The sequence below is a fragment of the Nuphar pumila genome, chromosome 11 (assembly GCF_984573655.1).
Source record: "Nuphar pumila chromosome 11, dmNupPumi1.hap1.1, whole genome shotgun sequence".
Taxonomy (NCBI): domain Eukaryota; kingdom Viridiplantae; phylum Streptophyta; class Magnoliopsida; order Nymphaeales; family Nymphaeaceae; genus Nuphar; species Nuphar pumila.
In genome coordinates this window covers 90,921,527-90,982,474 of record NC_143259.1, presented here as the reverse complement: position 1 = coordinate 90,982,474, position 60,948 = coordinate 90,921,527, and the positions used below count along the sequence as shown (strand labels likewise).

Sequence of the window (60,948 nt, the reverse complement as noted above, 5' to 3'; positions counted from 1 at the left end):
AAAATGCCTAAGGTATAAAATGACATTTTTTGTGTTTTTACAAAATTACTAATCTTTGACATTTGTTAAATAAACCAACAACCCTGTTGTTAGTCACTTTGTTTGAGTAAATAAAGGTCAATTGAATGATTTTAATACCAAGCCTCTCTTTGAAACGTGAATTATAAAAGTAGAGGGCTATATATCATAACCAAAATGATGGGTGGGCTTTTTCTAAATAGTTAACAAGTAGCTTTACATAAATTATTCATTTTAAGGGCATGTCTCATCCTCCAAGTACAATTCTATTGGTGTTGTTTATATAAAGATTTATGAAGATTATAAGTCATTGATGTTAAAACTTTGAAATCATAATCAGATGATTCAATAGCTGATCCTTATAAAACCACATGTAGATCACATCCACACGGCTAGATTCAAGAGAAACAAATAAAAAATCTATTAAAATTATGATTTACATGATAGTTATCAGGTTCTTAGAAAGTAAGTTACTGGTTTAATGATAGATTAACCCATATATATATATATATATTTTGGTAGCTACTCACAAGTGTTAAATGATAGGTGTTAAATAGTTTTTTATGCCTTTCTAGTGTTTTTTTGGCAGTTCTGATCCCACAAATGTATTGGGCATTATCGATTTACGAGGGATCCACACTTGGATCATGTGTTTTTGATGAAAAGAATGATATTTGGAGACTAAAAAATTAACAAATATTTTGGACTTGTAAATTTTGGACCGTTGATTTTTTTAACCTTATAAAAACCCACCCACGTGTCTTAATAGAATGCTTCAAGAGCTGATCCCTGTAAAATCGAGTACATAGATCACATCTGTACGGTCCAAATTTATAAATGAAATGAAAAAAAAAACTAAAAAACTCATTTAGCACTATATATATATATATATATATATATAAAGTAATTTGTAGGTGTAAAATGATGCATGCTACATGATTTTTTCAAAGTTTATTTTATTGTATTTTTAAATTCTGGCTGTACAGATGTGATCTATGTAGTTGCTCTTGAAGTGTTCATGGGTGGGTTTTTATAAGATTTAAAAAATCAATGGTCCAAAATCTTTGTAAAATTTGGATGCTCCAAATATCATTTTTTTCATAGAAAACACATGATTCAGGTGTGGATTCCTTATAAATTGACCATGCCCAACACATTAACCTTACCTTTGAATTTTTGAACCTTATAAAAACCCACCCATGTGTCTGAATCGAACACTTCAAGATCCCTATAAAATCAACTACATAGATCACATCTATACGGTTAGCATTTAAAAATAAAACAAAAAAAACCTTGAAAACTCAGCACGTATCACTTGTACTAACATACTTTGTCAAAAAGGTGTAAAAGCATTTTGATACACTAAGGAGATACTTGAAGAGCAAAATAGGTGGTGGAATTATCCGCCATCTTTTTAAAATTTTCTCAATTTTATTGCAAGATTTTCAAAAACAAATATAATTACAATAAAAATAAGATATTTTCAAATCATTTTATTTTGAAAATATTATGTTTTTATTGTGATGTTAACACTTTATTAATGCAATATTTGTATTTTTATATTTTAAAGGTTTTTATATATTTTAAATGTTTCTAAAATTCAAATATACTAATAATTTTAACAAAACATCTTTGAATTTATTTATAGATTTTCTTGGATTTTTTCTTTGGTCAGGAAAATCCAAATAATTTTTAAAGATTAAAATATTAAATTTTTATTGACTACAAAAATAGAAAATTTTGCATCCTCGTGTCCTATTTTCAAAATGTTTTTGAACTTATGAGTCGAACCAGAGTCGAACTAGCGTCAAGCGCCTTCGTGTCCAAGTGTCTTTGTGACATTGATAGAACTTATCCCGTTCCCCTTCATGTATCAGTTTGTGGTTGTGTAAGAGAGAGAGAGAGAGAGAGAGAGAGAGAGAGAGAGAGAGAGAGAGAGATGGTAGTGGCCGAACCAGAGGCAAGATGGGCGGGAAGCATGTGTGAAGGAAGCCTAAACAAGGCAAAGGGAGATGGTGGCGTTCTCCGTGTCTCTTTCTAGACTTTTGGGGAGCTCTCCATCTACTGCTGTGCTTCCTTCCCACAGAGAGCCCCTTCATTCACCGCTCCTCGTCGACACCAACTCACCGCCTCGTGTCCCTTTCTCCTCGATGATGACGAAGACGACGGCCACCCATCTTGCTGCGGCCTGTTTGCGCCTCCCAAGCGTCTGTTCATCCAGCCTTTCTGAACGTGAATATCCCGCTCCGGTTCGTAACGTGGTCACTCATTTGAAGCTCAATCGCAGATTCAACGATGCCTCTGTGGTAACTAATACGTTCAACTCTTTTGTTTTCTTCGTCCCCTTCTTCCCTTTATCAGTGTTTTGCTTTTGATGACGTGATTGCGGAATTTTTGAAGGATGGTGGAGTCTCATTAGTCTGTTTGTTCATCTTTATAACCCGAATGAGCGGAATTGGATGTTAAGTTTTGTTGGTCGTTTGGAAAACAAGATATGTGGGAGATTTTTTGTTGTTCTTTTAATTTTTTCCTGTCTACTGCAAAACGACAGTTCTTTTTTCCCCCTTTCTTTACCTGTGAGCAATGTGGTGTAGTTGCTAGTTTTCCTATAGTGTAATGATACGTCATTGGAAGAAACAGTGATTATGTCATCTATATAACTGAACATTGTGGTGTAGCTTCACCCTGGCAATTGTGGTTGGTTTGTGTGATTTCATAAGTAGCCTGATATCTAAATCTCTGGTTTCATTTATTGTGGCGAAACCACAACCAATCCCATTATTAAGGTCAATTCAAGAAATAACGAATCGGTTCAAGAAACACGTGCAATCTCTTGAGATGTAATGCACGCAAGTAGTAATAAGGAAATAGCAAAAAATAAAACAAAAGCACAAGCTCGTGCGCGCGCACACACACACACACACCAGAACATAAACGATTTATGTGGTTGACCCACAAGGGGTTATGCCCATGGGCAGCACCAGCAAGCGGTAACGTGATATTACAAGATCATGGACAATAATCTTACCTCGCCAATTTGATTGTAGTGCTTTGTCTTCAATGGCATCAACAAGGATATGTTTATAACTTTGCAACATAACCATTAATTTATGAAAAGAATTAGGGTTTAGGGTTTATAACTTTGCACCATAACCATTAATTTTATGAAGGGACTCCTAGTCTTGAAAGAGTATTGCTAAACACAATTATTCTTCTTACAGGATTATGAGCTACACACTCATACCTGTAAAGTATCATCAGAGATGCTATCTTAGACAAAGCAAGATTATCATCTCAAATTTTGACTAGAGGTGACAAGAATTGGTGAACTTGTTACATCCACTATAAACACCCTGGACATCCTCTTCTATCAGGGATGGTGGTTTGTCCTGCCTGGTTTCTAAGCTGAGACTCCTCTATTAAGACTCTGATAAGACAGTGATTCCAAAAATCAAGGGTGTCACATTTGACCCATAAGCCGTGGATGTTGAGGACTCATTATATGCATGACACATTTTCATGCACATGTTAAATATGCTTAGCACAACATATCTGTCCTTGGGTACTTTAAGATTGAATGGATGGACAGTTAAGGGATACTGTTTGTCTAAGGTTTTGTTAGTACAGTTTGGATAATTGGTTTTTGTACATTTTAAATTTGGTTCTTACAGTCTGTTGGGTTTGATCAAATATACCATAATAATGAACAGGTCATGCTTAACTTACCACAAAGGTGAGTTTTTGATTTTCATAAGAGAAATACCATTATTGATTCTTATAAGAGAAATTCACAATTTTTGTTATTTTATTCATCATTAGAAGAATATTTCATGAATTCTCCTCTAATTTGTTTCACAAATCCAATCCCACAAAATGATACTTTCCACAAACAAGAAGTGAAGGTATTTCCATCATTTTGGCACTCATGTCATAAAAGCCTATAGTTCAGCTTGTATTGTTTCTCCTTTTAATGGCCTCCAATTTCCTCTTCCTCTTACTGCCATTAAATACTTCATTTCATTCTGACCTGCATAAATTCGAAATAGCTCAGCATATTAATTAACTTAATTCAATGCTTGCTGTTTTGAGCATATATCAAACTTGTGAACAATGTGACAACTCTGGTAGCACCTTTTTCTGTCTTGGACATTCTTATTATTCAACATTTTCTCCCAAAATTATGGTCAATGGTTTTAAGCTGATTGGTCATGGACATTGATTTTGTGTATGTTCCATGTTTGTTACTTTTTTCTAGTTAATATTTCAGAATGCTTAGTATGCTTTTTTTTTCCATCTACAAGCAGATAACCCAATCTTGGAATATTCAATCAAAAGACACATATCTAGAGGACAATTACATTTCTTTAATCCGTGTATTGGGGCAAAAGGGAATGCCTGATGTAGCTGAGCTACTTTTCTTTGAGATGAAAGCTAATGGCTTTGAACCCAGTTGTGCTACCTTGTCAGCTTTAATGTTGAGTTTTGCTGATAATGGCTTTTTATCCCAAGCACAAACCATCTGGGATGAAATCATAAATAGTTCGTACAAACCCAATCTAGATGTGGTCTCTGGACTAATGGATGCATATGGAAAGATGGGACATTTCAATGAAGTTGATAGACTACTGCATGAAGTGACTTCTAGGGACCCTGAGCTCTTTTCTGAGCTCTACACCTCTGCTATACATTCTTTTGGCAGGGAAGGGCAGCTTGAAATGATGGAGAAAACATTAAAAGAAATGGTATCCGGAGGTTTTAAAGTCAGTTCGGAAACTGGTAATGCTTATGTCATATATTATAGTGTGTTTGGTTCTCTCGTGGAAATGGAAAATGCATATGGTCGCTTGAAAGGATCTCGACTCCTCATTGAGAAAGAAGCAATTAGAGCAATGTCACTTGCTTATATTCAGAAAAGGCAATTCTACAAATTAGGAGAGTTTTTGAGGGATGTTGGTCTCAGGAGACGGAACTCACAGAACCTACTCTGGAACCTGCTTTTATTGTCATATGCTGCTAACTTCAAAATGAAAAGTTTACAAAGGGAGTTTCTGAACATGATTGGGACTGGGTTTTCTCCTGATATTACCACTTTCAATATCCGTGCTTTGGCTTTTTCAAGGATGTGCATGTTCTGGGATCTCCATCTTACTATTGAGCACATGAAACATAAAAATGTTGATCCTGATCTGGTCACATATGGGTGCATTGTTGACACGTACATGAATAGAAGACTTGGAAGAAACTTGCCATTTGCTCTGAGAAACATGAATGTAGATAGTTCTCCTCATGTTCTGACAGATCCAATTGTATACGAAGTATTTGGGAAAGGTGACTTTCATTCGTTTTCTGAGATATTGTTGGAGTCTAGGCAGAAAAAGGAATGGACATATTCAAAATTGATTTCTATTTATCGTAGAAAAATATACAGAAGCAACCAAATCTTTTGGAATTATTGAGAAACACATCCTAAACCTTATGTTTTGGCTTCTAGGAGGTAGATTGCATAGTTGGTTTTGCATGGGTGGAGTTATATGGGTTCGATTGAGTTAGTTGATCAATGAGTGCTTCTTGCACATTAGCTATGGTAAAAGCACTAAACAGGAGAAATGATGGCATTGCTGAAAAATTTATTGCTTGAATTATACCAACCTTTGTCTATAGTGGTTGGTACATGAGATGAATTTGTATGGCAATGCCATTGATTGAAGGCACAAGGAATCAAAAGATGTATGGTATGCTTATTTTTCTTTCCTTTTTTTTTTAATCTTTTTCGGTTGATAATAGTTCTTTTCTATTGCTTTACAGATTATTTTGACTCTTTATGTTGTATATGGTGTAGGTTGTCTCAATGAGGGAAGAGTTGGCAGCCCAAATAATTTGACAGATTATTCTCATGATGAATTGTGTTACTCATTGTTTTGTGTGGCTTTGGTGCTGCTGTCCATGAGAGTAAACAGGTATGGTAAGCTTCTTAAAAATTGTTCACTATATATTGGTGTGCATGTATGTACCTACAGAGAGAGGGATGTTACATTGATTCGATGAAACAAGTGTGATAGTCATGGTCCATTTGATACAAGACATGCTTTAGATCACGATATTCATTTTATTACAAAGCCTTTATGAGAACCGACAGTTGATTGATGTGACTGTATGTTGTATAGATTCATAGTTAACATCCAAATTACTTGATGTGAAGTTATGTCTGGTGTTATACAGACCATGATTAGTCACTTCTGTAAGATCTGGTGCAGGTAATAATATAAAAATCTGATTTTGTTTTCTCAAAAACATGTGTGTGTGTTTGCATGTGTTGGTCTGAATACATGCGTTTGCAATGGCACATAGCTACGGGTATTGGTATGAGGTATCCCACAAGAATTTCTGAAAAGATTGGATGCGGGTGAGTATATAAAACACACACACACACGCACAACAATGTTATAAGCATTAATGAAAAGGGAAAAAAATAACTCAGTTAATGTTGATCAAGTCTAAAAAATGGCTTTGAATGCTCAAATGCTTGTTTACCACACCTGACTTGTGGCCTGGTGTGTCCTTTACCAATGTGAGTGTTGCACTGTGCCAACATGGGTATGGCAGCCTTCTAGAAGTATGTGTGTTACACGGTGTGTTTGTATTTGCCATTGCCATGACACCTTGTCATGATACACCCTTTTGGTATGCATAAAACCACTGATAGGAAGCTTGATCTAACCCTTAGGATATGTTTGGATATTTTATTTATGGACAGCATGCTTGACTGTAGCCATTGCAAATCTGCTCTGCCTTTTTTCTGTTGCAGAAATAGATGTTTAGAGTTGATCTAAATGATCAAAGAATTATTAAAGAGTCTTGGGTCACCCAAAAAAAACTACAGATATTATCTTTTATCATATAATAGATTCATTATAAGAGAGTGAAATGACAATGTTACAGCATGAGTCAGAGCCAAGCACCCAAACTGTCATATGACTCAACTTTAGTGTGCAAAAATAGTCATTGTCTGAATGTGTCCAAGATGCTTTTAGATATTCTGCACATCTATGGGCCAATAATGCTGGCTCAATTTGCAAGCATACGAAACATAAATGCATAAAATCAATTCTTGATCTTCTAGCTCTGGCTGGTGCGTTTGCATGTGAGAAAGCATTGTTTCTTGATTGAACCATGATGTCTTATAGTTGTGCACTTTTAGTTTGCCTAGATTTGATCTTGAAAAGCATATCTACCCACTTTGATAATGTTTGGTTTGGCATGGGCTATTTACTATTGAGGAAGATGGATGATAGTTAACAATTTTTTCCTTTTATTGATACCCAAGATGGGGGCATACCCTTTGGTTAAGATAGTGTTCTACTAGTCCAGCTACCACATTTGACACATGGTAGCTAAGCTAACTGGTTGTAATCATAGTCACCGATATGGGCAATATTTTGAAAATATTGCAATATTATCGTTATTTCAAGAACAAATGATATTTTCCCGAGATTTTCAAAATATCACCAAAATAAAAAATATGGCAATATTTTCTTGAGATTTTCAGAAAACATCTTTTTTTATATGTTTTAAGTATTTTTATTTCTTTTATATTGTAATTTTTTCTAATTGTTTCTTTATATTTTTGCAAGAAAAATACTATAAAACCTATTATTTCTATCTCTTTTATCATTCATTATATATTTTCAAAATTTAAAACTTCTGATATCTTTCCAAGATTTTTTCAAGAAAAACAACTTTTTGAAAAAAAACTCTTGAGAAAAATCTTGCCGAGAACGATACTGGTGACTATGGTTGTAATGTAATATTCTGTTTTGAATTGTCACGAAATGGTGCAGAACCCAAGACATTCCAAATTGTAATCCAAATGCCAAATCAAAATGCATTTGAATACTAACAAGATACAAGCTAATATAAGTTTTATGAATAAATGATTTTATTCATAATGAATAATAAAATACAAAAAAATAAAAAATAAATACATAAAAACCTCATTACAAAGTAAACTCAAGAATACTCAAAATACCTAGAACTATCTATCACTCTCTCAACCTCATTTAAGCACACACACCCATATAAGAGTTAGTCCCAAATGAAGTTGTTGGAACGGTCTAACGGCTATAAATAGAGAAACAACTATAAATAGAGTTGTTGGACTGTTCCAAAAGCTATATTTGAGTAGTCAACTCTATGTTGACTAGTCCAAAAAGAACCTAGCTAAAAGGAAAAAGAAGAAAGAAAAAAGAAAAAAGAAAAAAGAAAAAAGAAAAATAATAGTTACAACTAGTTACAATATTTACATATGTAATATGTATGTATACATACTTAAGTATGTATATATATAGATACATGTATATATATTATACATATACATATTTTATGTATATACATTTTAACATTTATCTTAACACTCTCCCTCAAACTTACGGTGCCTCACTGTAAGCTTGCAATTACAAAAGAACCATTTACATAAAATGTCTTCATTGACTCCAATTTTTTCTATAGGATGTTTCCTTGAACGGTGCTTTTGATCTTCAATCATATGCTCTATTATACAAAGAGACTTAGGATCTTCAATATCATCAACACTTGAGAACTTGTAAATAGAGTTAACAAAACAACCCAACTATACACAAGGATATATATCATAAAATATAAAAGAAAATTTCAAAAATAACTATAGATTTATTAGTTATATATTATGGAGAGAGGATAGTCAAACACACCAAAAAAATACAATATATAGAGAATAAGGCGAGTCAATTTTTTTTCTTCAAAAGCATTAAACATAAAAAATGTTTAAAAAATAATTTTAGACAAACAAAATCATAGATAAAAGGAACATACCTCAAAGATAGTCACAAAAACATATATACATTTCAAGAAAACATAAATCCTAATTAGAGATTTTGTCCACAAAAATTCAAACAAGCACATGTATTTAGATAATCATGCATGCATAACATTCCAAGGTTTTAAGAAAATAAATCATCTATCATACTAAGCAAATTCAACAATCATTCATACAAAATGTTTTAAACTTTAAACACAACCCACAAGAGAAGACTAAATTTACACATATCCAACATATAGTTATATTTAACACATGAATATAAATCTTTAACTATCAAGAACAAGATCTAAAGAGAACAATTAAACAAGACAACTCACCATGGAGTTAAATCCACAGGAGGAATGCAATATTCATGGAAAAGGTTTTTCAAAGAATAATAATTTTTCTTATAAATGTACAATGAAAACAATGAGGAAATTCAAAATCTCATATACAATAAAATCAAGAGAAATGATACTATGCAACAATAGTTTGTTTAGATAGACATTTCATACAAAAATGTTCACAACAATTTGAATTTCAATAATAGTAACATCAACGACCCCAACTCATACCCAAGAAAAAGTGTGGATTTTTTTTTTTAAAAACCATTGCGAAAATCTTTCCAGAAACCCGGGGTCTTTACAGTTCCAAACACAACAAGAAAACTTGAAGAAGCACAAGAGATCTTAGACCCATCTTCCAAACCATGACAAACCAACTTTATTAATTAAGAAATAATAGTCACGAGACAATTGCAAAATATTAGAGTGCATAAAAATCAAATGAAAAGAAAAGAGCTACGATGTCCAAAGAGTCTGTCAAGTAGTCATGCAGTCCTCTCGTAGCTCCTCTTATGAACAAGTTGTCTTACTGGGCATCTGAGGTTGTGAAAAAAATACAAAAGTAGGGGGTATAAAAAATCCAAAGAATTTTTTGTACGAATCTCTCTAATGAAACAAATATGCATAAAGAATACAGATAAGATTCATGCAACAATTTAGAGAGACATTACTAGAAAAATTTTCATAATTTCATTTAAGCAGTAAAAATATTCAATATCATAATATCAATTGTGCATCATAAGTAAGAAAACAAGTAAATATGCATGATCTAATGCATAATAGGAAAATGCATGATGTCAATGCATATGCATGAATAAATTATTATCTTTATCAAGTCCTCTTATTATATGCATATTCCTATTAGGATGCACACATTTAAGTTTCTTTTTTTATTACCGTTGCCCACGGATACACCAAACGGGTAAGAATTCTTGAGGTTAAGTAGGGTTCTCAGGGTAACTTAGCACACAAATTGTATTTTATAACTGGATTTCAAACTTAGCCCTCAACCGAATCAACCTTTGGAGCATTAAACCTCCACATCTAATGTCGGGACACTAAGGACCTCCACATCTAATGTCGGGACACTAAGGACCTCCACATTTACAAGTGCCACTTTCTTGGTATACCAAAACAGCAGCTGTGTCTACACACCACCCCCAGGTAAAGTGACAGATTCTCCTTAAAACCGTGGTCAGAAGAAATAATCTCAATATCGGGTTCAAGGTTAACAACAATGCACACAAAGTTTTTGTATCCTCACGATTCTTTAAAACCGCAACTCTAAGAGTCTCATTCTAACGACGAGATATCTCAGAACGTATATTACACTGTTATCTTTCTTTATCTTTTTATTAATAGCCATTACATTAATTTGCAATTCAGTATGCCAAATTAGTAACACAAATTCATATATCCAAATGCGAGGCTCAGAGACCATAGCCCGCAAAAAACATAGAACAATACAATACAGTGAAACAATATCAATGTGACTTTTGTGGTGCATTAAAACACGTAAATAAGGAGCAACCCAAGCTTAAGGCTCACACATCCCACAATAATCAATTATTTGACCATTGATGTATCATGTGCAAAAATCATAACAACACGCCATATATGCAATAATGTCAACATACTTCCAATGCACATTCATATATGTCAATTTAACATGTGCGTGATCTACAACATTCATATGCATGGGCTTACCCCACTATGCCATTTACATGCTTTCATTTATCAAGCAAGTATAAGAACACTCTCACGTAAACACATACTATAAACATTCCGCATTTGAATTTTGTGTATGCATGTGATAGCCAATTTGCATTTAAAACTAAAGCAAGCAGGGTATGTCAAGTAGGCATGTGATAAGTACCATTATTAGCATGCATAAAAATCAAACCACCACACTTAGAGAAATTTGGAAATTTACATGCTTATTTGGATTTGGTTCCAAATTCCCATAATTATGAGCATAACTGAAAGTTTAAGTATTTTAAGTTAGCCCTTATGCATAAACTGAGCACACAACCCTATACATGAAATCTGAATATTTTGTTGCACACATAACTTCAATATTCAGGTCCAGAGAGGTTGTAAATTCAACCCACGAAAATATACACATTTTTTTTTGAAACTGTCATAACCCAAAACAGGCCCTGCCGACTGACAGTCGGCTGGGGCTACAACTAAGTCTATACCCAGCCGACTTCTAGTTGGTTGGGGCTCTAAATAAATAGAAACCTTTTTTTTTTGTAACAACCCACTTGCCCAGTCGGGCCCACTCGGCTAGGCCCAGCAGGCTCGGCATGCCTGGCAATCTGGGCCTGTCAGCCTGACCAACCGAGCCAAGTTCGGCTGGTCTACTGTCCAGACCGCTGACCCTAAAAGGATCACTAAAAAAATATTACAATTTTTTTTAAAGGTGGCTCGGCTGGGCCCTGCGGGTCGGCGGGCCTGGCAAGCCAAGCCAAGCCAAGCCGGCTGTACTAAGTCCAGCCAGACCTGATAGGCCAGTCAAGGCATTGCCAGGTCTGGCCAGCAGAGCCGAGCTCAGCTGGTTTTCCGGCCAGACCTCTAAAAACCCCAAATCTGTCTTTATTTATATGTTTTTTTGAAAACAAAGTATGCATATCATAAGTAGATGAATAGGAAGTATCATAACATATTTGGACCTGTACATACCTGCATTCACAAGCATCATGGCTCACATGCACATACTTACACAGTTATATTTACGTATGCTCCCAAAAACAAATAAAAAACACATGCTTGTTTAGAAACATAACATGAACATTTAGTTTACATGCATATGCCTATTCAAGAACACATGCATATTCAGATTTGTGTAAGTTCATACGCTAATAACCCACCATTATGCAGACTTTTAATGAATAATGCATGCGTACAAAATATTTCATCACATGCTTAAATGCATCTAACGATCCATAACATGGATCATCCATGGAAATCAATATTCATCGAAAAGCAAGCTTTAAATAACGCTTTTATTACAAATAAAAATTCTGTTTTAGCATATACAATTTTTTTTTCCTTTAAAAAGGTGAGATTATAGACCGTATCGAGAAGTTGTTGTCAGCCGATCTGAAGTTTGAGAGGTTGTGCGTGAGTGCCCAGAAGCCTGATGCGCAGTTTCGCCATGAGGAGGACAAAACCATCATGTTCGGAGACAGATGGTGGGTTCTGAAGGCACTGCGGGAGGAGCTGATGAGTGAGGCCCACAGGTCGAGGTATTCCGTTCACCCTGGTTCTACTAAGATGTTCAAGGACCTCTAGTGGACGTATTGGTGGAACAGGATGAAGCGAGACATATCTGAGTTCGTGTCTCGGTGTCTGAAGATCGAGCATCAGATGTCCGGTGGACTTCTTCAGCCACTAAACATTCCAGAGTGGAAGTGAGATGATATCTCGATGAACTTCATCGTTGGGTTGCCGAGGATCCGTCGTCAGCACGATGCCATCTGGGTGATAGTGGACAGGTTGACGAAGATTGCTTATTTTCTGCCGATCAGGATCAGTCAGAGTTTGGAGAGTCTAGCAGACCTCTATGTGGATGAGATAGTTTGACTTCACGAGGTACCACGTTCGATCGTGTCAAATCAAGACCTTCGTTTTATATCTCGATTCTAGTGTCAATTGCAGAAGGTCCTTGGTACCATGTTGAAGTTTAACATGGCTTTCTACCCACAGATAGATGGGCAAACAGAGCGCAAGATACAGACACTCGAGGATATGCTTAGAGCATGCACATTGGAATGGGCTGGAGAGTGAGATAGGCATGTGAAGTTTGCAAGGCCTCGTACAACAACAATTACTATGCCAATATTGGCATGACCCCGTACGAAGCTCTATATGGTAGACCATGCAGATCTCTGGTGTGCTGGATGAAGTTGGAATGAGAGTTGTAGAGTCTTCAGAGGCCATCCAATACTACTCAGACTAGGTGCAGTTGATCCAGCAGAGGTTGGTCGCAGCACAAAGCAGGCAGAAGAGCTATGCCGATCAATGGCGTAGGGAGCTCAACTTTGCTGTGGGTGATCACGTGTTTGTACGGATCTTGCCTACAAAGAGTGTATTCCGATTTGGGAAGAAGGGGAAGCTGAGTCCTCAGTACGTTGGACCCTTCGAGATCCTTGAGTGTGTTGGGGAGACCGCGTACCGTGTGGTACTTCTTCTTCAGTTTTCTCTTATTCACATCTTTCACGTCTTGATGTTGAGGAAGTATGTACCTGACCCTTCACATGTGATCTACTGCGAGGCGGTTGAGGTGCAACTTGACTTTACCACAGAGGAGAGGCCAGTGAAGATTGTGGATCACCAGGAAAGGACACTACGCAGTAGGACAATCTCGTTCGTGAAAGTGCGTTGGCAGCATCACGGACTGGACGAGTGCACTTGGGAGCCTGAGGTCGACATGCGTGAGCACTACCCACACCTCTTCGGTACGTTCTAATTTCGTGGACGAAATTCTTTTAAGAGGGTAGGAATGTAATATCGTGTGTTTTTACACTTCGTTAAATTTTGGATTTCAGAAAATTTGGTTGTTGTAGAGACATCGGTAAAATACTCGTTGTTAGGTGATGATATTTGAGTCTGGGCTTGGCCCAGGTCTCATAGACAAGACCTAAACGAGTTACAAGCCAACTGAAATGTGATAAAAACTTTTATTTTCAACCTTTAAAATCAAACAAAATTTGGGTTAAATTTAGGCAAAATTTAAGTTATATATCAATAGATGCGCCTTGAAATTCTGAGTTCAACGATATTTTATTTTTTTTTGAATTTGGGCTACAGTTCACTCAAAAATTGCATTTTCTCAAAAAAGGCCCGTCTCGACGAGATCGGGTCTGGGTTGGGCCGGACTAGATCTGATCCGTATGGTCCGACTTAATATGGATTTGGACTCAGTTCAAGATCTATATGGATTTGGATCTTGGGATCTAAATCCATATCCAAAATTCAGGACCAGCAAAATTAAAGTTGTAAATTTAAAATACAGGTTTAAATTAAGGAAATTTAAAGTTAAAGAGACTCTCATTGGAATTTTTTGGATAATTACTAATTAATAAATAATTATTTTTGTTAAAAAGGAAATATACTTTTAGTTTTGGTAGTAGTATGTAATTAGTGAAAAGTAGAGGGACTCTTTTTGTAACCCATTATTTACTAATTCCTTTTTAAGGAGGGATTAGGATCTAATTAGTGGATGACGAGTTTCCCTCTTCTCTCTCCTCTCTCTTTTCCCTCTTTTCTTTTCTCGGGTTTCCTGCTGCTGTGTGTGTGTGGGTGTCATCTGGTCCCTAGATCTTGATCTAGCGACTAGGATCATCAGGCCTGTTTCAACATGGTATCAAAGTTACATTCCCTCCTGGGATACTATTTCTGATCGTGGGTCGTGGTATGCTGCTGTGGCTGATTGTGGAAAGCTGCAACAAGTGTCGTGAAACATAGAAGCAATCAGATCAGGTGGGAAGCTGATCTGATCAGTGTAAATCGATTGGATGCTGCGGGCTTCAAAACAGATGATCGTGACATGTGGATGGTGGAGAAGTTCGGATCGAGTGGAGATCTGATGCAGAGAAGTCGTGACATCAGATCAAGTGGAGATCGGGTCTGTTGAAGGCAGTGAAGAATCAGATCAAGCAGAGATCTGATCCATTGAAGGCCGTAAGGGATCTGTTGTGTGTGTGTCAGACGCTGATCTGGAATCAGATCTGACGTGTTTTTTTTCCTGCTACTGTAGTGTCGCATATCTGATCAGTCAGGTTTGGTAACTGTTTGTGATTCAACCAAGATGACACATCAACTGTCTAAAGATGGTGATCAAGAAAGGGAGCTGATTGGAGAGTATAAAGCATTTGCGAACCCTTTTTCATATGGGTCCTCTGTCAAGCTAGATGACTCGAACTATGCGAGGTGGTCCTGGACTTTTATGATGTCCGTTTCTGGTCATCGAAAAAAACATGTTCTGTTAGAACCAGAACCACCCGATAAAACTGGAAAATACAACACATGGGATGAAGATAACGACATCGTTATATCGTGGATGATAAACAACGTATTGCCTCGTATCGTTGATGGTCTTATTTACTACAACACTGCGAAAGAAATGCGAGACAACCTTCGAGATACGTATTCTCACGAGACCAATGTGAGTCACATCTTACAAGTCGAGCAAGAAATTTATCAATTGCAATAAGGAAATTAGTCGTTGGCCCAATATTATGCATCTGTAAAATCTGCGTTTGAAAGGTTGAATGCACATAGGCCCCTTTGTTGTACTACACAGAAGTCCCATCAGGAGCAAACCATGGTTGCAAGATTCCTGACTGGACTATCATCTGATTTCGCAGTTGCGAAGGTTCAGATGTCCCAACTCTTCCGAAGCCTACAATTGCCTAAGCAGACTAGCTATCACCCTTCCGCAGACTCATTCTGACTCTCAAACATCTGCTCTTGTAGTCAACCCAGGCCGGGGAAGAGGAAATTTCCTGAATACACGTGGTAGAGGCAGAGGTACTAGAGGAAGAGGTAGATTTCAGTGTACCTACTGTGGCAAATTGGGGCATCTTGAGGACAGGTGTTGGGATAAAAATGGTAGACCCCCTGCTTCCTCTCAGACATCAAATGTGTCCAAGGCCCAAATTGCAAAGCTTAACATAGAGATTCCCACTAGCTCCTCCAATGACTCAGTCACTCTTAGACGTGCAAAGTATGAAGAATTGATGTCTCACTGCCCTTCTAGTTCGAACACAGTTACTCCTATTGCTGATGTTGCTTGCTTCGCAGGTGAAGGATTAAATCACCAAGGTAGTAGATGGATTATTGATTCAGGGGCCTCTAGTCACCTATGTGGGTCTTCAAAACAAATTTCCAAGCTAGACCCCATGGGTGAACATCACAAAGTTGTCCTTGTCGATGGGAGTTCATCTCCTATTGTGGGACAAGGAAATGTTTCCATCTCTCTGTCTCTTCAGTTGACAGATGTGCTTCATGCTCCTTTCTTTCCTCAAAATTTATTGTCGGTTAGTCGTATTGCAAAAGAGCATAATTGTAGAGTGATTTTTGATCCTTTGTGTTGTATGTTTCAGAATTTGCTGACGGGGAAGAGGATTGGTGAAGGCTATGACGGAGTCTACTATCTTCATCAACCATTGGGAGCCGTGCATGCCGTGTCTGAGACATCCTCAAGTTCTTATCAATGACACATTTGTCTTGGTCATGTGCCATTGCCAAAACTTTGTCGAATTCTTCCTCAAATTTCTCCTTCTGCCTCATTTCAGTGTGAAGCCTGTCAGTTGGGTAAACACCACAGGTGTAACGCCCCAAAAACTTACCCCAGAAACACCAGATTTTTTTTTTATACAGCGGAATCATTTTATAAATCATGGTTAAATGAATAGAGAGATACAGGTAAAAAGATCTTCAAACAATCAACACATTCTTTATTTCACTTCAGTTCATGAACTTTTACAAAAGTCTGTTTACAAAGAACAAATCACTGATGACATATCCGTTACAAGTTGGTCAGGGATCCAGTAGATCAAACAGATGTCGCAACCTCTCCTGTAACCGCTTGTGGTGACTACTCTTGACCTGAAAATGTTAAAATAGAATAGGAATTAGACTACCACGTCTAAGCAGAAATTCTATACTGATAGTGCAAGTATATCGTGAATCGAGTGTGTGGTATGAGTGTCATGGTTGATCTTTAGTGTATATCAAGACAGGTAAGCACTATGTAACAAAGATCTAAATTCATGTACATGAGCAGGTGAGCGGTTATATAACAATAACAATGATGCTACATTAATGTGCAGGTGAGCAGTGATTCAACAATAACAAATATGCAACATTGATAAGCAGGTGAGGTATGCCAGAGTCAATGTATTCACATGTACCCTTTCGGATAACAATTTAATTACCTCGTATCCACCAAGTTAAGAATTTTACTAATTTACAAGTTGATAATATGAAGCATCTGAAATACAACTTACATATATCTCTCTAGTGTCTCCACTAGTTGTGAACCTAACTCTTCTAAATGATGTTTAATTATCTTATCCCGTGGGTACACACGGGCACAAGTGACCATCTCAGAAGAGAACGTTCGGGGGTATATTATTCCAGGTAATTTATTAACCCAAACATTCTAACGGAGACTGAATCCCCAAGGGAGCGACCAATAGCCGAGAGAATCTCCCAAGGGCTCAACTCAAATCATGATGCATCTCTAACTTCTGCAGAAGATGTGAAACTACCACCTAGGACACATAGGTAGTCATGGTCCCTAACTCCGAGGACGGGGACCCACGAGTCGCTTCACGCTCGACACCAAACGCAAGTCTTCGAAGTCTTGTACCACCCACCCTCTCAAAGGTAGGTCTCAACTGAGTAATTGGTTTTCATTAATTTAGTATTCCCTAAGTTTAGAGTCTCTCCTCAAACTTCTAATCACTGCCATATCAGTAAACCCCGTTCTTAGTAATACACACACCCTCAAACATTGAGTCTCAACTTTCCTTTGTCACAAGTTATGTTCCTTGTTTACCATAAACTAAACATGAAAACCCATCATAGGTATCTATCTGTTAAATATAACCCAACTGCTCTGCTACTAAAGGTATCACATACTCCCACTTGTTGTTCTAACTAAATTGTCCCAACTAGATGGTCTTTTCACCAACAATATTGTTGAGAATAGGTGGTTTTAAGTAAAGTTATTTTACATTATCTCTCTCTTCCTCTCTCTCTCTCTCTCTCTCTTCTCTCTCTAGGACTCGGGTGAGATTTCTGCATGGTATCAAAGCCATCGTCGATCGTGGGAGCGTGATCGAGTGTGATCAAAGCTCGGCGTGGGAGCGTGATCGACTGTTACGTGGGAGTGTGATCGAGTCTGATCAAGGCTCCCACGATCGTGGAGGCCATCGTGATCGTGATCAAACTCCGATCCAATGAGTAAAAGAAATCAATAGAGCGATCAGGTCAGCGATGTAATTTTTTTTTGATCTGATGACAGATCTGGTCGTGTTGTGGGTTCGTGGATGCTTGCTGTGGGTTCGTCGCCTCGTGTTTTATTGTTTCGTGACTACCTACTGCCTCGGTGGTAGTTCCTGCCGTCAGTCTCGTGACTATCTGTTGAGAATGTGATTGCTGTTGGTAAGTCTACATATGGTTGGGGCCCTGTTTTGGTTATTTTGATATAGTTGCTGTGGGGAGAATGACTGCTGTTGGTACAATTTCCACTGAAAAAGGTCGTGGCTTCCTGCTTATTTTGGGTAGCAATCCAACACGTGGTGGTGTTGCTCGAAAAAAAAAATGAATGACTTAGTGCCGAACTGTATATGTCTGGGGAGCTGCCCCTGTTATGAAAAAAAGTTACTGCTGCATATGCAGAAGTCATGTTAGTAGTGAGTCACTGAAGTGCTGAATCATTTTTCTGTTTGTGGGCTGCTGCTCACTACTGTCGTGGGGTTTTTTTTGTTGTTCGTGAGTGAACAACTGCTGATTGGAATTTCAGTTGGCGTGTGAGTGTAACACACGGTTGTTTTCCCTGTTTAGTTTGGAGATTGTCCTGTTTTTCTTGGAATTTCAGTTGGCGTGTGAGTGTAACACGATTGTTTCCCCTGTTTAGTTTGGACATTGTCCAGTTTTTCTTTAACCAGAAGTATGGCTGAAACTTCGAAATGTGATTCAAAATTGGAACATATTGGAGAATATAAGGCATTTGCCAATCCATTTTCGTACGGTTCGTCTGTAAGGCTAAATGAAACTAACTATGCCAGGTGATCCAGAACATTTATGATGTCGGTATCTGGACATCGTAGAAAACATATCTTGTTGGAAGATGAACCCACTGAAAAGGTGGGAAAATATGTTACCTGGGATGAAGATAATGACATAGTTATGTCATGGATTATGAATAGTGTCGAACCCCATATTGCAGATGGTTTAATTTATTATAATACAACCAAACAGATGTGGGACAATCTTCGAGATACATACTCACAAGAGACTAATGTGAGTCGTATCCTACAAGTCGAACAAGAAATATACAATTTACAGCAGGGAGATCAAACCTTGGCCCAGTACTATGCCTCCGTAAAAGCTGCGTTTGAAAGACTTAATGCTCACAGACCTCTTTGTTGTTCGAAACAAAAAGATCATCAAGAACAAACTATGGTTGCTAGGTTTCTTACAGGTTTATCTTCAGAATTTTCTGTTGCAAAAGTCCAAATGTTGACTGGTTCGGATGTACCTACTCTTGCTGAGGCATATAACCGTCTAAGCAGACTTGCGATATCTCTTCCACATTCTCAGCCTGTGACTCAGTCATCTGCCTTAGTTGTCTCATCTGGTTATGGACATGAAAATCTTCAGAACATCAGAGGACGAGGTCGCGGACGAGGTGTGAGAGGCAGAGGAAAGCTTCAATGTACATTCTGTGGAAAATCTGGACATTTAGAAGATCGTTGCTGGGATAAGCATGGCCGACCAACCTCCTCTTCATCAAAGTCATATGCTCCTAGAGCTAATACTACTTCTCTCGAGGCAACAAAGGCACAAGAAAATATCTCTGCAAGTGACAGTAGTATAACCCTCAGTCGTGCTGAATATGATGAGCTGATAGCTCTTCGTCCTTTGAGTTCTACCTCTCCTGTTGCTGGTGTTGCCTATTCAACCGGAAATCTTCTTCATCCGACTGACAGTAAGTGGATTATTGATTCCGGTGCATCTAGACATTTGTGTGGAAATTCACTTGCTTTTTCAGATCTAAAGGATATTAAGGCTCAGCTTGGAGTCTCATTAGCCGATGGGAGTACCTCCCCGGTTGTTGGTCAGGGAAATATTTCTATATCCTCCTCATTACAGTTGAAAAATGCTCTTTATGCTCCAAAATTTCCTCAAAGTTTACTTTCTGTTAGTTGTCTTGTAAAGAACAAAACTGTAGAGTAATATTTGATCCAATGGGTTGTCATTTTCAGGATTTGCTGACGGGGAAGAAGATTGGTGGAGGCTATGAAGAAAAAGGAATCTACTACTTACATCATCCAATGGGTACTGTTCATGCTACAGTGGAACATTCATTTAGTCCTGTTCAGTGGCATCGTCGTCTTGGTCATCCTTCATTGTCAAAGCTTCGTTCGGTCTTTCCTCAGATTCCCTCCACCACATCATTTCAGTGTGAAGCATGTCAGCTGGGCAAGCATCATCGAAGTTCGTTTCCTTCGAGTCAGAGTCAGTCTAGTAATAAAGTCTTTGAACTTCTTCATGCAGATGTATGGGGTCCTAGTAAGATTCCTACTAGGACTCAGTGTCGATACTATTTAGTTATTGTTGATGATTTCTCTAAGTTATCATGGGTGTTTTTAATAAAGGAACGATCGGATGTTCCAAATATTATCAAATCTTTAATTCTTGAAATAAAAACTCAGTTTGAATCTAGTGTCAAGATTGTTCGCACTGATAATGCTCTCGAGTTTAAATCAAAAAGTCTGTTACAATTTTACCAAGATAATGGCATCCAACCACAAACTTCCTGTGCCTATTCATCTCAACAAAATGGGGTGGCTGAGCGAAAACATCGTCACCTACTTGATGTTGCCAGGACCATTATGATCCAATCAAATGTTCCTGCGTTATACTGAGGAGATGCAATTACAACTGCTTGCTATCTGATCAACCGCATGCCTTCCTCTTCTGTGGGTGATCAAATTCCAATTCATATCCTAAAACCAAATACCCCTCTCTTCTCCCTCTCGCCCAAAGTGTTTGGATGTGTTTGTTTTGTACACAAACTTGGCCCTGACCATGATAAATTAGCTGCTCAAGCTACAAAATGCATATTTATTGGTTACCCCAAAAATCAAAAGGGATATCGATGTTATGATCCTACTTCTCGCCGAGAGTATGTCAGTGCAGATGTATCTTTCTTGGAATCCACTCCATATTACTCTAATACCGATTCCCCGCTGCAGGTTGATCCAGCTGAGTCATGTCCATTACCTATACCTCCTTTTCCCTTGGAATCCGTGCCCTCATTCCCGAACCACACTTCATCCTCTTCCAGATTTCATAATCCTCCATTGGTATATGTGCGTAGAGATCCACCTCCGCAAGTGCCTCCATCTTCCTCTTCCCCTGAGGTAAGTTCTACTGACAATATTGATCTTCATGATGATGATAACAGGCTGATTGCTCTACGAAAGGGGACACGACAATGTACTTTATATCCTATGTCTCATTTTGTCTCAGAAGCCAGAATTGGAAATCAGTTGAAATCTTTTATTTCAGCTTTATGTGCTGAAGTTATTCCTCTGAACTATCAGCAGGCAAAGCTTGATACTCGCTGGAAGATGGCTATGCAAGAAGAAATGGATGCCTTAATATCTCAGCATACTTGGGATCTAGTTGATTCCCCAGCAGATGCTGACATTGTTGGATGTAAATGGGTATATACGATAAAGTACAAATCTGATGGTTCAATTGAACGGTACAAGGCCAGATTAGTAGCCAAAGGGTATACTCAGACATATGGTATTGATTTCTTTGAAACTTTTTCTCCTGTTGCACGGATGGGTACCATTCGTCTTGTTCTCTCAGTAGCTGTGCAACATGGTTGGAACCTGTACCAATTAGATGTGAAAAATGCATTTCTATATGGGGACCTATCTGAGACTGTTTACATGCAACAACCTCCAGGATTCGAGGTTGAGGGGGAGTGTCAGAAGGTGTGTAGATTGAAAAAGGCAATTTATGGCTTGAAACAAAGTCCTCGTGCATGGTTTCAGAAGTTGTTTGAAGTGATGTCAGGTTTTGGCTTTAATAGGTCAGCAGCAGATCATACACTATTCATAAAGAAAACTAGCTCTGGCATAGTCGTTATGGTGGTATGTGTATGACATCATTCTTACAGGTGATGATGTGAAAGCTATTGAAGCCACAAAGGCTCATCTTCAAAAACACTTTGTTACAAAAGACCTTGGTTCACTCAGGTATTTTCTGGGTATAGAAGTTGCCAGGAGCAGTGAAGGGATGGTTTTGTCTCAACAGAAGTATGTTCTTGACTTATTAAAGGAAACAGGAATGTTGGGAGCTAAACCAGCAAATATTCCCATGGACCATAAAGTTCAGTTGTTTGGAGAAGGGTCAAAACTGGTTGATAGCAAAAGCTATCGCTCCCTAGTTGGGAAACTACTATATGTAACTGTGACCAGGCCTGATATTGCTTTAGCAGTAAGTAAAGCCAGTCAGTTTATGGACAAACCAACTGAGGTACACTGGAATGCAACTATTATGATTCTCAGATATCTAAAATCTTCTCCTGGAAAGGGGTTATTGTTCAAGAAAGGTGAAACTCTGGATATAGTGGCCTATTCTGATGCTGACTATGCAGGATCTGTAGTAGATAGAAAATCTACCACAGGATTTTGTGTGTTCCTGGGAGACAACTTGATCTCTTGGAGAAGTAAGAAGCAAAATGTAGTTTCTAGGTCGAGTGCAGAATCAGAATATCGGGCTATGGCCCAAACAGCTGCTGAATTGATGTGGGTTCGTACTGTTCTTCTTGATCTCCAGGTGAAGGTTTCCTCTCCCATGACCATGATGTGCGATAACAAAGCTGCAACATATATAGCGAACAATCCTGTATTTCATGAGAGAACAAAGCACATTGAGGTTGATTGCCACTATGTAAGGGATATGGTTCAAGCGGGTCATATCACTACCCAATATCTAAAGTCGGAAGACCAAGTTGCAGATATGTTCACAAAACCTCTTGCCAGACCAAATTTTTCAAAATGTTGTGACAAGCTGAGCATGATTGATATCTATGCTCCAGCTTGAGGGGGAGTGTTGAGAATAGGTGGTTTTAAGTAAAGTTATTTTACATTAAGATGCTATTTGTAATTTAGTTTTAGAATGGGGCTTTATTGTAATTATGTCTTTAAGCCTCTCTCTATTTAACATAGAGAGAGACCCTAATATCGAATAAGTTTTTTGAGGTTTTCTGTGCAGCCGTCTCTCTCTCTTCCTCTCTCTCTCTCTCTCTTCTCTCTCTAGGACTCGGGTGAGATTTCTGCAAATATAACAAATCAGTTATCCTGAAGTTTGTGTTAAACAATTTTTTTAACAGACAATCGTCCAATATAGATTGCAATTAGGTGGGAGGAGAAAAAATACATTGATGTGGTGTAAAAGAAACAAGACAGTTCATGCACAGAAAGACAATATACCATTGACAATATGAGTGGAAGTCAAGCATGATCAGAAACCACTAGTCCTAAAGATAACCTTGCATGTAGTGTGAAATAATATACAATTTTAATGTGTTGTATGGATCACTCAGTATGGAATACGTAATCCTGTTAAAGCAAGATATAGTCCCTTAATGAAAATGGGTCTACTACTGTATCCCTTTCATTTTTTTTTTCAAAAAATGAGTGTAGCTGAGATGCGTATGCTGAGATGGATGTGTGGGAATACAATAAAAGATAACATTCGGAACGAGGAGATACGTAAGAAGGTAGGTGTTGCACCCATTGAAAATAAGATGAGAGAGAATTGTTTACAGTGGTTTGGACATATTCGGCGAAGGCCTAATGATGCTCCAGTTAGAAGGATGGAGAAATGGAAAAATATATTAGTTAAAAGAGGTCGGGGTAGGCCTAGGAAGACATGGATGGAGGTGATAGGAAAGGATATGAATGCTTTGAACCTCACCGAGGACATGACATTGGATAGAAATGATTGGAGAAGAAGGATTCATGTGGAAGACCCAAAATGATTTTCTTTTTTGGTTCATATCGCCGACCCTAATTGTTTTGGGATGAAGGCATAGTTGTTGTAAAAGAAAAATCCAAAATCTACAGCAATCCATAAAATGTTGGCTTATAAAACAAAAATGGAATCTGATACAACATACACAAATTTAAGTTAATCTAGAATCCGACGCCATCAACAAGAACCCAGGTTTATTCAAGAAGTTACAAAAATTAAATGAATCTATGTTAGGTGGTTCATATTGAATGAAAATCATCAACCGATAGAATCAAGACACCCTGTTTCACATATTAATTAGAATCCAACGCAATAGGTTAAAAGAAATCAATCTAACCAACATCATATATGATCAAGAACCATTACGCTTAAGAGAAAAACAAAACAATTCCGAAACCCATCTGATTAAAACATATACTATCAAGGAAATCAATGTTTTGCAGAGAATGAATCAAATCAGGAAAGAAATGACCCCCAAACCGTTCCGATTTCAAGATTTAGGGTTTATCAAGAAAACCCCCAAATCGTTTTGATTTGGGGATTTACGGTCTATCAAGTAAACCCCCAAATCGATTTGATTTGGGGATTTATGGTTTAGAAATAAAACCCCCAAATCAATTTGATTTGGGGATTTATGGTTTAGGGTTAGACACGAAAGCATCTTCCCTTCTCAATGCTATCGTTACCCTTACCGGTAACCCCAAGACACATCGTTAGATTTTTCGGCAACCAATAACAGCTTGGAAAACTCATACGTGCACCCATGATCGAGGTTTCCCTGGACTGACCCAACCCCAACTCGATTCAGTCCATACTCAACAAAATAATAATAATTCACATAATAATAATTATTTGCCTTCACAGGCAAGATGCTCGATTGGGTCGAAAGACCAGAGCATGTAGAATGGGACGGCGGTTAAGAAATCCCCGTCGTGCCCATTTGGGATGATTCATCAAGAGAGAGGATGAATGGTATAAAACTCTGATGGTCAAGCCATTAATGGCTATTACGAGCAAAGGTCTGGCTTTCCCAGTCATCAGAGGTAGAGAAAAATGGGGGCTACCATAAGTATCCTAGGTGGTAGCTGTAACGCCCCAAAAGTTTGACTTGAGAGAAAAAGGTTTGCATAGAAATACATTAAAAAATCAGAGTTTGCAGCAAGGATTTTCAAAGATACCAAAGGGTTTTAAAAACACGAGTCAAATTTTCTGGGTACATTAGCAAAAAGATTCATCGCAAATACAAGTTCACTTTCTAAGCCAAAATAGTAAGCAGAGAATAAAAAGTACATTCATAAAAGAAAGAGTTTAATTTATACAAGGCAGTAGTGTGTCCACCCCCAAAACAACAAAAAGGTACAAAAAACCAAAAAGCCAGCGTGTCGACGAGAGAGGCAAAGCTTTGACCACGTAGCATCTGCACCACCGTCTATAAGAAGAGCTACCTGTCACCTACATCCATAAAGAATGGGGTCAGTCTTGAAAACTGGTAGGTACGCAAAAGGAATAAAATGAACTAATCTAAAGCATGCTTGAACAAAAGCAAGCAGAAACAAATACCATCTACACAAGTAACCAGTAAGACTAATCGATATATCATAAATTCAGGCAAACTAGTGGTAGAGTGATATTAATGTAACTGTAAGCAATCATAACCAGGCTTATCATGCATACCTTCCAACTATCGTAAACAACAGACGGATAGTAAGGTAAAAGCAAACAGTACGAGAATAAATAATTGTGAGCATGCCACACTGTGATCTGATTATTATCTGGACATTGTGGGTACGCATAATGTATAAACGTAGAAATGCCGAGATCCTTCCCGGGGTTCATTATGCCATGTATTTTATTATACCCTGAAGGACTGACTGAGTCCGCTCCTAAGGGGACGACCTGTGGTCGAGAGAGCAAGTCCCCAAAGGCTAGAAAGGGCCCACGGATGCATCCAACTTCTGCAGAAGTGTCGGGCGACTACCACCTAGGATACTTATGGTGACGCCATCTCCCCTACCTCCGATGACTGGGGAAGCCGAGCCTTTGCCCGAAATGGCCATGAATGACCTGTCCACCGGAGGGTTTGTACCATCCATCCTCTCTCTTGATGAACCAGCCCGAACAAGCACGATGAAGGGTTATTCATCATCATCGCCTTGCTCTATATGCCCTGGTCTATTCGACCCACTCGAGCATCTTGCCTGTGAAGGCGCATGTTTATCGTTTAGTGAGATATTCAGAAAGCAGAAGATGAGGCCCATTCACTTTGTGCTACGCATCATAGCATCGTATAGCACTGCCAAGAGATATAGCTAAGTTTATAGCCACAAGTCACCAAGAATACTCAAAGGAGCTCAAGTGCTAACAGCAATTTCTAAAGGCACCTGCAAGGCAGAACAATAGCATAATCGAAGTCTATATGACACAAGCAAGAAATGAGTCAGCATAAGTAAGCAAGGCAATAAGTAAGGTGCGAAAACATAATAGCCAAGGCGCATAAAGCGCGGGGCAATAAAAAATAAAGTGCTGTAAAAGTAAACAGGATAAGGATCGCGAAACCGCGTCCTTGAGTTTAAAAGACAGAAAAGAAAGCCTAGGCACATATAGCGCGGCGGCAGCAGAAAGTAAAATACTGAAAAATAAACAGGACAAGGATCGCGAAACCGCGTCCTTGAGTTAAAAAGACAGAAATGAAAGCCTGGGCACATATAGCGCGGCGGCAGCAGAAAGTAAAATGCTGGAAAGTATTCATGACAAGGATCGCGAAACCGCGTCCTTGAGTTAAAAAGACATACATATACATATATAAGCAGATTGTTTAATTATCTTTCCTTTAGTTCAGTTTAGTTCATTTGAAGTCCTTTCAAGCAACTTTCCCCTACCTTGGGGAGTCGCGGGTTCCTGCACGCCTGCGGGCGTAAGTTCGAAGGGTCTCAGGCCACGAGACACGCGGGCGCTCCGTCGTGCAACCTGCACACGCTAAAGAGGTTAGCACAAGTCAAAAGCGAAACAACCTGAACGGCAAGCGACAACAAGGGGCTGAGCCTTGCCGAAAAACATAAGAGACGACAGGGGGCCTCTGCCCCCTATCGGCAAAGAAAAACGATGACAGGGGGCCCCGCCCCCTGTCAGAAAACAGAAAAGATCACAGGGGGACTTGCCCCCTGTCGGCAACCAGAGCAATGACAGGGGGCGAAGCCCCCTGCCGACATGCCAAACAACGACAAGGGGCTCCCCCCCCCCCTCTGTCGGCAAACAAAACAGTGACAGGGGGCGAAGCCCCCTGCCGACAAACAAAAACAATGACAGTGGAACTACGCCCCCTGTCGGCAAACCAAAGCGACAGGGACACGGCCCCCCTGTCGGAAAACAGAACGTCGACAGGGGCCAGCCCCCCGTAGACAAACCCAAACAATGACAAGGGGACTATGCCCCCTGTTGGCAAACCAGAGCTACAGGGACACGACCCCCCTGTCGGAAAACAGAACGTCGACAGGGGCCAGCCCCCCGTCGACAAACCGATGGTGACAGGGGGCCTGGCCCCCTGTCAACCGACCGAACAACGACAGGGGGGCAAAGCCCCCTGCCGACAAACAGAGGCGACAGGGGGCTCCGCCCCCTGCCAGCACACGGAGGTGACAGGGGGCTCCGCCCCCTGACAGCACACAAACAAAGGCAGGGGGCCAGACCCCCTATCGACAAAAACGCTGGCGACAGGGGGCTAAACCCTCTGCCGACCCAACGTCGGTGTCAGGGGGCCAAGCCTCCTCCTGACACACCGACGGTGGCACGGGGGAAAGCCCCCTGCCGACAAACGGACCGCTGCAGGGGGGCGAAGCCCCCTGCCGACGAGCGGCCGACGACAGGGGGCTAAACCCCCTGCCGACCCACGAACAACAGCAGGGGGGGACGAAGCCCCCTGCCGACGCACCGTCGGCGACAGGGGACTAGACCCCCTGTCGACCGACGAACGCACAACAGCAGTGGGGCGAAGCCCCCTGTCGACGCACCGTCGGCGACAGGAGACTAGACCCCCTGCCGACCGACGAACCCGAGCTACGGGAAGGGGGAGGAGGGCGCTTACCTGCAGCAGTCCAGCGGCAAGTCGCCAGAGAAGAGGGAGAAGGCAGCGGCCAACACAAGCACGGAGGAGGGGACACCACCCAGGTGGCTGCCGGAAGGCCGATCGAACCCTCGTCGGTCGGTGCATCGCCGGAGAAGAGCCGAGGACGGGAGAGAGAGAGAGAGGGAGAGGAAGGAGAATCGAGCGAGGGCAAATGCCCTCGTCCGAGGCACCCTAACCCTTTTAAAAAGGGGGCTGTACCGGCTTCTCGAAGATTCGAGAAGCTGGGTCCGGGTCCAGCTCGGATCCAGGATCGCCAGCTGACCAAGACACGTGTCTGACACGTGCCTGGCGCGTGCCCGACACGTGCCAGACTCGTTTTTTTTTCCAGACATTACATCCTTCCCTCCTTAAAAGAATTTCGTCCGCGAAATTTTATTGCGAAAAGACTCAAGCATACAATTCAGGGTATTTATCCCTTACATCAGCCTCTGGCTCCCAAGTACACTCATCGAAGCCATGGTGTCGCTATCGAACCTTAACCAAAGGTATCGTCCTGGATCTCGTTACTCGCTCGCAACGATCAACAATCTCCACTGGTTTTTCCTCGAAGGTTAGGTCATCTCGAACATCCACGTCGCCAAAGCAAATAACATGGGATGGATCGTGGACGTACTTCCGCAACATAGACACATGAAAAACGTTGTGAATTTGAGTATATTGCGGAGGTAACGCCACCTGATAGGCCGTCCCACCTATCCGCTCCAAAACCTCGAAAGGTCCAATATATCTGGGACTCAATTTCCCTTTCTTTCCGAAACGGAAGACACCTTTTGTCGGAGATATCTTAACAAACACCATATCTCCAACTGCGAAGGAAAGCTCTCGACGACGGCGATCGGCATAACTCTTTTGCCGACTCTGAGCAGTACGAAGACGCTCCCGAATACGTTGCACTTGTTGGGTATAGTGCTGGAGTACGATGGGTGACTCAAGCCTTCGCTCACCTACCTCTTCCCAATAAACCGGTGCTCGACACGGTATATAAAGCTTCGTACGGGGCCATGCCGATACTTGCGTGGTAGCTATTGTTGTAGGCAAATTTGGCCAAGCAAACGTGAGAGTCCCACTCTCCATGCCAATCGATCATACAAGCACGTAGCATATCTTCCAGGGTCTGAATAGTGCGTTCCGACTGCCCATCAGTCTGGGGGTGGAAAGTTGTGCTAAACTTTAGTTTAGTTCCCAAGGCTTGCTGGAGCTGCCCCCAGAATCTTGAAGTGAACCTCGGATCATGGTCGGATATAATAGAAATTGGCACTCCGTGCAGACGAACGTGCAGACGAACGATCTCCCGAATATACATATCCGCAAGGCTATCGAGCGACTCCGTGACGGAAAGGCAAGAAGTGCGCGGATTTAGTGAGTCGATCAACTATTACCCAAATTGCGTCGTGCTTTTTCTTCGTTCGAGGTAACCCGACAACGAAGTCCATAGCGATATCCTCCCATTTCCATAGCGGGATCTCCATTAGCTGCGTGACTCCACCCGGTCGCTGGTGTTCGATCTTAACCTGCTGGCAAGTCAAACATCTAGACACGAACTCTGCTACTTCACGCTTCATGCCGCTCCACCAAAAACTCCTCTGTAGATCTTTAAACATCTTTGTGCCCCCGGGATGGATGGTATACTTCGATCCATGCGCTTCGGTCAAAATTTCCTTTTTCAGGACAGGGTCACTAGGGATCCAAAGGCGATCTTTAAACAAACACTACCGTCTTCCTTCAGACGGAACGAAGAACCGTCCTGAGCCGCACTCGACTTAAACCCTTCATAGCGTGGATCAACCCTCTGCACAGCAATAATTCGGGCAGACAACTCCGGAAAGACTATGAGGTTTGATAAACGCAACGAGCCTGTTGAAGAAAAGAAAGGTTTCCACGAGACAAAATCCTCGATCATCCTCCACTCAGCAGCCAATGTGCTAACCAAAACTCTAGAGGATTTGCGGCTAAGGGCGTCTGCTACAACATTCGCCTTTCCTGGATGGTAGGAAAGCGAAAAATTGTAATCCTTAAGAAACTCGAGCCATCGCCGCTGACGCATATTTAAATCCTTTTGAGAAAAGAGGTATTTGAGACTCTGGTGGTCAGTGAAAGCTTCGAACTGCACACCATATAAGTAATGTCGCCATACCTTTAATGCAAAGACTACCGCGGCTAACTCAAGATCATGCGTAGGATAATTCTTTTCGTGCAGTTTGAGCTGACGAGAGGCATATGCTATCACTCGGTTATTCTGCATAAGAACCCCGCCCAGGCCCGTGCCTGAGGCATCGGTATAAATCACGAACCCTTCCTGGCCAGAAGGCAAGGCCAGGATAGGAGCAGAGGTAAGTCGCTCCTTCAGAGACTGAAAGCTTGCCTCGCAACTATCGTCCCATACAAACTTAGTCTCTTTCTTCAGCAGCTTGGTCATAGGTTGAGCAATCTTGGAGAAATCCTGGATAAACCGGCGGTAGTATCCAGCTAATCCCAGAAAGCTTCGAATGTCACACACATTTCTTGGTTGTTGCCAGTTCAACACGGCCTCAACCTTCGCAGGATCCACGGACACCCCATCCTTCGAGATGACGTGCCCTAGAAACATCACTTCCTCGAGCCAAAATTCGCATTTGGAGAACTTAGCAAACAAGTGCTCCATTCGCAAGGTCTCCAAGACAATGCTCAAATGCTCTCGGTGCTGCTCCCAACTCTCTGAGTAGACCGGGATATCGTCGATAAATACGATCACGAAGGTGTCTAAGAAAGGCCTGAACACTCGGTTCATAAGGTCCATAAAAGCTGTTGGGGCATTAGTGAGTCCAAAAGGCATAACAGTGAACTCAAAATGCCCGTACCGAGTACGAAAAGTTGTTTTCGAAACATCGCCTTCCTTAATCCGAAGCTGATGATATCCGGATCTAAGATCAATCTTGGAGAAGACCCTAGCTTTTTGCAGTTGATCGAACAGATCCTCAATACGCGGTAACAGATATTTATTCTTGATCATGACCTGGTTGAGCATTCGATAATCAATGCACAACCTCAAAGATCCGTCCTTTTTCACGAACAAAACAGGAGCTCCCCAGGGTGACACACTAGGGCGAATAAACCCCTGAATCATAAGCTCCTGAAGCTGCTTTTTGAGCTCTTCAAGCTCTGCAGGCGCCATACGGTACGGAGCCTTCGAGACGGGTGCGGTGCCGGGCAACAAATCAATACAAAACTCCACCTCTCGGGGAGGAGGAAGACTAGACAACTCTTGGGGAAAAACGTCGGGGTAATCACGTACTATATCCAACTCGCCAAGGGGGATAAGTGACTCAACTGACTGAATAAGATTCACGAGAAAAGCGGAACATCCTTTCCGTAAGACGCTCTACGCTTTAAATGCTGAAATCATCTTGGTCTCCTGCACCGACCGTGGAATCCGAAATTCCACCTTCGAAGAGCCTGGAGGAGACAGAACAATTCTACCCTCACGGCATAAAACCTTGGCATGGTATTTGTGCAACCAATCCATGCCCAGGACAACATCAAATTCAGACATCTCGAGCAAAATGGCACAGGCTGGCATATGTCGCTCAGCCACGACCACATCTAAATCTGGCAAGTAGGTGACGCAAACTGTATTCTTCCCGATCGGATTATAAACATCAAAAGCAGAGTCTAATCGAGATACCGACAATTTCAATTGTGCAGCAAAACTTGCAGAAATAAACGTGTGAGTGGCACCACAATCGAAAAGAACAAAAGCCGCACGATCTGCATCTAAAATCGTACCTTGCACGAGATCTCCTCTAGTTAATTGCTCGGCCGTAGCTGTATAGACTCGCGCAGGAGCTTTCTTCACGCCGCTGGTCTGTGGCTGCTCTGGCTGGGTCGACGGTGGTGCTTGCAGCTGCAGGGGAGGCTGGGACGCACCAGTGGTCTGCCTGAATTCGTCTGCCGCCTTCTTGCGGCAATCGCGGATGAAATGACCCATCTTGCCACAATATAAACAACCGCTTGTCTCGCGGGGACAAGGCTGGCCCGCATGAAATCTCCCACATTTACCGCAAGCTCCACTAGGAGGTCGTCGTGGCGGGCGGTACTGGTTTCACTGCCTTTTTGCCGGGGGACTTGACAGTTTCTCTCCTTCCATCTTCACAGGCAGAATTGGCTGCTTACCTTCTTCAATTTTGACGGGCAACAATGGTTGCTTGGCCTGACCGCGTGGCTGCATCCGTCTTCGATCGCCACCTGTCGAAGGTGGCTTCCGGGTCTGAATGCTCTTGCAACGCTCCCAGTCATCATTGAGGAAAGTAGTTGTCTCGACAACCGCTGCTAAGGTTGCAGACATGCTAGTAAGAACTCGGTGCTTGAGTCCTTTCTTCAGGCCTCTGATAAACTTCCTTGCCCGTTCACACTCATCTTCGAAGAGGTTGGGACAATGCCTCTCCAACTGTTGAAACTTGGCCGCATATTCATTCAAAGTCAAGCTGCCCTGAGACAGCTCCAAAAACTCGATCTTCTTTTTCTCCCTTGCATGAGGGGGAAAATAATTGTCGAGAAATGCCTTTCTAAAAGTCTCCCAAGGCACAGTGTCGATGCTTGAGAATCAAATCCTTCGTGTGGTATCCCACCAAATACGAGCCTCATCCTTTAAACGAAAGGACCCAAATAAAGTCTTTTTCTCCTCAAGAACTGTGAGGACGTCAAAGACTCGTTCGATTTCACTAACCCAATATTCTGCTGCATCCAGGTCTGCTCCACTGGAAAAAACAGGAGGATCTAACTTTAAGAATTTCTCGAAAGAGACCCCCTGCTCCGAAGCCTGACTTCTCTGCGTAGTCCCTTGATTTCGGATCGCTTCAGCTAACGCATTTAGAGAATTCATAATGAATCCCCTGCGTTCGAGCCCGTCCTCTGACAAATCCTCATCTGGTCGACGAGCCATCCTTAAAAACAAACATAAGATACGTCAGAATACACCAAGACAATTAAGAAACAAAAGATATTTTATAGATCTTCAAGTCACCGCATATACAAAAATCCCAGCGATGCTGGTATACAAGCCAAAAGAAAGAACTTTATCCGCATGAGAGTTCGCAGCCTCTCTTACAAAAATTGAACAAAAATTTACAAACACTCCCTTCTAGGGACGTTCAAACTATCAAAGGTATTCTCTCTTATTCCCCGTACGCCTAAACCTGCGTCGAGGGACAAAAGGGAGTGGCTCATCCGAGGGAACCTCCACATCATACATCGGAGTCGAAGGCGTGTAGTCCAGTGAAACCGAACCACTAGTGGACGAATCTGAAATGTTGATTGGAAAATCGACACCAGGAATTGGGAGAGCAGGGCCCTCAGAGACTACTGGGGGCAAAGGTTGTTCGAGGACCGCCAAAGGTAAATCTGGCACATTAAGGTCAGGGATGACAGCTTCAGCAGAATTCTGGACTACAGTTGCTCTATCCTGCTCCTCTTTAAGGAGACAAAACTCTAAGGTGTGTCCGGAATCGCCACAAAAGACACACTCAAGTGGTACAAGGGTGGGACCACTACCATCTGAGAATTCCGGCGTAGCTTGCCGACCTGCCTGGACTTGCGAGGGTAGATGTCCTCCCATCCGAACATATACCGAGGACCAGGTTGCTGCCAAAGGTACCTGAAATTCTGGGGGCAGTGGGCTACCTGTCTCATCTGTGAAGACCGGTGGGGGTGGGCGGTTAGCCCAACACTCTTCCCAAGACACCATACGTCTTCCTCTCTCAACATAGAGGCCCCTACCTCTAACCGAATGAGTGCGCAATCTACGCCCACCCCTGCCGTGGTGGCCACTCGGACCAGCTGACGGATCCATTACACACAAGTATTGTTCAAAGTAAGAGCAATGCATTAATTTTATCAAAGCAAGAAAATTAAGCGTCTACTTACAGTGCGGTGGGAAGCTCGATGATCAAGGCTCAACCGTTCTCGTCCTGGCTCTGATACCAAAAGTTGTAACGCCCCAAAAGTTTGACTTGAGAGAAAAAGGTTTGCATAGAAATACGTTCAAAAATCAGAGTTTGCAGCAAGGATTTTCAAAGATACCAAAGGGTTTTAAAAACACGAGTCAAATCTTCTGGGTACGTTAGCAAAAAGACTCATCGCAAATACAAGTTCACTTTCTAAGCCAAAATAGTAAGCAGAGAATAAAAAGTACATTCATAAAAGAAAGAGTTTAATTTATACAAGGCAGTAGGGTGTCCACCCCCAAAACAACAAAAAGGTACAAAAAACCAAAAAGCCAGCGTGTCGACGAGAGAGGCAAAGCTTTGACCACGTAGCATCTGCACCACCGTCTATAAGAAGAGCTACCTGTCACCTACATCCATAAAGAATGGGGTCAGTCTTGAAAACTGGTAGGTACGCAAAAGGAATAAAATGAACTAATCTAAAGCATGCTTGAACAAAAGCAAGCAGAAACAGATACCATCTACACAAGTAACCAGTAAGACTAATCGATATATCATAAATTCAGGCAAACTAGTGGTAGAGTGATATTAATGTAACTGTAAGCAATCATAACCAGGCTTATCATGCATACCTTCCAACTATCGTAAACAACAGACGGATAGTAAGGTAAAAGAAGCAATACGAGAATAAATAATTGTGAGCATGCCACACTGTGATCTGATTATTATCTGGACATTGTGGGTACGCATAATGTATAAACGTAGAAATGCCGAGATCCTTCCCGGGGTTCATTATGCCATGTATTTTATTATACCCTGAAGGACTGACTGAGTCCGCTCCTAAGGGGACGACCTGTGGTCGAGAGAGCAAGTCCCCAAAGGCTAGAAAGGGCCCACGGATGCATCCAACTTCTGCAGAAGTGTCGGGCGACTACCACCTAGGATACTTATGGTGACGCCATCTCCCCTACCTCCGATGACTGGGGAAGCCGAGCCTTTGCCCGAAATGGCCATGAATGACCTGTCCACCGGAGGGTTTGTACCATCCATCCTCTCTCTTGATGAACCAGCCCGAACAAGCACGATGAAGGGTTATTCATCATCATCGCCTTGCTCTATATGCCCTGGTCTATTCGACCCACTCGAGCATCTTGCCTGTGAAGGCGCATGTTTATCGTTTAGTGAGATATTCAGAAAGCAGAAGATGAGGCCCATTCACTTTGTGCTACGCATCATAGCATCGTATAGCACTGCCAAGAGATATAGCTAAGTTTATAGCCACAAGTCACCAAGAATACTCAAAGGAGCTCAAGTGCTAACAGCAATTTCTAAAGGCACCTGCAAGGCAGAACAATAGCATAATCGAAGTCTATATGACACAAGCAAGAAATGAGTCAGCATAAGTAAGCAAGGCAATAAGTAAGGTGCGAAAACATAATAGCCAAGGCGCATAAAGCGCGGGGCAACAAAAAATAAAGTGCTGTAAAAGTAAACAGGACAAGGATCGTGAAACCGCGTCCTTGAGTTTAAAAGACAGAAAAGAAAGCCTAGGCACATATAGCGCGGCGGCAGCAGAAAGTAAAATACTGAAAAATAAACAGGACAAGGATCGCGAAACCGCGTCCTTGAGTTAAAAAGACAGAAATGAAAGCATGGGCACATATAGCGCGGCGGTAGCAGAAAGTAAAATGCTGGAAAGTAAACAGGACAAGGATCGCGAAACCGCGTTCTTGAGTTAAAAAGACATACATATACATATATAAGCAGATTTTTTAATTATCTTTCCGTTAGTTCAGTTTAGTTCATTTGAAGTCCTTTCACGCAACTTTCTCCTACCTTGGGGAGTCGCGGGTTCCTGCACGCCTGCGGGCGTAAGTTCGAAAGGTCTCAGGCCACGAGACAAGCGGGCGCTTTATCGTGCAACCTGCACACGCTAAAGAGGTTAGCACAAGTCAAAAGCGAAACAACCTGAACGGCAAGCGGCAGCAAGGGGATGAGCCTTGCCGACAAACAGAAGAGACGACAGGGGGCCTCTGCCCCCTACCGGCAAACAAAAACGATGACAGGGCCCCCCGCTCCCTGTCAGAAAACAGAAAAGATCACAGGGGGACTTGCCCCCTGTCGGCAACCAGAGCAATGACACATGCCAAACAACGACAGGGGGCTCCCCCCCTGTCGACAAACAAAACAGTGACAGGGGGCGAAGCCCCCTGCCGACAAACAGAAACAATGACAGGGGAACTACGCCCCTTGTCGGCAAACCAAAGCGACAGGGACAAGGCCCCCTGTCGAAAAACAGAACGTCGACAGGGGCCAGCCCCATGTCGACAAACCGAAACAATGACAGGGGGACTATGCCCCCTGTCGGCAAACCAAAGCGACAGGGACACGGCCCCCCTGTCGGAAAACAGAACGTCGACAGGGGCCAGCCCCCCGTCGACAAACCGATGGTGACAGGGGGCCAGACCCCCTGTCAACAGACCGAACAACGACAGGGGGGCAAAACCCCTGCCGGCAAACAGAGGCGACAGGGGGCTCCGCCCTCTGCCAGCACACAAACAAAGGCAGGGGGTCAGGCCCCCTACCGACAAAAACGCTGGCGACAGGGGGCTAAACCCTCTGCCGACCCAACGTCGGTGTCAGGGGGCCAAGCCTCCTTCTGACACACCGACGGTGGCAGGGGGGAAAGCCCCCTGCCGACAAACGGACCGCAGCAGGGGGGCAAAGCCCCCTGCCGAAGAGCGGCCGACGACAGGGGGCTAAACCCCCTGCCGACCCACGAACAACAGCAGGGGGGACGAAGCCCCCTGCTGACGCACCGTCGGCGACAGGGGACTAGACCCCTTGTCGACCGACGAACGCACAACAGCAGGGGGGCGAAGCCCCCTGTCGGCGACAGGGGACTAGACCCCCTGTCGACCGACGAACCCGAGCTACGGGAAGGGGGAGGAGGGTGCTTAGCTACAGCAGGCCGGCGGCAAGTCGCCGAAGAAGAGGGAGAAGGCAGCGGCCAGCACAATCATGGAGGAGGGTACACCACCCAGGTGGCTGCCGGAAGGCTGATCGAACCCTCGCCGGTTGGTGCGTCGCCGGAGAAGAGCCGAGGACGGGAGAGAGAGAGAGAGGGAGAGGAAAGAGAATCGAGCGAGGGCAAATGCCCTCACCCGAGGCACCCTAACCCTTTTAAAAAGGGGGGTGTACCGGCTTCTCAAAGATTCGAGAAGCCGGGTCCGGGTCCGGCTCAGATCCGGGTCCAACTCGGATCCAGGATCGCCAGCTGACCAAGACACGTGCCTGGCGCGTGTCCGACACATGTCAGACTCGTTTTTTTTTTCCTTTTTTCCAGACATTACAGTAGCCGCCTGACATTTCTGCAGAAGTTGGATGCATCCATAGGCCCTGTTGGCCTTTGGGGACTTACTCTCTTGGTCACGGGCCGTCTCCTTAAAATGCGGACTCAGTCAGTCATTCGAGGTATAATAAAATACATAGTATAATGAACCCCCGAATCGATCTTGGTTGTTTCTGCGTTTCGTGCCTTGTGCATACCCACAATGACTTGCTCATAATGAGAACAAGATATAACCTACACACATGATTATGAGATATGCGTGCTCTGACGTGAATTGATTGCTTGCTTACTCGGTAGTTCAGTATGCTACTCGTTGAGCTATGCACGCCTGTCAAGGCATTACTCTAGTTGGTTAAACTGCTTACGCAGTTCTTTGCTAAGTAATAACTAGCTTCTCATAATAGTCAATTGCTTATAATACTAGCTTTATGCTAGTTGTTACACATTGTGATATAACTGTTGCCGTATGATTGCTTAACATATGTAGCTTATAAATTGCTTGTGATGCAACAACTTGTACTTTACGATTAATAGTCACTTGCCGATGAACTGAACCATTTAATGATAATTGTATGTATTGCGAGCATTGTTACGAATGCGTGTCTTATTCTTGTTTGACTGTTGGATAGAGTTAGTTACTCTTCACTTTTAGAATCAGTTGGATTGCTATAGTTGCTTGTTTAGTACTATGGTCCTTACTGCTTTTGTAGTTAGTTGTTTGCTTTACTAGAGTTTTGCTTACTCTACAGTACGTTTGGTTAGTTCTGCTAATCTTGCTTTTTCCTGCTTGATCTAGCGAATATCTTGCTTATTGCAGCATTTGTACGTTCTTGTCTTTTGCACCCCTACTAGTTTGTTGTGAGACTGACCCATTTCATGGGCAGGTGGTGAACAGGTCGAGACAGCTTGCGATGACATGATGACGTGATGCGTTCAAGGTGAGACCCTTTCCCTGACGTTGCGCTCCTGAAAACACTTTTGGTAAATGTGGTATAAAGTTTCTTTGGAAGCATTTATTCTGATTAAAACTCTGGATTACTAAAACTGTATTACCAAAACTTTGTTCTTTTCATTTCAATAAAATATATATTTGAGTTGCAAAATGATTTTTAAAGGGAAGTTTGCGCTGTAATGCGCCCAAAGTCCAGAGACTTGCTATTTCAAACATGATTTTCTGCTAAACTCCTGTTTCAAACTCTGATAGGTAATCGATTTCAAAGGTTTCGACCCTTTTCATAAAAAGTTTCAAGTCCACGATTTTGAGGCGTTACAAGTAGCATGATCAAAGAAAAGGTTCAGTAAATCCAAGGAGGAGCAAGGCATTTAGGCATCAGAAGTCACAAGGCCAATAGATCTACATATGCAAGCAGAAACTCAGAACAAGACTTTTGGTTTAATGAATTGAGTACTTTAGAAGGAATTAAAGACAAAGGTCTAAAACAGACCCTAAAATTATCTGTTCTAGTTGAGTTCAAACCCAACTTCACAATGTGAGCAATGAGTATCACAAACAATGTGAAAACGTATTCCAATAAATTAAAAATACGGTTTCTATGCCAAACTCGCTAGTATGATAATAAGCTTCAATCAGAAAAAAAAATCAAAGATACAAATCATCATCATCAAACCATATCTCATCTCAAAGGGCTTCATGTCCACTGCTAATATTTGACCTTGGCATGGCCAGAAACCAGCAGCACCATGCCCATTCACGCAGATGTCCTTGGTATCAATAGATGTGTTGATTTTAGACTCAGTTTGATGAGCGAAAAACCCATTTCTTTGACTGGGATCAACATGATGTCAAATTGGCCAGAAACCAGTAAGGTTTCACAGGCCATGTTGTCCACTTACCATCCAACTTGGTTTTAGCCAAACCAACATCTGATGATGTATCAGAAAATGCTAGACAGTTTCCTAATTAACATACACTCAGCATCCTGTCAGGCTGATTCATCTATGTCTCGGCTGGGCAGATTCTAAAGATGTTAAGCCCAGCCGAACTGGTCGGCTGGGCAGATTCTAAAGATGTTAAGCCCAGCCGAACTGCTTAGCCCAGTGGGAAATTGTAAAAAAAAAAGGAAAACTATATATATTCCCATGATTAGATGCTTAGATTCATACATGTTAAAAATCCAGATTTATACATGTCAAATGTTCAAATTTATACGTCTCATATGCTGATTTTTATATGTTAAATATTCAGATTTTTACATATTGCATGTTGAGATTTTTACATGTTCGAAATTCAGATTTACAAGTTACATGTTCAGATTTTTATAAATTAAATATTCAGATCTATACCTGTTAAATACTCAACTTTTACACGCTGAATGTGCAGATTTATGCATGTTGAAAAATTCAAAATTATGTGTCTGCCCATGTCCAGATTATGTATTTTTATGACTGGACTGTTGTGCATGTTTTCATATGATTATTAGGCATGCTTCCCATGTAATTGTTAATAATATTTTCATGTGACTACCATGCATATTTTTTTAAGTAATAGCACATGTACGCAGAAAATTACATGAGATTGCCACTCGAGTACCAGTGCTATCCCGTGTGCGGGCAGCATAGCTCTGGGCTCAGTAGCTGTGTGTTATAGGCCGAGTTGCCTGATTTGACAAAAGTAATAGTTGTATTCATGATCATGAGATTTAACACAATAATGTCATAGATGTGCATATTATGAACACTTGAATTTTTAAGTTGCTTACTATTGCATCATCAATAATCATGTGGATGCTTGAATGATATGGATGAGACAAAATATGAGAACAAGATGTATGTTTCAAGCGTGTGTTCATATGCATATGAAATTGTTATACATGTACATTTTTATTTTGTGTGCATGAATGTGCATTTGTGAGCATGTTGAATGATTGCATAAGTTGCATGCTCATTGTGGTTTTTGCATAAAGTGCATCAACTATGTCACACAAACTCTTCTAATAAGGCACCACACCCACGTCTCACCCGCACTCAGGCAGGTGAGACACTTGGACACAACTTCCTTTGTGTTAGGTCAAGTCAACCACATCAAGGTCCATTTCTATCCAAAAGTAGATTCAGTTAACCCTAATCAAGTCCATTTTTATCTATATTATATATATACATAAATGCACACAAATACACGTAGTTTTAACTTAAAACTGTTAAAAAAATTATATAAATATATATATATCCTCTTTGCACCCCCGCACCCAAGTTTTTTTAAAGTACCGCACCCGCACCTACGTGACATAGTTCTTCAGTGGTCTAATGTGAACCACTGTAAGCCATGTGGGTCGTGAGCAGGTGTTGCTCTAAGCTTTGTTAAATGCATTGCAAAATCTTATTGGTTTTCTAAATTAATTACATTGTTAAATATTGTAATGGGCCAAGGTCCCCTGTTCTGTTTTGCATGTTGATTTGCAAAACGAATATTGTGTAAATAATTTTTTTTTATAAAAAGATAAAAGAGACCAAAACAATATAATTAATGTTTCTTCCTAGATGTATCTTCCACAATGTGGGAATCTTGGATGGCATTTTTTGGGAATCGTGAGGATACTAAAACTCCGTGTACGATTGTGCCGCTAAACCCGATATGATAGTTCACCTCCCGGCCACGGTTTTAAGAAGATTCTGCCACTTTTCCTAGGGGTGGTGTGTAGACACAACTGTTGTTATTAGTATACCAAGAAAGTAGCATCAACGGATGTTGATTTTTATGGTGTCTCGGCATTAGATGTTGATTTCTAATGTACTGATAGATGATATTGATTCCTGATATCGGTCGAGGGACAAGTGTAAAATCTAGTAATAAAATATAAATTGTGTGTTAAGCTACAACTGGGGACCTAACTTGAACTTTGAGAATTTGTTGTGCTCGTTTTGAGTATTTGCAGGTTTTAATGAAAAGTGAAACTAAATTTGTGTGCATTTAATAGGGATATACATATAAAAGAAAACTCTGATAATAAGTTACTCATACATGTGCACTGATATCATGCATATTAATTGTTCTGCATTAGTTCATACATCCTTACATGTTATTTTACATGTGATATATTGATTGTTGCATGATAATTGTTCTTAGATGCATGAATGGTTATTTGAATTATGAAGTTGTCGTAGTTATGTTTCTCTAAAAATGTTATATAAATTTGATTTATGATTTTCTTGTATATTTGAATTGTTAGAGAAATTCGTATGTGGGATCTATGATTCTGACTCTGTACTCTTTATGTTTTTGTTGTGCCCGTTTTGAGTATCCGCGGGTTTTAATGAAAAGTAGAACTAAATTTTTGTGCATTTAATAGGGATATGCATACAAAAGAAAACTCTGAAATAAGTTACTCCTGCATATTTAATTGTTTTGCATTAGTTCATGCACCCTTACCTGTTATCTTACATGTGATATATTGATTGTTGCATGATAATTGTTCTCAAATGCATGAATGATTATTTGAATTATGAAGTTGTTGTAGTTATGTTCCTCTAAAAATGTTACATGAATTTGATTTATACTTTTCTTGCCTATTTGAATTGTTAGAGAAATTCGTACGAAGGATATATGATTCTGACCATGTGCTATTTATGTTTTTCACAGCCTCTGAAGCCCAGTGATGAGACCGACTGCCATAGGGAGTCTACAAGACATGCATGACAACTTTGATATTTTGCTTTGGGACAATGTGACTCCATTTTTATTGATATTTATTTGATTAATGTTCTTAAACTTGAATTATTGATAAATAAAGTTATTTTAGTTGGTTGATGGTTAATGTAAGATCCCTTGTGGTTTGGATTGTGTTATGTTTGTAATGTCCCAGATCTCTGGGTATGGTTTTCGCAATTGTTTAAAAAAAAATCAATTTTTAATGGGGATGAGTTGGGGTCGTTACACCTCCTCTGACGATGGGAGACCATGGGTGTAATCTTCAAGTACGCATGTCTCTCTCTCACTCTCCTCTTTGTCTCTTTCACTCTTCTCCCTCTCTCACTTTTCTCCGTCTCTCACTCGTGACTCTCCTCTCCCTCGCTCTTTGTCTCTCTGCCTCTCACTCTATTTCCCTCTGTCACTCACTAATTCTCTATCTTTCTGTCTCTCACTCTCCTTTCTCTCTCTCTCACTTCTCTCCGTCTATGTCTCTCACTCTCTGTCTCACTGCCTTTCACTTTCTTTCCCTCTGTCTCTCACTCGTTCTCCATCTCTTTGTCTCTCACTCTCCTCTCCCTCTCTTGCTTCTTTTTATCTCTCTATCTCTTACTCTCCTCTCCCTCGCTCTTTGTCTCTCTGCCTCTCACTCTCTTCCCCTCTGTCTCTCACTCTTTCCCTCTGTCTCTGCCATTTTTGTTTCTTCCCCTGTTTTTCGATCTTGTTTCTTCTGATGATATCATGATATGAGACTTTGAAGTGTACATTTGATTATTTGAAAGTTTTGATAAGGCTTTGTCAATCAGTTAGCTTATATAAAAGTAGTTTGATTATTTGATATATGCAATTATAATGATTGAGAAGCGTGATTCATATTTCATACAATTCAAGATTTCAAATCATATTAGCAATTTGGATCATTTTTTTTCTTGTAGGTTCTGGTATTTGGTTTTCTTTTTCGATTTTCTATTTGAAAATATAATAAATAACTAAATATCATGGGTGATCTTATTTATATGAAGTTATGAACTAAATATAATTGTTGGGGACTGAGATTCACTTTCATAAGAATTAAATGTGGGGTCTGCAATGGTGCATATATGGCGAGCTCCTCAATTTGTTTGGACTTTGGGTTATGCTGGTCAAAACTCAAAAGCTCGTGTATGAATAGGGAATATCAATAAATATCTTGGGAAACTTTTAGTTTTATTTATGTGATTTTTTTGTATTTTTTTCTGCCGTCATTGTCTAATTTTTATGTTATATAGTAATACTCTTGTTTATGTACTAATGTTATCTAGTCATGTTTTATTTTGTCAATGATAATATAAATCTTATATTTTGATAAATTAGAAAAATATGCATTTTGGCTTCCCCTTCAAATCCTTGTTCGCTGTTTGCTTCCTAAGTCACCTTCGGTTTGCTTCTTTTCTTGCTTCCGAGATGATTCTTGGTTCTCGCTTCCCACTCCCTAAAAATTTAAAGTGCTTTGCTTCTCGCTTCCACTTCCCAAATCGCTTCTCGCTCCCACTTCTCCCTATGACAACTCTGCTACAAAGTACACTCAAGAACACTCAAAGTACTTCTCTCAACCTCATTTAAACACACACCCCGTATTTATAGATAAGAGGTAGTCCCAAATAAAGATGATGGAACAATCAACTATAAATAGAGCTGTTGGACTGTTCCAACAGCTATATTTGACTAGTCAACTCTATGTTGACTGGTCCAAAAAGAACCTAACTAAAAGAAAAAAGAAAAATAATAGTTACAATATTTACATATATAATATATATGTATATACAAATATAAATATGTATACATACTTAAGTATGTATACATATTATATGTATATACATTTTAACAACATTTATCTTAACATAAATAAGGTATAAAAGGAGCCAAAGGCATGTATTAAACTAAGATTTTTATTGCCAAATCGTGTCATTTTCGACTCAATGTTAGCATGTGAAATTTGTAAATAGTTTATAATAAATATATCTCAGAAGTTAAATCTGTCTTTAGACCTTTTGTTCTTAAAATAATATTATATTTTTTCTTTTAAAAATCGGAAAGGAACTTATTTCATTGTTCAACGTTATGTGACACCTATGCACCTGGATATGATTTTCTTGTGTTTTTCATTATACTTTATAATAAACTTTCAGTTTGTCTGCTCTAATTCTTGAGTTCCACCATTTTAGGAAATGGTTAATACTTCATTTTATTTATCTGTGTTTTCAAGTTGAATTAATTTCCTTGATGGGTTTTGCAGAATTGACAATAAAAAAGAGTCTGTCCTCTCGGACATATTTATTGCTGTATCTTGGATCAGGCAAACACACTGCTGAGAAGAGGTTTGTTGTTGTTCTCTTGGTTCCCTTGGGAGAAAGGCAATCGAGCTCAGGGATCCGAGAAATTCCTGTTTTTAATTGTCTTCTGAGGGAGGAATTTTTCAATTTTCTGTTACCTGAAACTCTGGCGTTGCTCACACTCCAACTCAAACCTCTTAACCCTCTCTCCCTTGGAACACTGTTTTCTCTTTAACTGCCACAAGCCATAGGCCAGAATTCTTCATTTTTCATTGTTTTCTGTTTAATAAGTTTGTCAGTCTCTGTAAGTCTCCTAAACCTCGAAATCCAACACATTGTTAGCCCTTATTGATCAAAGGGAAGGTTTTATCCTTTTCCTCTTTTGGTTCATTTATTTACTTCTTTGTATATATGCTGAACATTCTAAGGGGGCATAATGAGCAGCAGGGCTATCTTGTTTCCTCATGGTCCACAGTAAATGCTAGGGGGTGTTTGATTGCGCCCCCCCTGAGACAACCAAAAACGAAAAAAAAAATGAGGTGTACCTCGACTCACCTTGTAAAGGACAACACAGGACTGTTCTACACAGTGTGTCGGTGTGCTGCACAAGGCAGGGGCTTTCCATGGAAATGCGCCAACTACGAGTCATTCCCCACCCCTTTTTGTGGTAACATTTACCATTTTGGAATGGAGCGAGTAGGTTTTTGCATTTCCGGTTTGCTTTCCACGGTCGATGGCTCCGTGTCATGTGATGCTGCAGAACCTTGGTCTGTGACATGAAAACGCACCCTTACTCAAGATGATTCCATCTCTCCAACTACCCACATCACAAGCAACGCATATTGAACTCCTATAACATGTGGCTGACAAGGTGATGATATGTTCTCTTAAGTCCATAGCACCTTGGTAAACACTGTTAAAAGAGAGCTTCCATGTCCCAAGTTAACCTTGTAGATATCTGATAGAATATTGCACTTTAAAATATGAAAAAATGACCAGGAAACTGAACTTATCATGGCGAATTTTGTGGGTGTGCTTGAAATTCGTGAAAATTTATGTTTCTCTAATATTCACAGCACAGCTTTATTTGTGAAAACTTGCTAACTTTTGCATATTTAACTCAAATTCATTTCTAACTTTTGTTTTTGAAGGAGACAGCATTTAGAATTTGTGTATTACATTGTTGCTTGTGAAGTATTTAAAATGTGTTTTATTGCATTATTGTTTGTGAAGTGTTTCCAGTGTAAAATCTTTTCTGCTTTTATAGAAACCAAATTTGTGGCGGGAAATCAAGGATGAGCTTATCAATGATGGTGTGCTAAACGGAGATGCCATGAAAGATTTGAGCCTTTCCATGATGGGAAAAGATTTAACTCCGAAGGGAGTAAGATTTTTCTTTCCCCCTTTTATCATCTTTTGTTGCCTCTCAGCGTTGTCATTCCAGATGTTGGTAAAAAGAGGTTGGCATATGCCATGAAGTCCGTCTTGAGGATGAATGTTTGCATATTTGTCAGCTTGATGTTACTGCATAGCAGGATTGTTCATCCAAGCGATGCAGTATGCTATTTCTTATGTGGTCCTTCGTCTGCATTTTTTGTATGGGAATGCTTAAGCTCACAATAAAAAATCTGTCACAAAGACACGGGTACCAACCGACACGTATCATGAGTTTGAGACGAGTTCATATTTTTTTTTTGAAAAAGTAGGACAAAGAAACCGCCATTATGGTTCAAACGCCCCGTGACAGGCCCTGACTTCGACCTTGCATTCATATGGTGTTGCAGATTAGACCAGTAACCACTACAGACACCAAAATCGGACCACTATGGCACCTCTCAGCTCACAAGTTAACAGGAGATCTGAAATGTAAGGGTGGTTTCTCCTCGTTATTTAAAACATAAAAAAAAAACAAGGATAAACCCATCAAAACATGAAATATTCTCAGGTATCAACTTGGCCCACGTTTGGGCAAACCTATATAAACACTTGGTTTGGTAGCAATAAAGGAGGGATACTTTGGTTGGAAAGCACTCTAGTTATAAGTTCTTTTGTTTCCTCCACAATAAGAAGCTCGGTCACTAACTGTGATTAATAAAAATCATAATTGTAGACTTTCATTTAAGATGGCTGACATGAACATATCAAATTCAAGTACTGGTCACCAAAAGTGCCAATTTCTGTGCCAAAATTGTTGATATTGTAAAGTGATCTTCCACAGCATTCACAACACCAGAGAGAGAGAGAGAGAGAGAGCATTGATCAATGGTGCGTTGGCCTATACCATTTAAAGCCTGGTTCCCCAATACAATTTCATACCAAGCAAGTCCATTGATCAATAGGGTTTGCGCTGTTCAATATTTATAACATCAACTATGTTTCTTTTAAAACCTCGGCAAATTAAAATGTGGTGAAGGCGGCGAGTTGGGTATTTCGTAGATCAACATGGGCATTGTTAAAGGTAAGGAAAACACGATTCATTAAATCAAATGCCAAAGTTACTTAAAAGGAGGCAGCTATCAACAGCCTTGATGGTACTGGTTTTCTAAATTTGGCACATGTTCTAAAATGCCTAATAATTTACCAAATCCTTCCCATGCCCAAAATAATCGCTGTCTAACTCTTTTAGGACATTTTTAACTTTTGCAGAAGCGAACTTGCTGATGTTTACGTGATAGATATGTATGCTGTCCGAAGGTCGCAACATCTAACTATTAGATTCGTAGACTTGACAACATTCGTATAAAAAAGTTGTGAATATAGCTATCTTGAATCCCAACACAGGATATTCGTTATGACATGACCTATCCATAGAAATACTCTAGCACACCATCTTTGTCATGTAAAATGCATGAATCTTATGATATTCACAAGTTTGGTGTGAACCTTTTAGAATTTAAAAGTTCGAGCTCGACATATTCTCACTCTACATTTGCAGATGTAGATGTCCTCACTTTAGGTCAGATGACAAGCAAAACTCCTTTAAATAAAAACTCACATAAAGTCAAGATGTTTGCAAATGTATGTCATGACCTTTGCAAATATATATTTTGAATGTCCTTACCTTCTTATATTATTTTATTCGAGCTTGGCAGGCTTGTGTCATATATTTGCGAACGTTTTGACCTTCATAGAGATTCCATGCAAACCTCATTTATTTAAAAATTGCATAGATTTAAGATATTCGCAAATGTATGGTATGACTTTCGCTAATACTGTATGCAGATCTCCTGTTAATGCAATGTCAATCTATTTTAACATGTGAATGTCAAAATTCTAACTTGTGAATGCTATTTTGCTAACACCCTTACATTCACATGATTTCTTATTTGTATAAAGTCATTATGTTTTGATTGTTCTTTTTTCATTTTTTGTTTGTCTTTAGAACTTTAACCTTTTTTTTCTTTAGAACCCTAACTATTTTCCCTCTCGCATTGCGGTTATTCTTGAACATTTTTTTCTTTAGCATTCTAATGAGGTTGCAGCAATTTTTTGATCAACCTTTCTCGTCTTTCGACCCCCAAAACTTATAACGAAAAGTGAGTTACATATATTATCTTGCATTCTTAGGGTTTTAAGTTATATATATAGTATTTGTGTTTGGTTGTTGTTGTGACTAATTATTTTTGTTTGCTTGTATTTTATTTGACATTTTGATCTGGATTGTATGTTTATGGTTTGTTTGTTTTACGGTAATGTGGTTAAGATTTCTTATTTAAAAGCATTCAATTGGGATAATGAGGTTAGGGTTGAACTGATTGGTTTTCAGTATGAGACAACAAACATGGTTAGTGTGTGTTTATTGAATGTATGTAGGCCATATGGATGGACTTTTGTTACATGATATTTTTCTTTGATGCATGATATGTTGTGTGATTGATGTAAATAGTTTATGATGGCCTAAAAAAGGGATAAAGTATACTATTGTCACATTGATGTCCCTCATTGGAGATCTATAATGATGTAAAAAATAGTAGCTTTAAAATTTTTATGGTCTTGATGTATCTTAAAATTGGATATGCCGAAGAGTATTTGAGCTTTCAGTGTAATTATTTTGAAGACATAGAAAGCTAAAAAGATTGATACTTGTTCTAGAAGATGATGATATAGATTCTATGTTATGCAGTGGTGATCTTTACTTAATTATATTTATCGTACTATATGACAAAGTTAAACAAAAAGCAGTTGGAACTGATTTTCAAGAAACAGTTGATGAACGAAATAACCATAAAAAAATAGTGCTTCAAACGGTGATGAAATTCGTGTGAAGAATGTGCATTTATCTCAAGTAATTTGCAATATATCTGTTGAGGCAATCATGCGACAAACATCCAACTCTCTTAAATAATTGGCAATATAGATGTTCATGCATGCAGAGGGCATGCAGTTATCCTAAACAAATATATATATATATATATATATATATATATATATATATATATATATATATATATATATATATATATATATATATATATATATATATATATATATATATATATATATATATATATATATATATATATCGTACATGCAGTCAATGTTCAACTTACATAAACAGTTAATGTTGTACATGATTAGAGGATGCAGTGCAATCATGCAAATAATATCCAACCTTCGAAGGTAGTCAATGATTTAACTATAGATTCATGAATAACGCGGTGCAATTATTGGATTGTGGAATCTATGCTTGAGATGTAGGTATCATACATGCAGACAATGTTCACCTTGCACAAATAATTAATGTTGTATATGATCAGAGGATGCATATATAAAATGTGCAGGTACATCAATAAATCAATGCTATGATGTTCAGTGTAATCATGCAGATAGCATCCATCCTTCGAAGGCAATCAATGATTTAGCTATGGATTCATGAATAACAAGGTATAATTTGTTGGATTATAGAATTTATGTTTGAGATAAAAATGTTATTTTATAGTTAATCATGAAATTTAAAAATACAAAAATGATACATCCATGCAAGCAAATAAAGAGATAATATGATGCCTTGTGATTTAGTTTGTGCACCCAAACAACTAATTAGTGGTAGCAACGATTCTCTAAACAACAGAGAGCATGATGATGATAATGACTATAGTGTATCAGATGAAGGCGACTCTTAAACGATAGGAGAGGACCAAGGCATAGATGACATGAGATAATTAATGGCCAATGCAAATGATGCAAGATTGACAATTGAAAATCTCAATCCTTGGTATGTTGTATAAGCTATATGAGCATTTATTAGGCATTAAAATTATTTTTTTCTACTAATGAGACATGGTGGAATAGGTTCTTATTCAATCTATTCTCATACAATGAAGAGCAATTGAAAATCATTGAAGCATAGACATCTAAAATGATTGACGAGTTACGAAATAAAAAAAATTTAATGATAGAGAATCTTTTCAGTGGCTAACAACATACTTAAATGATAGAGGCATTGCTATCAACCAAAGGTTTAGTTATCTAAAATATTTTCATAATTTTTTAAAAGATCAAATGATTAGGTATAACTATAAAACAAAATTCTTGAAGAGTTATAGTAATAGAGTGATTGTTGTATGCATGATAAAAAACTCATAAACTATGATTGATTGCCCATGAAATATCCATTGCACAAAGGTGTACAAAACAATAATTTTTAAATTGAAAACTTATGAAAAAAGAACATATATGTGGTGGTTTATTGGGTAACCTTTGAGTGAAAAAGTATATTCTACGTAGATTTAAAGTATTATTCGTAAATGTTTCTATGATAACCTGAAGATGAATAAAAAAAATCATTGATGACATCAATTGCAAAAAAGGTACAGAGACTTATAACACTCCAAAATTTTAACCCAAAAATATTCATGATTTTTTTCTTTTAAAATCATCGAAAACAACTTTTTTTTTGTTAAACATCTGGGCCGGTTACAACACAAAAATCATTATAACTAAATTAAAGTGCAAATAACATTCACTGTTACAATTTAATTCAGTTTCGATAATTTAAAATTCATATCAAAGTATTTTCAGTCTAAAATAACAATAAATATTTTTTCAAAATTATCATAAAAAAGGAAAAGATTGGCTCTTGATACCATTTCAGCATTCTGCATTTACTCCGTAACTATACATCATACTTTACCTAAAAACCTATAAAAAAGGTTAGACTCGTGAAAGTCTTCTAGGGAATACCAACACAGGTAAACTAAAACCAATATACATGAACATATTTCAATAAATTAACATATTGATTCAGGCAATTATTTATTTCAAGTATGCATAACATTGTGGTGCATAACTAGAATATCATTTATAAACAATTAGAATCTTATGCATAAGAGGTAAATAATGCATGCACTTATCATTACAGAACAACCGATCTTTCATGCATGCGTGACTTTAATTGTCCTTATTTAATTTTTTGTTTATGTGATGTATGTTATGCTTAACTAAATGCATAAACAAATTATGGTTTTTACTTTTTAACCTTAACCTTGTGGGTACTATACAGGCTTAATCTGGATCAGGACCACAACTCAGAAGGGGTATATTCAAACAATTCGTAGTTTAACTCAGGTCAGACACCTTTCACCAGTATCGAGTGAGAGACAACCTAGTCGAAATAGAGCTTCAAACACCACCATCCTAATGCATCAGTCTTTACTCATGAGTTTCGTGACCTACCACCCTATGGCTAATGTGGAGGCATTTTCCTATCTTCGTGGTTGAGGATGAGCAACCTTTCGTGATCAAAACATATTCCATGATTCTTGGAGTACTGCTCACCTTCTTAGTATAAGCCCAATATAATTAATGTTTACATTATTGTTCTTTTAATCCATTAATTTTATTATTTATTCATGCACATACAAAATAAATCTAATCTAAGATTTAGGCTTCTAGTTTGGGCTCATGAATGTAGAATTCAATGCCAAAGATGCTTTCATGCCACATGTATAATTTGTAACACATAAACTCATTTATGTGTTCATTTATAAGCATTGATCATGATTTACTATATGCATCCATACATAATCACATAAACAATGTAATGCACAACATATGAGGTTCAATAGCAGTGTGCATTCAATCATAAGCATGTGGTAATAAGCTTTTTCGGTGTCATGCCCATTAGGCACTTAGAACCTGCATATACATAGCATCATATGTTACATCTATATGCTTATTTAACATTTAAAACATAGGTTCAGATCATACATTCATTTCATGCATTGCTTAATTGGTCCACAACTGGTTGGGGACTCGTTTAGGTCCATATCTGCTTTGCTATTTTGACAGTCAATGTTATGTGTATAGACTAAAAACAAAGCTCAAACTTCTATAGAATATGCAAAATTTTGTCAACTTTTCAATGTTGCAAATCGTTCGTAAAATCTCCCCCGGACATCTAACAATGTCATTAGAGTGGTGATTCTCTAATGAAATAGTTGAATTGGTGACTCTTCAACAATGCCGTTAGGGTGGTGATTCTCTAACGATGTTATTAGGGTGGTGATGCTCTAATGATGCTGCTGGAGTGATGATTCTTCAGCAATGCCGTTAGGGTGGTGATTCTCTAACGATGCCATTAGGGTGGTGTTTCTCTAATGATGTTGTTGAAGTGGTGATTCTTCAACAATGTCGTTAGGGTGGTGATTCTCTAACGATATCATTAGGGTGGTGATGCTCTAATGATGTTGCTAGAGTGATGATTCTTCAGCAATGCCATTAGGGTGGTGATTCCCTAATGATGTTGTTGAAGTGGTGTTTCTTCAACAATGTCGTTAGAGTGGTGATTCTCTAACGATGCAATTAGAGTGGTGATTCTCTAATGAAGGTTGTTGGAGTGGTGATTCTCTAGCAATGTCATTAGGGTGGTGAGTCTCTAACGATGCCATTAGGGTGGTGATGATTCTTCAGCAATGCCGTTAGAATGATGATCTTCTAACGATGTCATTAGAGTAATGGCTCTTTATTCCGATGTTGGAGTGGTGATTCTCTGTATGGTGTGTTAGAGTGGTGATTCTCTAACAATGGTTGTCTAGAATAGTGATTGTCTGACGATAGCGGCCTTATGTGGTGTCGCTTGGGTTTATTAAAAAAAAAACATGTATATAGATTGTGTTACTGCACCATTAGGTTATGGTGTGACCTTTACCTGAATTGAGCATAGTGCGCTCAATGACTTTCGAAAGATTGCTACGATTATTACTTAGCGAGTTGTATTGATGCATGAATAACTATTGAGTAAGCACGATGTCTTGAAAAGAAAGAAATAGTCTTTGTGCCACGTATAGCGCCTAGTTTCGTGGACGTGGACACATACTCCATAGCCGAAAATAAATGTTGGAAGATATGAGTTTCAAGTCGAGCCATGTTCTGAGAAATACTACTTTGTTGGTGCTTATGGCATCCTGACTCAAAATGGAATACTATGTGTGTGAACCGCAAGTCGGTTTCGGGATTTTGAGAATCCTCTGTGGTGCAATGACTCACACAGGAAAATAATTGAGAAGTCAAAATATGAGATTTATGAGGCTCTGGGTATACCTGAAAGAAGATATATGTTACCGGACCCCTCATAGTGCGATAGCTCACACCTGGTTATAAAGAAAATGTAAAATGCAATATAAAACATAAAACTTTTGAGATTTTAGGTATACCTGAAAGGCGGTATATGTTACCGGACTCTCTGGGCTCTAGGTACATCTGAAAGACGGTGTATGTTACCGGACCCATGATCTACCTTGGAGAGGATAGGTGGTACAAGCTTCATGGACGTTCGTGCTTTCGTGAGAGCTAGGCATCTCATCGTATGGTCTCAGTTTACTACAATGTATATGCATGTGCGTACCCACAGGGTAAGAGTAAGATAAACATTAAATAATTTAAGTTAAATGAAATACTCATCCTTGAAGAATGGTGTACTGTTGATATGACTTTTGTATAACTTGTAGAATCTACAGATTTTGTTAATGTGAATAATTGTATCTTTAATTCAGTTATCTTTTGCATTGTATCATGAATTAGAAAGCATAATCCTTTCCTTAGAATGATATAAATTTATATGCTAGTTATATCTACAGTTGTTGCACATATTTGTACACAGGACACTGAGCACCACATATGAATATAATGCTTCTTACGCAGACAGGGGAGTCTGACCCTTCTGCTTTAAATATTTTTCAGGAAGCAACTTAATCGGAGTATTGTGGGCGTCGCGTATGGAAGTAGTCAAGAGATCTCAGTTATTCAGTGTTTTCTGTTTGAACTCTGATTAGTAGATTTACATTTTTGTCATGGGATGTAATTAATGACATTAATGCATTTAATTAATGAATGCTATGCTTTTATTACTTCTCTGTTTTACCTGTAATGCACTCGACTTGTGTTTTTTGCACTTCTGCTATTTCAAAAAAAAAATTTACTCCAAAATTTTTACTATAAAAAGTTGGGGTGTTACATGACAAGGGAGAAACAAATGATTTACCAGACCAAGGTAAGATTTTACACGCATAGACGGGAATAACATACTCGTGTGAAACTAGTAACGCATAAATTATTTTCTTTTCGCAGACATCAAAACCATTTATGATCTAAATCAGTAGTGACATGATATATATATATATAGTTGGACCACTACTGAACTGTGGCAAGTGCATGGCAGATCTATACTTATTACAGTTCGACTAGAGTGAATTGGCAAGGTTACACCTTGCTAGACAATCGGGTTAGTCAGCGGGCTAGGGTTTGACTGACCTTAGTCTGTTGCACTTGATCAAGTGTAGTTGAGCCTGCACCCTGATCAACACAACCACTATGGGTGTTGTGTTGGTCAGGACTAGTGTGGTATGCAACACATAGGGGCAGCCAACTGGGCATTAATGGGAAAACCCTCAACCAGTTGGTATATATGTGTTTATATATATACCTATTTACACGTGTAATACATATATTTTTTATTCTCTTTTTTTTATAAGTTAGGGTTAGGCATACCTCCAATTTGATTTATTCAAAGTCACCAATGGTTTTGAAACAACAAAGCACTTATGTTTTCTACAAAACAATTTTTTTTCTAAAGCAAACAACTTGGAAGTGTTCTTTCTCATTTCTCTTTTTAGATCAGTCATGACTAGTTGAATGCATGTGTTCTCATGATTATATCAGTTTCACAACATCAGTGCATAACATGGAAAAAACATATATGCATAAAGATTAATATTTACAAGATACATGGGTCATTTCAAAAATGCTTTTCCCTAAAACCATTTTTGAATACCTTTTTCTCTAATTTCACATCTTAGTCATGGTTTGAATCTATCATTGATTTCATACATCCTTACACCTTTCAGATTCACTTATCATCAGTCGAAATCAAGATAATAAGTCACACACAACATCTTAGATGAGCAAGTAAATCTTTAATCAACAAAAACGTGTTTCTCAGAAATGTTTTTGGAGTTACCATACTATATGAAACATTATTATTATTTTTTCTGTTAGGAACTGAACCGACCCAGCCCATTGAGTTCTGATCAAGTTGTTCCTAAGTTGATCATAACTGGTCCACGAGCAGATCAATTCTTGATCCCTCACACGACTGGTTTTGACCAATCGGCCATGTTAAAAAATACTCGGCTAAGCTCCATCATGCACCATCAAATCATATTTGTTTTAACAATGCAAGGACCATATATATATATATATATATATATATATATATATATATATATATATATATATATATACATACACATGTGCGTATAAATTATATGCTCAATTTCATAGCAAATCGTGCTCATGACTGATCCATACCTGAATCAATTTTGAAGACCAATCCAATGTTCAATAGGTCTGAACCGACATCGATCTCATGTGTAATGATCGATGAATGGGTTCAACCCCATTCAGCCTCAAAATATGCTTGTGCATACGAGCCCCAGTTTACAAATATCAAATAGAACCCCCTAACTTATTTTGTCAAAATTGGTAGGTGTGAAAGCCAAAATGATTGATTTGATGACTCAATTTGTACAACTCCTTTAATGTGTGACTTCAACTCATTGGTCAAGCACTCCTCTAATAGAGTTTTAGACCTCCTAAACACAATAGAAGGAGAGAAAACAAGAGAGAAATAAGAGAGAGAGGAGAAGAGAGTGACTAGGAAAAAAATCTAAAAACCCAATAGGGCAACGGGGGGCGGTTAGCCCCTCTTTGGCCCTTTTAATAATATCTCTCCTCTTTTCAAACCTTTTAATTTTCTCAAAGTTTTCATCACTAACTTTTCTAAATGCATTTTAAAAGTTTTCTAAATCACCTCTTCTATATTTTTTAAATTCTACTTAGCTATGTTAACATAACTAAATATTAAATCTTATAGTATATAACCACATTAGGTAGCTATATAATGTATCTAATAAACTCCAAGTAAGCACATGGGGGTCTACAAGCATGGGACACCCTCTCTTGATCTCTTACTAGTTTCCAAACCCATATAGTTTGGGTCCTACTACACTAACCTTCTTAATTTATTTGGTAAGTTTTGACTTCTATTTTTTTTTGTTTATTGTTTATTGACTAATAGTCCAGCCAAGAGGGTTCACTAGGATGGGACATCCCACCCTAGAGAACATCCTCTCTATACCTCAAAAATCCACACAAAGTTTTATTTGTGTTGATTTTGGACAATTTTAATTTATTTTCTTTGTTTTCTTCTTTACTTGTTTTCTTTATAGGAAACTTTAGAAATAGCATTTTCTAGGGTTTTAATTTACCAAATTTCAAACTTAATTTCAGTATGAGGAGTCACATTGTATGGGCTCACATAGGGAGATGCCCCACCCTATGGACCTCTATCAATTTATAGAACTTAATTAATTTAAGTTTTTCATTCCATGAAATCCCTATTTAATATTTTATGTTATTTTAGAATTTAGATTTTAAATTCATCTAGAACCAATTCTAATTTAATACAATTACATTACATTCATATCAAATTGAACATAAATTCATCTAAAATCACATTCAACTTTATTTCCATAAAATTCGCCAATTATTTCATAAAAAATTTATTTTTCATAAGTTCAATTTTGAATACAAATTTCACTAAAATCAACTTTAATTCTTCATAAAATACATTTTAAAATTCAAATTAGACTAATTTGCATTTTACATTACTTCCACATAAAAAATCTTACTAAAATTCGATTAAAAATCAAAATAAATTTCCAGTTTGAGATTAATTCTAAATCCAAATCAAGGCTCAAATTACAATTAAATCTCGTCTTAAGTTTAAATAATATTTTAACATTAAATTTGCCTTTATTTCTCATAAAAGTATAAAAAAATCACTTGTTTGATAAGACTGGTTATAAATAAGCATGACGTGAACAAAAACACATGAATGAAGTGCTATATGGTACAATAGAAGAATCTTTTTAAACGCTTCCTACATATTTGGATAATTTGATGAAGACAAACCTAAAAACTCTAAGAGCCATTAAGATTAATAAACAAATAGATTTAAGTATATTTTTTATCATTTCGTTCATGCATCAATTACTTTTTAAAAGGGTGTTCTCCGGTTCTTATGGTAGATTATACATTTCTAAAAGAAAATACATGAGTATATTATTGTCGATGCATAGTAATAAACCTTTTGGTAATATGTTTATAATAACATTTAAAATTATAGATAAGTTATCACAAAAGTCATATGAATGGTTTTTAGAGGGTCTAAAGCAAGAACTCGGACACTATAATGAGTTTGGATAGAGAAAACAATTAATAGTTATCTTAGGTAGGCACCCATGGCTCTTCTATGATGTCCCCCATATGCCATAATTGTCATATTGGATATTGCATGAAACACCTAATAAAGAACTTTACAAGAAAAATTGGTTCGCCACTCACTGCACTTTAGTGGAGCGCAACATAAGCAATCACGATAAAACAATGCACATAATTTCTGAAAAAGTCCAAGTACAAAATAAAGTCACATATGATTATATTGTCACTAACGTAGAATGAAATCTCATTTTCAAGAAAAAGATATGAGTGTTTAACATCTAATATAGCTCTGAGCTTCAATTCGTGAATTCTTTCCATATGTGCCAAACCCTTAGTGTCGCTTCTTAAGAGACGTCCTAACATGTTGATGTCATTATTTGAGAAAAGAAAGGACATCAAGCAAAAAATGTTAGGTATTGTTGTGCCTGAGGTAAAAAAAAAGATACAAATACAAAAAAAGACACAACTTCGTGTGGTTGTCATACATTGCCATCAACGTTGGTACAAGTCTCACGCTCGATATCATGGTTGAAACATTGATATTGAGAAGATAAAATGCTCTTATAAAGAGTGACATGTGAGTGAGATTCCATATGAATAAATAATTGAATGTATTTTATATGAGGGCAAGCTACAAGAAGATTACTACAACAAATACTTCAAAGTTGATTTATATAAAGGTATAAATTATGCATTCACATTTTTTTCAATGAGGAATAATGTCATACACAACCCTCCATTGAGTCTTATTCAAATCTATCCATCGAAGATGATGTCTAGACCGGGACTTCCTAAGGTGAAGAGACAAAAAACAATACCAAAAGATGTGTCATACAAGTGTAGTATATGTGGTAAGATTGGCCATAATAGGAAAAAGCACATATAATAGTATGTTTGATTACATGATGCAAAATTTGTATGGTTTATGTGTACTTGTACATGTATATTTGTTAAGAATTATTGAATGAACTACTTTTATGTATTTATTGAGAGTTTTTTAAATACATTGTTCAAATGTCTTTATTGAGAGTTGATGGATTTACTACTCTTATGTTTTATATGTATATCTTGGATCTTTTGCGATAAAAAATATTGAGTGAATAAGACATGGATAAACTATGTAGAAGGAGACATGACAAAGAAATCAATTTTGGTAAGATGTATAAGAAAACAAGTTATGTATTTATATATTTATTTGTAGTAAATGAAACATGTTTATATTTAATTATAATTTGCCATGAAAATAGTTGGTTGAGAACCAACCAGAACAATTGGAGCACAAACATGCATCTGGCATTTAGGCAATGTTGGTTAGTGATGTGTTAAGTTTGCATGTTTGTTTGTTCATATACATTAACTTAAATTTAACATGAATGTATTACAAATGTTTTTTATATAGCATCTCAAAATGTTCACAACCAAAATTGAACACATCCATGAGCGACATAAAAGGAGTTACCAAAGATCATTTACCTTAGTATATAGTGGTTCTCGGTGAATATCTACTCTTGAAAGTGATATTCATATTATTCACAACAAATTATTAGTAAACTCGATGTGAAAAGTTGGGCTCGTGCTTTCATAGAGGGCTATAACATGTTGTACCCTTTTATGAAAAATAACAAGATATATGTCATAATGTATTGAGTCTTTGTTATAATGCATACTTACATTTATATTTACACTACATATGATTTATTTTTATGTCTTCAACCTGATTTATATTGTAGATTTTAATTTCTTTCAACTGGGGCAATCAACACTGGGTTCTTTGGGAGATGAAAATGCATGCAAAGAAGTTTAGACTATATAACTTCATTGAGGCCAGAATGCATGCATATTAGGACATCACAAATCTAGTACAAACTATTAACTTCTTCAATAATGTTTAGTTTTTGCATTGCACACTCATATTAGGCATGATTAATGTTGAGTTTCATGTATATTATTTTATGGAGTAGTTTGATTATGACATTTATACTAAATGGCAAATCTAGCCCATGAAAGAGATTTTTTAACAAGATAATGTGTAATTATTTTCATATATTGTTAATTAATATGTACATGTACATGTTTTTTACAATGCAATTGTGATAAGTATGATTATAGTATATTTATGCTAATGTACATGAAGTACTTAAGCAAAGACAAAACTAACATGCTAGCTAAATTTTTTTCACCTTGCTTCACGTGACACAGACTTGCACATAAGTGTGTAAGTAATGATGCCTCCCATGTGAAGTCATCGATAAGATCCGTGTCTCACACAAGTTACATATAAGATGCATAGATGGTCTTCCCACCAATGTTGATGAATGCACAGGTGCCAAGAAAATACGATAGGAATGCCCTCAACTCCTTGTCTTGTCTGCGAGTGGATTTTTCTTCTATGCAAGGTATCTTCTCATTCAATCTCCTCAATTTGTTGTTGTCATATGTCTTCCTCAATCATGATAACTTGAGCCTATCACCTTTAAATGCATCATCAGTTGCTCTCAATATAACTTGACATGCATACTTAAAGTTTCAGAACCTTGGTGGATTTACTAACTTCTCGCAACACTTTAATTTTATGATATGTACCACATCTTTTAAAGTGATGGTGTACTCAAATTTGAAATTTTAAAAAGTCTTGGAAGTCAGATTCCAAAATTGCATGATGACATTTACAAGACTATGACCAATAGTCCATGGTGCAACCTCTATAAATCTTAGGAAGTGCATATGATCCAGTTAATCTTTTTTTTTATCTAATAGCGTTACAAGCCACTCGTGTGCTTGGAACCAATATAATTAATGTATCAATGACAATGGATCATATGCTATTTATAGTTGTGAATCCTATAATGATAATAAAATTTGCATGAAATCAGTTTTATATCATATTTAATCATTAAATCAACATTAAGATTGATTCATTATAGCAGACTAGTTACAACTAAGTACATCAACAAATAACTCATCCACTATTGCACACCTAAATCATTGAATATATGATTATGAATTATAATGTACAAATAGTCATTTTACAAGCATGCTCATATATCATAATTTAATCATTAAATCAACATTAAAATTGATTCATTATAGTTTACTAGTTACAAGTACATACATCAACAAATAATCGGCCCATTATTGCATATACATCAATATATTTAGTTCATATGAAATTGAATTAAAAAAACTAGAATAGACTATTGAATATGCAAAAACAACTATCTATCATGCCATTAATTTTCAAAATAACTTATTTAACCATTAGAATGAGCAAAACTTGTGCTTACTGAAAAATCTTATTGCTGATGATGTATCAAACGCTAAAAATCTCACAAATGATGGAGCTCAGACAAGAGCAATCCTTCATTGCCAGAAAAACTTGCCATAAAATAGGTTGGAGACCATAAAACCCTTGCAAAGAAACCCTAATGCTATGTGAATATGATACTCAAATATGAAAAACATATTTTATATATACACAAAGTTGCATTTAATGCGAATATCGAGCTTCACAATTGTAACACATGAAGTTAAAGAGATTCGTGAAAAGGTAATAAGAATATTTGCAAACTTGACATGTTTGTATGCTGAATATGTGAATATTCAATAGGTCCTCAATTGAGGTCTAAAATGTATATACAAAGGAGGTTTGTAAGTCATTTCTATGAATGTCAGGACATCCTCAAATGTATGATGCAAACATGCTGAACTCGAACAAGAAAACATGTAAAGGTAAGGACATTCATAAAATAATCTTAAGCCATTCACATGTTTAATAGATTTGTGTTTCATTAACAAGAGGTTCACATATAATATTTGTGAATGTC

General features: G+C 38.6%; 1 protein-coding gene across 4 annotated transcripts; it reads left to right on the top strand.

Annotated features, from left to right (window-relative positions):
- Nucleotides 1–1,934: 1,934 nt before the first annotated feature.
- Nucleotides 1,935–45,982, top strand: LOC149822486 (Pentatricopeptide repeat (PPR) superfamily protein). Of its 4 annotated transcripts, none has more exons than XM_089981022.1 (5): nt 1,935–2,324; nt 4,323–5,750; nt 5,858–5,975; nt 44,308–44,389; nt 45,612–45,982. In XM_089981022.1, exons 1-2 carry the CDS (start codon nt 2,031–2,033, stop codon nt 5,472–5,474), a joined length of 1,446 nt encoding a protein of 481 aa, XP_089837148.1. In that variant the 5' UTR covers nt 1,935–2,030; the 3' UTR covers nt 5,475–5,750; nt 5,858–5,975; nt 44,308–44,389; nt 45,612–45,982. The 4 variants fall into 4 exon arrangements, with proteins under 4 accessions (XP_089837148.1, XP_089837149.1, XP_089837147.1 ...); XM_089981023.1 differs by lacking the exon at nt 45,612–45,982 and adding an exon at nt 38,272–38,325 and having other exon boundaries at nt 44,308–44,731; XM_089981021.1 differs by lacking the exon at nt 45,612–45,982 and having other exon boundaries at nt 44,308–44,731.
- The last annotated feature ends 14,966 nt before the right edge of the window (nt 45,983–60,948 follow it).

Coding starts and splice junctions, on each gene's coding strand:
- LOC149822486 (XM_089981022.1), top strand. CDS start 2,031: ATGGTGGCGTTCTCCGTGTCTCTTTCTAGACTTTTGGGGAGCTCTCCA. Junction 2,325..4,322: donor GATTCAACGATGCCTCTGTG/GTAACTAATACG, acceptor ATCTACAAGCAG/ATAACCCAATCTTGGAATAT.